The 72,089-nt window shown below is 37.4% G+C and overlaps 3 protein-coding genes and 1 long non-coding RNA gene across 8 annotated transcripts; 2 read left to right on the forward strand and 2 right to left on the reverse strand.

The window, feature by feature from the left end:
* Positions 1-23,032: 23,032 nt before the first annotated feature.
* LOC113301743 (GPCR-type G protein COLD1-like) lies at positions 23,033-28,696 on the forward strand. Its single transcript, XM_026550548.1, has 13 exons — positions 23,033-23,382; positions 23,505-23,605; positions 24,104-24,205; positions 24,667-24,787; positions 25,181-25,310; positions 25,978-26,056; positions 26,139-26,227; positions 26,404-26,496; positions 27,039-27,065; positions 27,172-27,258; positions 27,549-27,620; positions 27,743-27,876; positions 28,187-28,696. The coding sequence occupies exons 1-13, from the start codon at positions 23,168-23,170 to the stop codon at positions 28,338-28,340; spliced, it is 1,404 nt and encodes a 467-aa protein (XP_026406333.1). The 5' UTR covers positions 23,033-23,167; the 3' UTR covers positions 28,341-28,696.
* A 2,417-nt stretch (positions 28,697-31,113) lies between these two features.
* On the forward strand, positions 31,114-33,984 carry LOC113301744. The gene is made up of 4 exons (XM_026550549.1): positions 31,114-31,594; positions 31,945-32,040; positions 32,140-32,422; positions 33,600-33,984. Exons 1-3 carry the CDS (start codon positions 31,196-31,198, stop codon positions 32,209-32,211), a joined length of 567 nt encoding a protein of 188 aa, XP_026406334.1. The 5' UTR covers positions 31,114-31,195; the 3' UTR covers positions 32,212-32,422; positions 33,600-33,984.
* LOC113301745 lies at positions 32,610-35,103 on the reverse strand. Of its 2 annotated transcripts, XM_026550551.1 has the most exons (4): positions 34,705-35,094; positions 34,554-34,607; positions 33,090-33,159; positions 32,610-32,993 (listed from the first exon to the last, which is right to left on the reverse strand). In XM_026550551.1, exons 1-4 carry the CDS (start codon positions 34,909-34,911, stop codon positions 32,896-32,898), a joined length of 429 nt encoding a protein of 142 aa, XP_026406336.1. In that variant the 5' UTR covers positions 34,912-35,094; the 3' UTR covers positions 32,610-32,895. The 2 variants fall into 2 exon arrangements, with proteins under 2 accessions (XP_026406336.1, XP_026406335.1); XM_026550550.1 differs by lacking the exons at positions 32,610-32,993; positions 33,090-33,159 and adding an exon at positions 33,711-34,295 and having other exon boundaries at positions 34,705-35,103.
* An 888-nt stretch (positions 35,104-35,991) lies between these two features.
* LOC113301746 lies at positions 35,992-38,570 on the reverse strand. 4 transcript variants are annotated; one of them, XR_003336459.1, is made up of 4 exons: positions 38,430-38,570; positions 37,684-38,315; positions 37,503-37,603; positions 35,992-36,951 (listed from the first exon to the last, which is right to left on the reverse strand). It is a non-coding gene; the product is annotated as an uncharacterized LOC113301746 (long non-coding RNA). The 4 variants fall into 4 exon arrangements; XR_003336460.1 differs by having other exon boundaries at positions 35,992-36,209; positions 36,745-36,951; positions 37,684-38,570; XR_003336458.1 differs by having other exon boundaries at positions 35,992-36,586; positions 36,745-36,951; positions 37,684-38,570.
* Positions 38,571-72,089: the final 33,519 nt, after the last annotated feature.

Genomic DNA, 72,089 nt, shown 5'->3' on the forward strand with positions numbered 1-72,089 from the left:
TTTCAGGTTAGAATTCAAGGGGCATACCAACAACATAGTTGAATATGAAGCAGTGGTGCATGCCCTTCAGTTGATAATAGAAATGGGCATAACTGACGTGCGTCTGACAAGCGATTCACAGCTGGTCATCCGACAAATAGGGTTGCAATATAATGTTTATGACAGAACATTGTCAGCATACATGGAATTGGTGCAAACACTGGCATCACAAATCCCAAACATCAAATTCCGACACCTGGCAAGGAAGGAACTCAGGCACGCGGATGCCCTGGCCTACATATCATCGATGCTCAGAAACGAGGACGTCAAAGCAATCAAAGTAACCAGGATTTACGAGCCTTCAATTGATATTCAAGAACTCTGCGCTGCACAGCAGAGGAACCACGCAGAAGAAGATATTGCAGATGATGACGTGGGAGAATTCATCGCGGATGATTTCCAAGAAGACGACATCATGGCTAAGGCAGATCAAGATGAAGACTTCAGCAAAGAAGAAGATTGGAGATCTGAGATTCATCTTTTCCTAAAAGAAAGAATACTACCCTCGGATCTAAAGCAAGCCAGAAAAATACAGTCAAAGGCAGGAAGATATGATCTGAGAAAAGAAATTTTGTACAAAAAATCTTTTCTCGGACCATTATTACGTTGCCTATCCAGATCCGAAGGACATTTGATTTTGAAAGACATACACCGCGGCGACGCAGGCAATCACAGCGGAATGAGATCCCTAGCAGATAAGGCGAAAACTCAAGGATATTACTGGCCAACAATGATACGAGACGCTGCAAGAATGTCACGAAGATGCGAAGAATGCCAGTTTCGCCAAAAAAATCCACGCACCCGCAACAATGTTGAACCCAGTCAGTAGACAGCCCTTGGCCATTCTCAAAATGGGGCATAGACATCGTGGGTCCCCTAATCGAAGGATCAGGGAAGAGAGTTTTGATAGTGGCCACGGACTATTTCAGCAAATGGGTAGAGGCTAAAGCCCTGGCAAGGATCCGAGACGCAGATGTCTTCACATTCATTTTCAAAACATCATTTGCAGGTTTGGCATACCAGCTGAGATTGTATCTGACAATGGCAAGCAATTCCAGGGAAAAAACATCGACTTACTCTTCGATACTTTCAAAATTCGAAAGAACAAGTCAACACCAATTTACCCTCAAAGCAATGGTCAGGCAGAAGCCACAAACAAAACCCTCGCACTCATCCTCAAAAAGCAGTTGGACGAATACAAGAAGCGTTGGTGTGAGCAACTACACAACGTTTTGTGGGCTTATAGGACAACTCGAAGATCAGCCACGGGAGAATCCCCATTCTTACTCACCTATGGAGCCGAAGCTATTATCCCAACAGAAATAATCATGCCAACTACGAAGACTGAAGCATGGGAGAAGAACCTCACAGCGGACATGATGTTGGAAAGGTTGGATGATCTAGAAGAGAGGAGGGAGGCAGCACTAAAAATGGAAAACTATCAAAGGAAACTAGCAAGGGAGTATAATAAGAGGGTTAAGCTTAGAAATTTCGTAGAAGGGCAGTATGTGCTGAGGACCATTCCCCAATACCAACGAGAAAAGAAGTGGGGCAAATTAGCACCAACAGGGGGGGACCCTTCGTCATACATGATGTTGCAGGAAATGGGTCTTATTATCTGCGCAACCTAAAAGGGGAGATCCTCAAACACCCATGGAATGCAAAATATCTCAAGCCATACTACCCGTAGAGGGCAACGCAGACCTGCATCTGCGTGAAGAGCGCCAGAAGAAGAAAACGACGCTTGCGATCGACATGTTTCTATCTCTGAGAGAGGAATAGCAAACCTCAACCTATCAATCAAGCAAACTTTTGGCAAAAAATAGTCACAATACATGGAGCAACATAGTAACAAGACGACTGCGTGTAAATATAACACCTCACGAGAACCCTACACCTGTAAATACAGCCTCCGCGTCAATACTTCATCCTCCTTTTTTACTATTTACTACCTCAGAGGTTCCATCAATGGAATTCTTCTAAATGTAACTCAACAAACTGAATAGACACTTTAACCCTCTTTCACCCGTGGACGTAGACACTCTGCTGTCGAACCACGTAAACACTGGTGTTAATTGTTGTTCTATTTTACTTGGGGAAAGTAGTCACCTACAATCTCTCGGGACTCCCCTATCAGCGTCTATAAGTGTAGGACCATGGGGAAGGCATCCAGCAGAAAGAGATACCCAACCAATCTTATGGCAGCGGGTTGACGGAATGAACGTACATTCCAAACAACTCATATCCTAGAACGCTGCCCCGACCCCCACCGTCTGGGAATCCTCTGGCCCAGGATTAGCCAGGGGGGTGACAGGTCTCAAGACGTTCACGAAGATACACATATCTTCGGGTTCGCACTCAAACACTTCGCTATCCCTGATTACATTCAGTTATATTCCAAATTAACCATAACATATAAAAAAAAAAAAGTCGGACAACACAGATAAAAGTTAAAACAATGATCAATTCATTAAAAGTTGATTACAGGCTTGGCAATGATACGCGGAAACAAGAAAATACAAAAGGAATCTCACGAAGCCTCATAATCAACAAAGATCAACTCTCTACAAAAATCTACTTGGATGGTTCAACCCCACCAGCAGGTTTAGCAATCTTCCCCTTCTGCGTTGAAGGTACGCTCCCACCCGAGGAAGGCCCTGAAGAACCAGATGTAGGGGGGGGGTTTCTCACGGCGCGGATAGCTCTTGATAAGGCCATGCTCGGTCTTAAGATCATACTCGATGCTATCCAGAATTTTGTTAGTCTCTTCCACTAGTTGACACCGAGCCTTGTACGCAATAACAGTATTCATCATCTCAGCCTTTGACAACAACGAGGAAAGGCGACTCACTTCCTTCGAAGCGGCTTGGGCAGCCTCGTCCCTTGCTGTAGCTAAACCTTTGTGATAATTAATCTGGCTTTCCTGATGCACTAATTGAGATTGAGCCTCCGCAAGCTCTTCATTTGCAGTGCGAAGCTGTCCCTGGAGCTCTGCAAGGAAAATAAAAATGCAGATGGTTAGGTCTAGGAAATTACAGAACACACTCGATAATATAAGCATATACCTTCGACTCTCGCCGAAGCTATTTCATATTCGTTAACAACAGCATCACGGGCTTCATCAAGAAAATCATACTCATCTGACAACTTCTTATAATCCGCTTGAAGGGTTGAAAGGGCGTACTGACTCGCATCTAATTCTACCTGTTTCATTGAATCCAAATGACGAAGATGGTTGACCTCATTGTTTAAACCCTCCAGACCCTTGTTGAGCCGATACATATTTACTTCAAGATTTCTCTCAGACTCAGCTTGGCGTACCACATCAGCCCTAGATGCAGCTAAAGCTTTGCTAAGAGCACCAGCCTCAGCCCTAGCGTCATATCTCTCCCTAGCAAGACGCTGAATGTAATCTTTAACATCAGAAGACTGAGAAGAACGAGCTCGACGCAATTCTTCTTCCAAGAGATTGATTTTAGCTTCCAATGATGAGACCTGTTCTCGGGATTCACGAAGATTATCACGCGTCCACAACAACGTTCCATTAAACAAACGACGATCATTGTTATATTTGTTCTGCATATCAATCATTTGGACTCGTTTAACCCGCCACTCCTCTGCCAGAGCATTATGTTCATCGGCACGAGCATTCCACTTATCAGCCTCGCTCTTTATCTTCTCTACCAACTCTGCGATGCGAGATTTCTGACGCTGCCGCTCTTTTCGAAGCCATACTAACTCAGGAACTCCACCCACTGAAGATAGGGTGGGGGAGGGAGACTCAGACAGAACACTAATTACAGTAAAGGACAACAGCAAGGAAGAGAACAGATAATCAAACCTGTAACAGCCGAAGAATTATTCTTGGCCTCCTCCAACTCACTACGAGCCATAGCAAGATCCAAGTGAAGCTTCTCCTCCTCCTTTCCTTGTTGATCCTTAGCCTTGAGGAGACTCTTCAACTCACATATCTCCCTATCCCTATCAGCGATGACAGTCTCATCCGCAGTAAGCTCCTCTTCCCGAAGACGAAGCTTAGCGTCCAACTTAAGGGATTTGGCCTTAAAAAACTGGCACAACATGTGATTGCAATTCTCACTCCTCATCATCTGCGAATCATAAGATTAGAACACCCTGACTCTAAAAATTGCTAAAAATTGATACAAGGCAAAATGATAAGAGAACTCACCTCTAACATCCGTTGTTGGGGAAATCCATACTGATACCCATCAGCCAACGCCATCATATCAGCAACAGTCGAGGGAGCGTCGACTACTAGAGCAGCCTCCAAGACCCGAAGATTCTTATCCCACGCTTCTGCAACCTGGTCCTCGGGAGACAATTGCATCATCTTACGGGTATAGGCATCATATTTCTTCTCACCCTCCACCACAGGAGCTGGATTGGGTACGAACATCAAGTTCTTCTTTTTAAACCAAGCTAAGATGGTATCATCACCCCCAAGGATCAGTGACTGAGGAAAATCATCTCCAGAAGACCCAACCGAGGCCTTACCCATGTCCGTGAATTTAGCACCCGAAGAGTTCGAGGCTACTCCCGCATCCAAATCTGGAAGGTCTCTAGCACCGCTCCCCTCTGGAACATCACTAGCATCCACGACTCCCTTTCCCTTTCCATCCGCCTTGCTAGAGTTACCAAGCACATCCCAATCATCGTTTGGGGAAATCAGGTTGAACTCAGAAGCCAGGCCCATGGCAGCGTTTATGTCAAAACTATCCTCCGCAGAATAAATCCGACCAAAGGAAAACTCCTGAGACATAGCAGGAATTTCACCACCAACACCCTCATCACCAGCATTACTGCAACCCGCAGGATTAGCTTCGGCACCAGCATCATGACAACCTGCGGGATTAATTTCACCACCAATACCGCTGCCACCAGCGGTAGTATTCCCTTCAACAAAATCTTCATCATCATGACCTGGAGGGGATGTATCAGTACGCTCTTCCATATCAGACATATCTTCATCCTCTCCAAGCTCAGTCACAGGACTGTTAACTTCTTCATAAACCTCCGCCTTCTCGATTGTTGCGGTGGTGGACTGCTTGGGATTTATCCTCCTCTTCTTCGTCGCCTAAAAAGACAAGGCACAAGAATAAAAATCCCTGACTTTGAAAAGAATTAAAACTGCCTCAACTAAAGGACAAGGCATATGGAAATCTTACCTTGACAACCGCAACATTCTTCGCTGAAGATCAGCATCGGAACTCTCTTCGTCATCTCCATCAACAACATCGAGGGCATATTAGAAATTCATGCCCTCAAAATTCAAATGCCAAGGACGGAAATTCCCATAACGAGCAGGAGGAGCCGCACGTATCTGGCTATCTGCGTTAGGACGCCATCCTTGCGGACCTGGAACCCACCCCCAAGCCCAGGGACCAACAACCTCAATAACAGTTGCGTGCCATTCATAGTCATGATCACGCTTGATCCTCTCACGAGTAGGAAACACCAGTTTGTTAGTAGAATTCCTGTACCCGGGACGTACTTCACCTTAGCACCACTTACTTCCCTCAGAAGGCGGATCTCACCACGAGGAGCGGCAATATTCCGAAGACTCACACTCCACGGTTTACGATTCCTACTGTTAACATAGTCACCGAAAGACTTGTTAAAATTCTCAGGCGTATACCACTCCCTTTCCTCAGGATTGGGAACATAAAGAGTCATCATTGTCTCTCCTTTGATCCGAAGATAACACTCCCTCAGTGCACGAAGATAATTCCCATGAAGTTGGGAAATAGAGCGACAGTGTGTGTTCTTCGAAGAACCCTCTCGACCAGCCAGCACATCATAATAAAAAGAATCCCCAGACTTGTACAAAGACAACATAAGACCCGCTTCAAAGGCCCCCACCGTGGTCAGCAGATGAAATTCATCAAACTTATATGTCGATATCATCTAATAAGTAATGTCATCATCAGCAGCGTAAAAACGAACATCGAATAGCTGAAGACCATGCTTTTCCTTGAAAACCTCCAGATCAATATGTTTGAAGGTCACTTTCTTCTCCCCAACAGCGACGCTACGTATTTCCTGAGAAATATCTTCCTCCTCCACGGGATCAGGCGCAGAACCCTTCAAAGGGTTTCTCTCGGAAGCTTTACTCTTAGGATGAACCTTAGATACATCAGTCTTCGAAACCACTTCTTTCGAAGACCTCCCCTTGGGTTGAGACACTGGAGGGGGAGGTAGAGGATGTTGATGAGACGCGGAAGGAGGTGCCACTGACCAAAGAGGTAGGACATCTCGCGTTCTCTTAAGATCATCACGCGGATTAACTAAGGGACGAGAAACAGCATACCGGGATCCAGGAGCCTCTTTTGGCCGGTCCCCCTTCTGCGTATTCCCTCTATGCGAGTCACCCCTCTTAGAAGATAAGTGCCTCTGACCAGAAGAAGACGAAACCCTATGAACGCGAGCATCACCTTGGGAAGATTTAGACGAACCTCCACCGGGCGGAGAAACATCAGGATCCCTACGCGGACTAGGCGGTGGAGTTTGATAAGAAACCCGCGGACGGTTAGCCTTGTCTGCGTAGTACACAAACAAGTTTCAGATTTCCGCGAAGACAAAACAGAAATCAAAAAACCCAATTTCATCCAGTTCTTCATAATCATGAACCAGATGGAAAATAAGAACAAACCCTAAATAAAAGGGGAAATAACAAATAGGGGCAAACATATACGAAGGAAGAAATCATTACTGTTTGTAATAACGAACATGGGCAATCATACACACACTTATATATATGTTCTTCATCACAAACACATGTAGCAACAGTTCATCAAAAGATAATCAAGACACAGTAAAACCACCTACCTATAAACAAAAAATTAAGCAGAAAGCCTCGACGAACAGTAGTAGCAGCAGAAAACCTCGACGAACAACAGTAGAAGTAGCATAAAACCTCGACGAACAACAGTAGCAACAGCAACAGAAAACTTTGAGGAGCAACAGTATCAGCAGCAGCAGTTAATAACAAGGATACAAAAGCAGAGAACAAAGAATGAAAATTCCGAGGAAAGAGAAGGAATTAAATTTATGATTAGAGAATTTTCACATTCCTTCTCATATATATATGCAAAGAGAAATAAAAACCGCCCCACTACCCAAGAAGAAGTTATTGCAAATAGTGGGGAACGTGCTCTAAAATCTAGGAAAATAATAAAGAGAAGATGAAGAGAGTAACACGTTTTTTCTTCCCACTTCGACTAACCGCCCAGTAGGAGGAAAAGGGGCAAATTGTAGGTACACATTTCATCTTCCGCCACGTGCCCACAAAGACACACGCGGAGGACATGCGGCTAAGGGCATCAAGATATGATATCACGCGTGGACAGCCAAGAGTCACTTTATCCTATCCCTAGAAAGATCTAAGATCTACGGCTGGGGATAGTCAGACTGACGCAGACAAGACAGGGGTAGAGGACAGCTGTCTACCGCGGACAGACATCTCAACTACCCGCATTAAATACCCTCAAACAACATATGTGTCAGTCAGCCTGTATCGGAAGCGCAGATAATACTGCGTATCCAGACAGAACACGCAGATACAGCCGAGAACACGAAGACTTCTGCGTGAGTGGCACAAAACACAAGAGGATAAGGTTATAACGGGCTTCAGAAGTGGACCCCACATAACCTCCCTATAAATACCCCTCTTTCCCAAGTGAAGAGGGAGGCCTAAAAACATTTAGAGGAGAATAGGAGAGAGACAGAGAGATAGAGAAAGTGTAAGTGAAGTTCCTCCTGCTACGCAGACTTATATTGGTCTCAAAGTCATTCGACTATTTCTGTAACCTTCATACATATAATGAAAAACCCAAACCCGTAGACAGAGATCTGAGTGATGAATCATATAAGTTAATTGTTTCATCTATATTCATGCATTTATACTTTATATATTCAATTCGATACTTATGGTATATCATATTCGTACATTTTATATTTCATCCACTATTTATCTTATTGTATGAGTCAAGAACAATGATTGTAGTTGAAGAGACGAGGAAGAGTATTAGAACTCTGAGTCAAGGATTCGACATAACCTATCCATTCCCCTCAGGCGCAGCTTATTTAATGTATTATCATGAGTCTGCGCGCATTATTTGTGAATACTCAGATGACACCAGATCTTTGTGTTCACACAACTCATTATAAAAAATCTTCCTCTTCGTCGAACAAAAAGGAAGGAACGAGAAATTCGAAATTGACATATTCTTCTCTTGCTTCATCAGATGAATTTGAAGAGTTTTGACTAAAATCAGCTATTACTTCTCCTAAAACACTCTCCTCCTCCATCTTTGTAGCTTCCAGATCCCCAACTTCTTCAATTTATAGTGATTCCAACTTTTCCTCGGCGATGGAAATGAGAATCCCGGTTTGCAGAAGATTTAAATCTCGATCTGGTGAGTTGCTATCTAAGAGTAGACTCACAGACTTCATTCTCAAATCAAATAATTCGTGGTATACTGCCTTTCTGGCTTCATATTGATCTTGTTCTAAAATGTCAACCCTAGTGATTGATTCTTTAATTTCTGCTTGATTCTTCATGGTAAGGTCACCCAGGAAAGAGTGGTCTGATACCAATTGTAAGGATCTACCTTACAAGTTAGCACAGAAACAACTCAAAATCTCTAAGGATAGAGATTGGACTGGGGAGAACACAACTTCAGAGAGAAAAGATACTTTTGATTACTAATTTTTCATAAAGAGTTCTACAACAGAAGGGAAATATTAATGATAAGAGTTTGGAGTACACACGTGCCCTCACACAAGCATTCTCCTAATCATACTTAGCAGCAGCTATTAACTAACTAATCATGGTTAATTAGCTACTAATTATATTAAACAGATTACTAAACCCCTCATAACCTAGGTGTCCCTTAACTGAACTTGGCAGCCCAAAGCAGGGTCCTGACATCATCCGTTCACCAACTGGTCTTCAGGAGACTTTGGTATTTTGCCCATTTGAGTACCTGGGAGTTACATGGTCGACTCGTCATCCCGTGTAGCCGGTCCCTCCTTCACCCTATGGTTGATTTTCAATAAATCATCGATTGATCAAAAATTAGGGTTTCGAATCCAGAGCTCTGCAGAACATAATTCTGAGTAGATTCAAATACTAATAATTTTATGATGATCCCGTGATCAACACTTTTATTATTATGCTCGACCTAGCTGCTAGTATCTTAAATTAATATTTTATTTTATCTGGTCCTGACACCAACAATTCATCAGACGAGCAAAACTTGCTCATACGAGCAATATTTGCTCAGACTAAGGAATATTGGTTCAACTATAAATATTCAACAATTCAGTAACACTTTCTCACCTTAAAGTTATCAACCTTTGTTCGACAATATGCCTTTGTCTCAGCAGACATGTTCAATGCATGAGTCTCAGAACATTTGCAAATCACGTACGACTCAACAATACAAGGACTCATCGTCCCATAAAGTCAGGAACTGACTCCACGATCACGAGATGTCAATCGTGTCACATGGTGGATATTAACTAGGGTTTTGGTCTGGCGGTCTACGGCACGTGTGTTCATACACACAACGAGAATGTGAGAAAGTCGTGCAATCAGTTGGAGGAGTTAGCAAAGTAGTGAATGGGAAATCAACCAAGTCTCCGCACGATGAGTAACTGGTTTTGACACGACTTCCCACTTCCCCAATCTTTGACTTCAGCAACTGTCACACTTCATGGGATCAGGGTGTTTACAATTTCAGAAATATAAAAGGTATCTGAATCATGATTGAAACGAACAAGAGTTTCTCGACAAGTTCATACAGACAATCTTTCGTCTACACGAACTCATCGTCTGAGAAATCACTCTCAACTGAGTAAATTTAATCATTCAGAACTTTCTTACGCAGAATACACAACACACCTACAATCTCGATCACCATTGATCTCATACATTTTTCAGCTTCCCTCCTACAGACCGACCCATCCTCTCTTGTGACTGAATTGACTCTGGAACGACCATTGTCTTGGTTTAGGCTGGAGTCCTACAGATTTATCTCTCGACCCATCCCTTCTTGGAGTGCATCTGTGTGAGGTTGAGCATTTGCTCGGTTCAAGGAGTCTCCTCCGCACGGTCATCTCCTCGATCCCGTGAAAACCAGCAAATCGTTTTCCCCCATCTACATCCATATGTATTGATAGTTTTGTCACTAAAATTGGTAAAGTGGGAGATTGTTAGAGCATTGATCGGTCGAACTCGCATGCGTTGCTATCTCAAGCATGTTTGTCAATGTTAGTGATCAAAACTATAAGTCTTGATTTCTAGTCTACTATAGCTAAGTCTCGGACTAGGATACAAAGTGTAGTTGAGCTCAAGGACTTCATGGCGATTCATCATACAAGACGAAGAACTACTCAAGGAACCGGTGGAACTTCATCAACAAAAAGGTATGTGGAGACTTGAACTTATCTATCACTCAAAAGTCTATCTACTCTATCTCCTACTCTTTGAGACAAAAAGTCATATGTTATATATAGACTTTGATTATACACATTTGATATTTCGAGCCGAGTATACCTCGCCTACCTATATCTCGAAATATGTGTTGGTAAGATTTTCGCTTCGATCAAGTTTATCTTTACCTAGTGACGAAAGTCATGATATGTTTCAATCACTTTGAAAATTGCTTTGACGAGAAATGGTGTAACAACTATATCACGTCCTCTAAGAATGTTTCAATGATTGAAATGAGAGTTTAGATTACATAACCAATGGTGGACATAAGCATTGTTGTGAAAACACATTTATGTATAAGTCTTATTCCTTGAACCAAAGTTTGCGAACTTTTTTGATCAAGAGAACCGGAAGAATGGCGTGAGCCAAGTCCGCGAACTTCTGAAGTTCTCAAACCCGAGAATTTCTGTTGGAGTTGGAAAACTATTTGCGTGAAGCTCAGTCCGCGAACCCAGTCTGCGAACCGGCGAATTTCTCATACCCGAGAATTCATGCTGGAGTTTGTAAACTCTGTCCGGTAACTTAATTCCGCGAACCTAGTCTGAGAACTTGAGAAGGTTATATATCTAATGATGATTTTTGAACTTAAACTTAAAAAGACTAAGGAATGCAGTTTGCAAACCGTGGCTGTAAAATTTCATGAACCAATTCAAGTGAATCAAATTATCTTTGCTTCAATTGTGTCTTGTGTAGTACATGAGATTTCCTTGCAATTGAAAAGCTCTTTAACTAGTTCATTTAAAATCATTTGAACTAGTTATGGTGAAGAAAAACGTGGTTGATATGGAATGCTCATATGGCTAACCTTTTGGTTAACTATTGTTGAACCAACAAGTGCATACGTTTGGGTACGGTTAACAAACCTAGAAGCATACATTTTCATTTGTGTGTAACAAGCTAAGTTTTCGATCTAACGGTTGAGAAATATTAGCTTGAATCTAAATCAGGTTTTCATCTAACGGTGAATATTGATTTCTTTGTTACCAAGGTAATTTAATTGCAAACCCTGATTTGAAAGACTATATAAGGGGAAATCTAGTATCTGTGCAAAACTAATCCCCACACCTTACGTGTGATACTAGTTTGCGTGCTAGAGTCGGTTCTCCTTTAACCATTGGTTTTCTTCTTCTAAAACCAGGTTAACGACTTAAAGACTTCATTGGGATTGTGAAGCCATACCGATACTATTTTTATCGCAGTTGTGTGATCTGATCTTGCATCTTCTATCGTACGGGTACAATCATATTGATTGTCTTAAGATTGATATCTCCGATAGGCAAGATATAAAAAGTAATTACAAACATCTTCGTCTCATTGTTTGTGATTCCGCAACATCTTGTTTCACTACCATAGGATTAAGATTGTTGTGAGGTGATTGATAACTCTAGGCTGTTCTTCGGGAATATAAGACCGGATTATCAATTGGTTCCTGTTCAGCTTGATTATTATCAAAAGACGGAACAAAATCTTTTAGGATTTATCTGTGGGAGACAGATTGATCCTTTGATAGACTTGTCTGTGTGAGATTGATTTGTTTATTATCAAGTCTCTGACTTTGGGTCGTAACAACTCTTAGTTGTGGGTGAGATCAGTTACGGGAATCAAGTGCGCAGTATCTTGCTGGGATCAGAGGCGTAGGGAGTACAACTGTACCTTGGATCAGTGGGAGACTGATTGGGGTTCAACTCCAATCCAGTCCGAAGTTAGCTTGGAGTAGGCTAGTGTTTGTAGCGGCTTAATACAGTGTGTGTTCAATCTGGACTAAGTCCCGGGTTTTTTTTTTCATTTGCGGTTTCCTCGTTAACAAAATTTCTGGTGTCTGTGTTATTTTTATTTCCGCTTTATATTGTTTTATCTTTATAATTGAAATAATACAGGTTGTGAGTTTAGATCATTAATTAGAATAATACAACCTTTGGTTGTTGATTGTCATTGATTGATCCTTGGATATTGGTCTTTTGTACCATCCAAGTTATTCCTTGTATTTGATTAGAACTCGCAGTTCCTGCTTGAGTAAATCAAATCAAGAGAGAGATATAAACTCGTTGTTATACTTTTAATTGATTTAGTCTTGTTGATTCTCTTAAAAGTATATTCGAGTTTGTCCATACAGATTGCTAAACGAAATATTGGGTGGTGTTGTTAGACCCCCGCTTTTTTCACATATAGTTAAGTTATTGTGAGGTGATTGATATTTCTAGGCTGCTATTCGGGAGTATGAGACCGGATATCAATTGGTTCTTTTTCACCTTGATTTATCAAAAGACGAAACAAAAACTTCATAGGTACTTCCGTGGGAGACAAATTTATCTATATATCAGAATGGACTTACCTGTGGGAGACAGATTTGTTTATAAGTCTTCGACTTTAGATCGTAGCAACTTTTAGTTGTGGGTGAGATCAACTAATGGAATCAAGTGCATAGAATCCGGCGTGGTTCTAGAGGCGTAAGGAATGGGACTGTACCTTAATCGGTGTGAGACTTGGTTAGGGCTCAACTACATTCAAGTCCGAAGTTAACTTGTAGTATGCTAGTGTCTGTATCGTCTTAATACAGTATGGTGTTCAAATCTGGACTAGGTCCCGGGGTTTCTGCATTTGCGGTTTCTCTGCATTTGCGGTTTCGTCGTTAACAAAATTTCTGGTGTTTGTGTTATTTTTTTTCCGCATTCTTTGGGACTGGTCGAACAAAAAAAGTAACGATGTAGTGAAGAAAATCTAGAGCAATCTTCCTTTTGAGATTTGGTGGACCATCTGGTGTGAACGGAATAACAGACTATACAATCACAGGAAACGGAATTTAGATCATCTTATTATTTCAGTCAAGTATACAGTGTATAATTGGTCACTTCATTCAAACATTTTTGAATGCTATTCTCTTAGCGCTCTAATCTGTAATTTAAAATGATGTAACTGGGCACAATTAATATGTGTTCTTTGCTTTTTTTGTTTTTCTCACTGATCTTAACAATATTTCCTTGTCTAAAAAAATAATAATAATGCATAGAAAAATAATAAGAACCCTGATTTTTGGCATACCTAAATCTTTCTAGGCATACAAAGCAATAGTCCTAACTTGGGTGACCTTATAAGGGTTACCCTATGGGTAGTTCAATTACTTATATGTCCTTAAATCTTTTAAATTACTAATATATCCCTAACCCTAATACAAAAACTTATAATCAATAAACCTAAAATCAGTTTCATTCACCTTCTTCTTCCTCTCCATAGCAGCCGAACCCGTTCATCTTCTTCAAAAAAAATTCATCGCATCATCGCCGAAATTTGATTGTCGATTCGTGAAAAGTTAATCGACGATTAAACTCATCTATATAATGGGTCGTCGTAAGCAAGTATCTCGTTCTAATCGATCAATTGAACAACCTGTTGAAGAAGAAGAAGACTTAGAGAGTGAATGAGAAACTGAAAATCAACCACAAATCCAACCGGAGGAAGATATTGAAGAAGAACCAACTCCTGAAATGAGAATAAGAAGGTTAGTTCTACAAACGCATCTCCTATTTGATGTTTTTGGTTGGTATGATTGGTTTAATTCGTCAAAAACATGGTTTGTGCAGCGGTTACAGGGTTGGGTTCGGCGTAAAATCAAGTTTAGATTTGCGCCGAACTGTTCTTCAAACTCAACCCTGAAATTGCATATGAACGATTCGGCTTAAAATGCATATCAGTTTTGCGCCGTACCTAGTGACATAGAGCCTTGTATTTAGGATCGGCTTATTCGATGGCATTAAATTTGCGCCGAATTTGTGTTGTGGAAATTTCAAATTTTTTTGCATGTGTATGGGATCGGCTTGTATGGTAGTACTAGTTTTGCACCGAATAAATGTTATTTCAATTTCATAAGTTTTGCATGTGTATAGGATCGACTCATATGGTAGTACTAGTTTTGCGCCGAATAAATGTTTGAATTCATAATTTTAGGTTCGGCTTATTGGATAGTATTGGTTGTGAGACGAACAAATGAGATCGGCTTATAAATAGTTTGTGGTATGAGCCGAACCACTCTCGTGTAAGCTATTGAAAATTCTAAGACATGGTTCGGCTCATATGTGTTATTTCGGGTAAGCCGAGCCTTCTTATTTGTTGACAAGTTTTTGGCATTTGAAATCCATATTTCGTATAATTTGTATCCCTTTCTTGTTCGAAGTAGTCTTATAACTTTCATACTTGTGTCAGGACCGATGTAGCTAAAAAGAGGAAGAAGATGGAGGTAACACCTTCTCTTCTAAAACTCCCGATCCTCGAGGAGGAGGTAAGAAAAAATTGGGAGCGGGAGGTAGAGGAGGCATTTTAGAATGAACAAGTAAGAGTTGAAACAAGAAGAAGGAATAGCTGAAGATGAAGAACTAGAAGAATAGCTGGAGATGATAATCAAGAAGTTCATCAAGAAACACAACCCCAAGGAAAACCCAAGAAAGACAAGAAAGGTAAGAAGGTGGCAGAACCCGAGAAAGAGAAGGACGATGTTGATCGACGGATCACTGGTTTACACATTCCTGATGAAGATGACGTAATTACACCTCGATCAGATGGTTTGCCTCATGGTCTTCCGGAAGATGGAGGAAATGTGTTGATTGGTTATGCCGAATCTTGGGCGAAGAGAATTTATGAGACTCCTGATCACAACCGTGCAGTCCGAGTATTGAGACACCAGAGGGCAGCGGAATGGAAACTTTCTGAAGAGGTTCCTGAGGTGATTGCTTACGTACAAGCCAGTGCTTTATGGCCTGCTATCAATTATGGACATAAGGAATATGATAGTGTGTCGACCTCTGCCTTTACCGAGCGCTTTTGTCCAGAAACTTACACATTTCAATTACCTTTTGGAGAGATGGCAATCACTCCTGATGAGGCTAGAAAGATTACAGGCCTTAAAGCAAGGGGTAGAAGTGTGGATGCTGATTTTTATGACATGAATTGGGATGAGCTCTACAATTTGTTCGAGGAAAGTCTTGGTTGGGATTCAAACAAAACTGAGTTGGAGTTTTGTCGATCCGTTAAAGATGTCAATTCCGTATGCACTCCCAATGGCAGAAATAAGAAGAAGAAGATCAAGCTGACTAACTTGAAAAAGGAGTTTGAGAACACAAAGCAGAGAGTAATGGATCCCGTCAAAGTGAAGCAAGCCGGAACTGCCTACTTGCTTTATACTCTTGGTAGAGACATCTTTCCCGACACAACCGGAAACAAGGTAAATGCTAATTATCTAATTGGTAAAGAATCTTGAAACTTGTAACAAGTATGCTTGGGGAACGGCTACGCTCGCTTACCTGATGGAACAACTTGCCACCGCGTCTAGGTTGACAAGTACAAACATCGGAGGGAACTTCACTTTGCTCCAGGTAACTTTTGGGAGTTCAGAGTATGGTTCGGCTTATAACCATAAAATCGTATAAGCCGAACTTGTAATTTATTTGGTTCGGCTTGTAATACTTGATCCATATAAGCCGAACAGTTCTCTGAGTTTGCAAACTTTATTCTTACTTTGATGTTTCCAAGTAAAAATTGTTTCTATCACTTCAATTCCTTTGATTTTTGAATGTGGTTCTTTGGATGTAGGTGTGGATATATGACCATTTCCAATTTTGAACTTGGCCAAAGTATTTGAGAAGGATGTCGATTATGTTGATACAGAGCCAACTAGCACGGTACGAGTACGAGGACTCGAAGAAAAGGAACAAAAAACTTGGTGGCAAGTTTGAGAGAGACGTTAGACCTACTGGGTGTTGATGATGTCACTTTTCAACCATATGAGAAGGAAGATGAAGAAGATGAAGTTGTTGAAGATGAGGATATGCCGGTAGGTATGTATCATGGGCCATTGTGGTATCCCGGTGGTTATGTTATATACGATCCTCGGCGAGTACTCCGTCAATTAGGATGCGTGCAAAAGGTTCCTTTGTTTGATGAGAAATTCAGGTTGTTACCAAAGAGTGGTACTGGAACTAAAAGCACCACTTCATCTTGGGAACCAAAGTATGATCCTGATCCCACCCTTGAGTTTTGGAATAACTTAGAAGATCACACATTAGATGCGTCCAAGTTAGCACCTTTACTTGATGATCCATGTGAAGAGGATCCGGGCTATATGGATTGGTATAACCAAATTTCTCATCCCTTCATTATCAATAAGAAAAGTCAAAAGGTAGCTGATAAGGGGAAGGCGAAGGCAATCAAGATCACCAACAAGTCTACTTCCGAAGATGTAATCAACGCTTTCAAGATAATGGTAAGAATGACTTCACTTTATACTATTTTCATATATTAGTTATGGTAAAAATGTCTTCAACCTCACGGTTATAAGTTGTTGACAAATGAAAAAATAGGTTGCCGCGGGTAGGGAGATGTTGAAAAAAATGAAGGCCAAACTTGGTTGCAAAACACCAATGACCGTGGAAGAACAAAAATACCTCTACAAAAAGTGGGATGCAATCATCAACAAAGGAGAAGGACCCGAGGAACCCACACAAAAGCCTACCACTAAGAGGTCTCGACAAGTTGGTGAAGGTACAAACCAAGATGGTGCTACCGGCCAACCCGGTAATGATGCGTCGGAAGATGAAGACCAAGGTGGAAGAAGAGGTGGTCGTGCAACTAAGAAGAGGGGTCGTGGTTAAATGCCCTTTTATGTTTCCAAGTTCCTTTTAATGTTTTCTTAAGTTTTAAGTACACTTTTATGGTGTTGCAAACACCTTTGGTTTTAGGTGCTGAACTTTGTTTTTAATGGTGCTGGGATTGTGTTATGGACACCTTGAATTTCATGTTTTAACTCTGGTTCGGCGTATCCTGTAATGTTAGTTACGCGCCGAATCCTTTGTCCTTCAGGTTCGGCTTAGATCTTCAAACTCGTATAAGCCGAATCTGTAAGAAGTTTTAAAATTTGAAATTCTAGCCGTTACATAAACGGATTCGGCTTATGTTCAAACCTTCTTATGAGCCGAACATTGTCTATTTTTGCACAAAAATCTATGAACGACTCTTTTTTGAAATATAGCCGTTGTAACCTGTATTATATATAGGCATACATGGTTTTTCATAATCTTCAGAGAATATACTAAAAAAAATGGCACCCTCAACTCATGAGTTTACTTTAGAAGAAATTTGTCTCTTTGCACTAATTACGTAGCATACTATCCAAAGAAGGGTGAAGAACGACGAGTGAAGGGATTGATGAGTATGTACTACTTGGTTAGAATTCATGAAGCCTTCAGCACCGAAACGGGTAATCCTCACAACCGGGATAGTGCGGCCTTGTTTTGCCGAATTGGAACTATTAAAGAAACGGTGAAAGACTTTATAGCTTTAGTTCGGATTGTGAGTCTATATCGTCTCAAGGGTGAAAAAACTCTGAGATTGAAGATCGATCTAGAGGAATGGCGAAGATGGAAAGGAAAGAATTTCGAATACAAAGATCACTACTACATTCTTAGAAGGTTTCTCATTACCCGTTTAGGATATTAGAAGAATTCGATTAGAAATTTATTGTAACGCTATTATGTAACGGGTGTGTAATCCACATTTTCTATGAATTTGAAAAGTATATTTGGAATGATATAATTTTTTTGTGTTCATGAATCATGAAAGGTTCGGCTTATCCTGTAATTCCAGTTATGCGCCGAATGTTGAAATCCATTGTTCGCTTTCTTAAAAAATATAATACAAACCGAACCTAGCCGAGTAACTCAGGTTTTTTTTTTGGTCAGGTTCGGCTTGCAGTGAAATAATATTATAAGCCGAACCTGACAAAAAAACTCTGGTTTTTTTTTGTCAGGTTCGGCTTTCATCAAAATAATACTCTAAGCCGAACCTGACAGAAAAACTCTGGATTTTCATCACTCTGTCGGGTTCGGCTTTCCTTGAACTAAAGTTACAAGCCGAACCATCTCCTGTGTTCATGGTTCCAGTTTCTAGAAAACAACGTTCCATAACCAAAAAGTAAATCATTCAAGTATTTCGTTTTGATGGGTACATGTAATTGCAATTCTAGTCAAAATATCATCCTCATCATACACGAAAATCAAAAGACACAAAATACGCGGATAAATCCATGAAACATTTTTATGGAGATCCTAAACGAATCTCATCCTCTTCACTGACCTCTTTCTCATCCTCTTCACTGACCTCATCTCATCATCTTCACTGACCTCTTGCTTATCATCTTCATCCTCATCACTTGAAAACGTAATTACTTGTCCACTTGGAGGCTGCACATTCAAAGATATCCAAAGATCCATTTCCGTCGCATAATTTGCACACCAATCCATCGCAAAATTATTTTCAAATCTAGGCCAAAAGGCTGCACTCATCAAGGGTGGTAATGGGCAAGCGGGTCTAAGTTTGAGGCCGATAAAATGACAATTTTGAACAAATCCAAGAACAAGTCTTCTATCCTTTACACCTTCATTGCAAGGTTTTGTTGGAGGCGCGTAAGTAAAGCTACTACCCGTCCATGAGAAACAATGTACGACGCAATCGAATGTCTCCGCTATTAAAAACCCACAAATGGGCATTGACATCCAATGTTCTTCGGTAATGATAAAATCCCCATGCAAACGACGTTCGAATGCAATGTACTCCGCTGCCACCCCTGCATCTCCTCTTGCACCTGTTCTCATCATTGTCTTATAGAAATCTTTGTTTTTACGTAGGGTTTGTAACATTCGTTGCCGAATATAGTTAACTTCATTTTCAGGGGGCACGGATTGTTCTCTTCCTTAAAAGGACCAAGTTGTTCCCCGTGACGTGATATCCACAATTTCCATCACCTTGCACGTCGTCCATTGCTACAATATGCTCATGAATTATTGGCGATAGATCTTCCAAGTAGTTATCGTATATAAAATTGATAGGCCTCAAATACTTACCGACTTATCTCTTCTAGGTCCTCTCATCCTACCAATTTCATGTACGGTCCTTTTCTCCTTTATCTTAGTTTGTGAAGGATACATCTTAGCCTTCCTCTTGACATCCTCTTTACTATCCTTTGCTTGTGCCGAACAATCATTATTATTCACCTCTTTGTTACTTGTTTCGGCTTTTTGAATACTTGGACGACCTCGTTTTTTTGGAACTTTGACTTCTCCTCCTTCATCAACTTCTCAATTTCCTTTTTTGCCTTTTCAATCCTTGCATCATGGTAGTCAACGCCGGATGGATCCCTCTTATTACCCAATAGTTCCTTGTTGGCTTGTCTAGTTTGAAAATTATTCATTTTCTTACTCTTCCTACCTTTCGTTCACTCTTCTCCGTCTCGCTCCAAAATATTTTCTTGGGTGAAAGGATACATGACCGGCATCATGTTGTCCCATAGGAATTTCTTTTGACCTCGGCCTATATTCCTATACATCTCCGCTAACTTTTTGCCATTTGTCGTGTCCCATATCTCTAGATCATCTTCGTCGTCTTCGGTTGGGAGAGGATCGAGGCTTAATTGTTTCCAAAAATGATCAATATCCTCAAATGGTATGATACCATCCTTGTACCGAAGTAGGTCGTGGCGGCATGGAAGTCCCATAGATGTCTTCATTTTACAAACACACTCTTCCTCCAAGTTGGCGCCTAATGTCTTAATCAAACCCACTTCTTCCATCAACAAATCGATGCATAGATGTGAGACTCTATAAGTTAATTCCCGTAGCCATTTACTACCATAATTCTTGTGTCTGAACATAAGGTTATGCTCGAAGGCGGCTTTAATTCTCACAACATCACTTTTGAAATATTCATCAATTGCATCAAAAACCGTGACAAAAGTGTCAACACATCCAAAAAGGTTCTTCTTTAACCGATAATGAGCCGACTCTACCATACTTGTGGCTTGGTTGTCGAAGTGTTTGTGCCGATTTGTGAAACAAAACACGAACCTTTCTTTATTAGGTTCCAACACATCTTTGATCAAGTAAGTAATGACATCGGGGTAGCCGGTCTTCCAATGCTTAATAAGCATTTAAAATTTTCTTCGTAGACATCCTCGGTGATTGACCATACCAAAGCTTCCCAGTCGCCTTGGAAAGAAGCCCACGACATCTCATTATGTTTATATTCTTTCAAGAATTCCTTCTTTTTCTTTACTCGTGTCTCCTCCGGTTGGATTTTAGCAATATTCTCTAATTCCTTCAACTTAAGTGGTTGAATTTTCGATTGGCATTTTTTCCTCACATTGCACCATATGTGAAACGTACAAAGAAAATTTAATGCATCCGAAAATACCTTCTTAATACCATACATCAACGATGAATATTTATCGGAAACGAACACTTTAGGAAGAGCACCCTCCCGGAAGATTAACTTCAATTGTTCTAACTCCCAAACATAACTCTCTTTCTTCTCGTTTTTCAAGAAACAAAAAGCCACGGTGAACGGTGCCTTTGTCGAAGTTTCCCCACAATGTTCATCAACGGCATCTCATATTTATTAGTCTTGTACGTGCAATCCAATATAATAACTTGTGGGAAGCATAAAGTCAATTGGACGCATTCCGGGTGGGCAAGGAAAAGGTGTGTGACTTGACCGAACTCATCCAACTTCTTTTGGCAAGCGTAGTTATTCTTTACCCCTAACCACATTACTTGTTGCATCACCATCCTACCTTGCAAATTGAGTCTTCTAATCTTTTGTCTTGCATTGTAGATAGTTTGCATAGTCGACTTGTTATTCTTGTTGTCCGCCTTCAATTTCCTAAGAATCCTAGACGGTGGCAAACGTGCTCGTGTCATTTTATCCACTTCTAGCATCTCACCGGGTTTGAGTCGCGCTACTTTCGCATGTCCATGCAGGTCTTTGGGACGTGGGTGGTTATGACGACAATCCATATCTTTATTCATTATCCAATATTGATCTTCTTTGTTCAAGGACTTATTCTTGAGGTTGAAAACGATCTTGAAAGGGCAATTTCTTTTCTTCGTCTTCGTCCTATTCTTTCTCCCGGTCTTCCCAACGTATACAATATCCTTTTTAACCTTGCTAGCGCCGGTTCCACTATGCTCACAAATCATTTTAAACCAATCCCATCGGCTTTGTTGTCCTTTAACTAGTACACAATTTATCTTCATCGCGTGTTCCTCAAGCCAATCCAGAACTTCGGGCTTTTGTTTTCCATCTCTGCGTTCATTCCAAAACAAGTAATTAGAAAGGTTCATTCCAAAACTTTGGATATTCCGACAACATTAAGTTAAACAAAAGGTTCTTACATACCAAATCATTTTGGAAGTGATCCTTGGTATCCTCGTGAATTATGTCTACTGGATCAGGTTGATCTTCCATGGGTATGATCTACAAAGAATATCACAAGGTTCAAATACTTGAAAGGAAAAATAATAGAAATATTCGGCTCATACGATAATCATAGTATGTGCCGAACCCTGAACATTTAAAGGTTTTGGCTTATACGATGTTCTCAATATGTGCCGAACCAATAAAAATATTTAAACCCAAAAATTAAAAATTTATGTTCGGCTCATACGATAATCATATTATATGCAGAACTATGAACATTTAGAGGTTTCGGCTTATACGATATTCTCAATATGTGCCTAACCAATAACAATATTTTAACCCAAAAAATAACAAATTGATGTTCGGCTCATACTATTTGCGAAATATAAGCCGAACCAGTAATTATTTTTTTCTGGGCTATTCAGGATGTTGTTCGGCTTACTATGAAACTTTCATATAAGCCGAACCGTTCATCAATTGGTAGATTCGGCTCATAGATGTGAGCCGAACCTCAACCTGTTTCACCAAAACATGATCCAAAAAACCTAACTTTTGATAATTAAGAGCTATAGAAGTGAGATTAAGCATAGAATAGAAGTGTACCTGTGTATCAAAAGCATTGGGTTCCTCATCAATGTCTTCATCATCAGGATTTGGCTCATAAAAATCATCATCTTGAGTTTGAGCTTGAGTTTGAGTGGGTGTAAAATCATTCTCATAATCTAAGAAATCAGCCATTTGGGAATCATTGGTGTAGTTGATGTGTATTTTCCTAGGTTTTTTAGATGAATTATGACCCTCCTCATCCTCCATTGAATCAAGAATTAAAATTTTCTCACTTTCTCCTTCTCTTTCTCTCCTTCTCAATAAAAACTTTGATTTTTTTTCTCCAAAATTTTTCATCTGAACAACCTTTATAATTCTGAAAATTATCTTAATCACTAAACAAAATATTTAATCACTAATCAATATTACTAACACTAATACGTAAAGGGCAGATTTGTCATTAAAAATTTTTTGGATTAAAGGATTATCTGAATTTGCTATTTCACAACCTTTTTTGTCTTTATTCAATATGCCTAGAAAGATTTCAGTATGCCCAAAATCATAGTTTTTGGGAATAACCTTTTTGACAGCTAGGCCTGAGAATAAGATTTTCTTTTTGGGCCTGAGCCTAAAATCCCACCTAAACTAATTGACAAACCTTTCAGCTCAGCCCAAAATAAAGCTGTAATCTGAAGCAATCATCTCATGCCGCGAAACTCAGAAAGAGTGAAAGCGAAGGGAGAGAGAACATTTTAGGGAAGTAATAAATGATTCCCCTGAAAAAACAAACTGAATCAACGATCTAGGGTTTGAGGGAAGAAGAAGAGGAAAATGGGTTGGGGATGGACGATCTATGAAGGAGTTGTTATAACAGGGTCTCTTTCGTTACTTGGATGGGCAGGACTTTGGTTTCTTAATAGAAGATTATATAAAGAGTATGAAGAAAAAAGGGCTCTTGTTCAGATCCTTTTTAGTGTTGTTTTCGCTTTCTCTTGCAATCTTTTTCAACTTGTTCTTTTTGAGATCCTTCCGGTTCTTTCTAAGGAGTAAGTTTAATCTAAAACAAAATACCTTTGTTTACTTTTATCTGATCTTTTCTGTAAGTTTTGGTTGTTTATTGTGTTTAGGACCTTGGGCATTGCAGTGATAATTATACCTTTTGTTACAGGGCAAGATGGATAAATTGGAAGGTTGATTTGTATTGCTTGATACTGTTATTGGTCTTTATGTTGCCGTATTATCATTGCTATTTGATGCTTCGCAACAGCGGTATGTTCTTCTTTTAGTTGTCAGTCAGTCTCTTCTGTTTCATTAATAATACGAAACTGAGGGGGGTGGGTCACGTTTAATTTACCCCATGGTTAGGCTTGCTACATATAAGTTTTGCACAACTTAGGGGAATTGCTGATTTTTCATAGTTTCACATTTTGAGATGCGTGAGTAAGAGAGTTCAATATTAGTACAGATATGAACAATCTAGTATATAGGTTACACAAATACCTAATTACAACTTGGGTGCCCTAGATGGATTCAAGAAGGTGCGAGTTGTGGCAATGAAAGGGTTTAAGCTTTCCCAGTTCTTCTCAAGTGTTGTCTTGTGTGGTGACACAGATATGTCTGGTTATTATTAGTTGCTTTTGGATTTCAGAGACTTCATGATCAAGCTCTGCCAGCTAACTTGAGCAGCTTTTTTATTTATCTCGGAGAAAGTGTTCCCTTAATTTTTTTGATAATTATTCTAGCATGTTTATTTATTCACCATTCCAGGAGTAAGAAGGGAAAGAGCCGCGGTTGGTGCCATCTTATTCTTGTTGGCCTTTCTTTATGCTTTTTGGCGCATGGGCATTCACTTTCCGATGCCCGATAAAGGTCAGATTCTACTTTTACCTTGTTTTCCGCTACAGATGGAATTCGTAAGGAGTGTCAGTATTCAAATGATTCAATTGTTGCTCGATCACTATCTAATTATTTGAGAGTGGAGGTTCCATACTTATGTTTAACCATCTTTTTGTTTCCCTCAATTTAACTCGCGTAATCAGCAGGGATGTTCATTGTAGGAGCACAATTTGAATAAGGAACTGGGTTTTTACCCCCTTTTTTCTTTTCTACTAGACCACCAGCAGTGAAGTTAGTTTGAGAAGAACCTTGCATATTTTTTTGCTTATTGCTTCGTGTTGTTTCCGTAGTGTTCTTCTACCTGTTCCCTGTAGTTGATATTGTATTATTATCTCTGAAAGCATTACATGATTCTTCTTCTTTTCCGCTATTCCTGCATATTGCTACTATCCACTGACTAGTAGTACGCCGGTTTTGATCTATTTTCTTCTCAGGGTTTTTCACCATGGCTCAGTTGGTTAGCAGAATTGGAGTAATAGGCGTGACTGTCATGGCTGTGCTATCTGGTTTTGGTGCTGTCAATCTGCCTTACAGTTACCTATCTCTCTTCATCAGGTACTTAATAGTTAATTCCACATCTTTCTTAAGTGCACCATCTGTTGAAACAATCAAGGAGCAGTTATGATGCACCACCATTGCCTTTTTATAACTCTTGAAAGCTATGCACCATAAAAGATAATTATGTTTGGTAGTTCATGTATTTTTCTTTGCATCCACATATAAATTTCATTATATATTATCACCCTCACCTTGTGATATATATATCCTTTCAAACCAGTTAAAGAGTGCTAGTGTGCCACAAAAAACACTACATCCGAAATCTCGAGTAAAAACTGATGTTACTAGTGGCGGGTCTCTATTGACACAATCAAACGTCAAATAGAATACATTTTTGTACTGTGATGTTTTAATACCAATGGATACAAACTATCTATTTGTGTATGGCAGGGAGATAGAGGAAACAGATATCAAAGCTTTGGAAAGACAGTTGATGCAATCAATTGAGACTTGCATTGCAAAGAAAAAGAAAATCATCCTATCTCAGATGGAGATGGAGCGAATTCAAGAATCTGAAGAGGTATTCCAGTTTTACTCAGCATATCCTCATCGTGTTCCTTTGAAGTGTCCCTGTCTCTGTCTCTGTCTTTTTTTTTTTTTTTTTTACTTACGGAAATCCAATGAGATTCACTAATCCGAATTTAGAAATTAGAATTAGATTTATTGTCTCGTACTGTAAAGATAATAATTCGAGTTCCCATAATGGTGTAGATTTGGACTTTTCTTACTTAGAGCAACCCTCTATAGTTCTTAGTGGCAGTAGCATCGTACTATTGTTCTCCTTTTACCAAGCAGGATAAAAGTATTACTGTTATAAGCCTACAGCATATCCTTCTTTAGCAAGCACTTCTCTCCTACAATTTCATTTTGTATCTTTTGAAACATTAGTGTAGCCTGCCTTTATCCTTTATATGACATGAAAATCAGAAGTCTATATGTGTGCTAAATGCCAAGTGGTCTGAACACAATCAGAACCCAACAATTAAAATTTGGTACATTGAAAGTTTGAAATCACTCGCAAAATGAGAAAATCCTGCAATGAGAAGGCCTAAAATATATGAAAAGAATTAGTGGTAAGAGTTTTACAATTTCGTATCAGTGCATGTATAGAGTGTTTGTGTAAGTATATGTTATACGTTGGTTTCTTAAATATCAATATATAACTTGAACACAACCGGCTGTAACAGAAAGTAAAATCTAGATCTTTTCTGAAGCGTTTTGTCGGAACAGTTGTTCGTTCGGTTCAGGAGGATAAAAAAGAGCAGGGTAAGTTGGTAAAGTTGTAACATTATATTTCATATTTTATCTCTATTCATCCCTCTGATTTCCGTACCTAAATATATTGAAGATATTAAAAGCATGGAAGCAGAGGTACAAGCCCTAGAAGAGCTTTCAAAGCAGCTATTCTTGGAGATTTATGAGCTACGCCAAGCTAAGGTCTATACATCTGTGAAACAGAAGACTACCTTTTCACTTTTTTTCATTTCATGCAGCTAGTCTTTACACTGTACATTCATCCTGTATCTCATTGTTTCTCGTCAGTTTGATGTGATTGGTGAAATTTTTTGATTGTTTTTTCCTTTTAAATTACTTATCATCTATCCTTTTCTCAGGAAGCTGCTGCATATTCTCGAACCTGGAGGGGTCACCTACAGAATCTACTGGGTTATGCTTGTTCCGTTTATTGTGTTTATAAAATGATAAAGGTACTCATTTCTTATTTTGAGGGCGGTTGAATGTCAAATTCTCTTCTGGTTACTAAATTATTGTCTTGTTTTTCCAAACAAATCTTAGGGTAAGATTTGTCACAAAATGTCCAGCATTTTGATACTTCTATTGGATGATTATTCATACACCTACCTGTGTTCACTCCACAAATCTGGCACCTTAATACTGAAAGTATCTGAGTTATTCCTAAGGTCATTGTTGAGTATGCGACTATTCTAAAATTGCCCCATGTAAGCCGTTATAGGGCATAAATGCGGGTGTGTTGGACACGCTTCATACTTGGCAGCCTGATGAGATACCGATGTATCTTAACGCGAAAGCATGAATCCCGAGTCTTATCTGTGAGCTGGAGAATGTGTGCATTCTGCATAAGTAGAAAAGCAATTAAATCAAGGGATTAGATTTCTGCATAAGTAGCCTTCTGTTTCTCTTTTTGATCAGCCCTTGTGTTGTTCAACATTGTTGCTTGGTCTTTTGTGCATTTGATACACGTATCTGACCGGGTTAATTTCATATGCAGTCTTTGCAGAGTGTTGTTTTCAAGGATGTAAGTTTTCTGTGACTGATACCCTATAGTATTTCTTAATTCTCGTCTATCAGAATCAAGGATGGAAGTTTATATCAAGTTTCCCATTTTGGTTTTGTTTTGGCAGTCTGGTTCAGTTGATCCTGTGACAATGACAATCAGCATATTTTTGCAGTACTTCGATATAGGCATAAATGCTGCACTACTATCTCAGGTAAGTTCTTGTTCACGTACCATGATTAGGAGAGCATTATTGGCAAGGCATATTTTGCTTTTCTTGTTTACTCTGTTCCTTATTAGTAGCAACTTGGATAAGTGTGTTTGATACCTGTTCTTTAAACCTGAAACAAATGGAGATCTGGGGTTGACATTAGTTGGTGGGCATAAGGCAACGATCAACTGAATTGAATATTTCAGTACCCGAGTGTCTGACTACTGACATTTTTATCTATTCTGTGAACCAGTATGTATATATTTTAATGTTTTTGTTATTCTCAAGTGCAGTATATCTCTCTGCTATTCATTGGGATGCTGGTGGTGATATCTATTCGAGGCTTCTTGTCAAATCTAATGAAGGTAGTATCATTTTCCTGTCTTTCTCTTGATTTTCATTCAAAAGAAAAAAGAACTGTTCTGTTAATCTCGGTATTGCTGATCCTCTGCTGTTTTCATCTTATGCGTTTCTCCTTCACGTGCAGTTCTTCTTTGCAGTTTCCAGAGTTGGTAGTGGAGGATCATCGACTAATGTTGTACTGTTTCTGTCTGAAATAATGGGAATGTATTTTATAGCGTCGATTCTGTTAATAAGGAAGAGTTTAGCAACCGATTACAGGTAAAATCTTTATTGTTCTATCTTGACGATGTCCCGTCATTTATTGTTTTTAATCAGAAACACCGTATTTTTTTGTGTTACTTCAAGATCCGTCTACTTTGTCATGAGTTCAAGCCTCCAAGGTCTATGACATTGTGGTGATTTCGTTGTTCGAATCACGTGATTCTAAATGTCTTAACCATGTCAAACTTAAGCGATGTAAATAACTGAGAAGAAGAACATGTCTTTTTTTTTTTTGGGTAACTGATTTTTTTAGTTAAGAAATGTAAATAACTGAGAAGAAGAACATCTGTTGTTTTCTTTGTGGCAGGATAATCATCACTGATGTATTAGGTGGTGACATTCAGTTCGATTTCTACCATAGATGGTTCGATGCAATTTTTGTAGCCAGTGCTTTCCTCTCCGTGCTCTCATTTTCAGCACATTACACGTCTCGCCAAGCTGACAAGCACCCAATTGATTAATTCTTGTTTAAAATGTGTAATTCGTTATAATAACAATCTGTTCCATTTGATTGTCTCAATCTGGCTTTTGTGTGCCTCAGGTTTGTTCAGGGACTATTCAGGCACCTCTATGTTTTTATTTGTAGGGGCACCCTGCATCATTATAGAGTTGTCTGTATTAGGTTGAGAAGTCCAATTTAGATGTGCCCTCTTCCATTCCTCAACTCAGTCTTCTTTCCAACCATCTCCACTGTAGAATGTAGATATTATTACCTTGGAGATATTGTACCCCTTCATTTGTTGTACCCAGTCCCATGCATAATCAAGATCCTTTAATGTAATGATAATTTGTTTATCAAAGTTATCTTGAGTATGTGTAATATAGGTGACAAAACGATAGTACCTTGGTTAAGAATCTCCTTTTTCCGGTAGAGGAGGTTGATCTGTAGGGGTGTTCTTTTTTTTTTTAACTTATCTGAACTTATTTTTATATATTAAACCATATAGATAGAAAATAGAATTCAATAAACTTAAGATGCTTTTCACCATTCCGCAACTCTCTTAGGTTTGAGCTTTGCAATTCGACTTCTATCTGTTTCTTATAAATATCGGGTTTTTGGTGATATGCTGAGTTTGTTTGGTGGTATTTTAGAAAAATGATTACTAGTTTTATATCCTAACAGGTGCTATATGTCAAAAAGATTTGATATAATAATTATATGTATAACATTTGGAATCGAAATTTCACTGATATTTCAACAGAGGTCAGAGGGAGTAGTTCTTCCAAAAATCAGGAGATAACACTCGTTTTACTGCAAGTCTGAAAGATGGTGTTTTAATAGGACAACAATCTGCATAGTCGTGTACAACTTTCTTTGCCATATCGTCCGTCCAAAGTATGTATGGTTGGTCAGGGACATGTCTATCGTATCGGGGTTGAAGATTGAATTCCTCTTGATCTAATTTAAACTTTAAAGGCCGAAAAGAAAATTTGAGTTGGGCCTTAATCACGGTATAGTGGATACCCATTGAACTGTATATTTCTCTATTTATAAATCCTAGCGTTTTTAGGGGCCACTCAAAAGAAATTAGGGGCCACCTTTTTATTCCCATCCATTGAAGGAGGTTAAGGGATGTCTTAAAAATAAAAAATTATCTATATTGTCCTTCACCTTTATACTAAATCTAAACCTATATCCTTTATTTTCATAATCATATCATTCCACTTCTTCTTCTTCTCTTTTCCACCTATTGAAATTTTTTTCCATCATTTTAATTTTGATTGAAAACAAAGATCATCGATCAAACAAATGTTATGATTGATTGTTTAAAATTAAAACCCAAAATTCATTAACCTTAAAGTTGAAACTTAGAACATCAAAAAAAAAAGGAGTTCAACAAACAAAACGAATAGATGATAGTAGTTGTGATTCAAAATTAGGATTTGATTACTTGAAATCAAAAATTTGATCCGAAAATTTTCTTGGATTTACAGTAGCAAAAACATAATCGGTAGATAACTATCTATTTTACCTACCGATTATGGTTGATGTTCTTGGATTTACACTAGCAAAAACATAATCGGTAGATAATAATCTACTTTACCTACCGATTATGGTTGATGTTCTTAGAATCAAGAATAATCGGTAGATATCGATCAATTTACCTACCGATTATGGTTGATGTTCTTCGTTTCTTAAGAACATCAACCATAATCGGTAGGTAAATTGATCGATATCTACCGATTATTCGTGATTCTAAAAATTAAATTTCTGTGTACAAAAAGTTACGCACAATCGATAGATAATGAACATCATTAACTACCGATTGTGAAAGTAGAAAATTTTGAAACTTTTGTTAAGTTTTGAAAATTTGAATTTGAGGCCATGAACACAATCGGCAGATAATAAGCATCACTTATTAACACAATTCACTTCCGATTATGGTAGTACTAAAATTCGAAAATTTAGTATATTCAGAGGTTAAAGTAACACACTTTACTACCGATTATGGTAGTACCAAAGTTCGAAAATTTTAGGATTTTGGCAAAATCTCATTTTGGGGCCAATATACGTTCGGAAGTTAAATTTACTACCGATTATGGTAGCGCTAAAATTCGAAAATTTAGTATATTCGGAGGTTAAAGTAACACACTTTACTACCGATTATGGTAGTACCAAAGTTCGAAAATTTTAGGATTTTGGCAAAATCTCATTTTGGGGACAATATACATTCGGAAGTTAAATTTACTACCGATTATGGTAGTACTAAGATTCAAAAAATGAATATATTCGGAGGCTAAAGTAACACAATTTACTACCGATTATGGTTGTACCAAAATTCGAAAATTTAAGGATTTTGGCAAAATATCATTTTGGGGCAAATATACATTCGGAAGTTAAAGTAACACACTTTACTACCGATTATGGTTGTACCAAAGTCGAAAATTAAAAGATTTTGGAAAAATCTCATTTTGGGACCAATATACATTCGGAAGTTAAAGTAACACACTTTACTACCGATTATGGTTGTACCAAAGTTCGAAAAAGCAAAAAAAGAAAAAAAAAATCCCTCAAATTTTTTTATCACCCGAATCCTGCTCAAACTACCGAATATTGAAGGATAATTTTGTCATTATGAAATATGAGAGATAAGGGGTGAACACAATTTAGGATTGGGTGACCTTTTTTGTTTTATTGTTGGCCCCTAATTCTTTTTGAGTGGCCCCTAAGAACGCTAGGTTATAAACAGAGGATTCAAATCATTTCCAAACAGATCTCATTTGAAAATTTTGAGTTTCGCTCTCAAAAGTAGAGAGAGAAAGAGATAGCAATTCAAAAATTTCGAACTCAAATAGCGTTTTCTAGAGAGACAAAATGTCGACGAAGATGAGGAAAAGAGGTTCTTCAGTAGTGAAATCAAAGACAAACTTGAACCTAAAGGTATCACCAATTTTACTTAGAACTCCAAATCTTTCTCCTAAGAAATTCGATTTCAGTCCCAATGGAGGAGGATTTAACGACAACTCTTCTCCTGTAACCAAGAAGAAGAAAACAACAGTATTATTAACTTCAACATCGAAGAAATTCACCTCAACAGTAGTAACTAGATCTACTCCTCCTCCTTCGAATCAGATTACTTCATCAACAATTTTAGATCTGAAAAATCAAGTTACTTCTTCTACTGATTCTATTAAGAGAAATCTAGATCTATCTCATTCTGAAATTCTTAAGGAATTTGAAGCTTATCAATCTAGACTTTCCAAACGATTCAAGGTAATTTTTAATTTTCTGCTGTTGTATTCTGTTTTATTCCAAGTAAGATGAACTTCTTTAGATCTGTACGGAGAGAGATGCTGAAATCATTTCTTATGCGATTTTTTTTATGCGATTTAGTTACATATCAACTCTTTAATTCTGAATCTGCTCTTAATCCAAGTTGATTTCATCATATAACGTCTATTTCAACTAAGCAGTGAGGTTTTGAGTTATTTTGTTTTAATTCAAGGTGAATCGTACCCTGAAATTAGTTCGTACTTGATCTTGACCGTCCTTTTCACATGATGTGCATCATGTGATTCTCTGTAAACTATCTAATCAGGTCACTAATGCCTATTTGAGAACAGATTCACACACAAACATGCCAGCAAGTGGTAAATGAAGTAGAGAAGGAACATAAGAAGATGTCTGATCGAATTACTGAAAGCATGGATGTAATGAAGGTATTTGAAGAATTTCCTTACATAAAAAACATATGTAATTCAGTTCTTGTCAGTTTGAAAGAACCTGCTAAACCTTCAATTTGTTGTTTTCCCTTTCAGGCTTCATACTCAGAATTCATCAAAGAATCACAAGCGTCAGCAGCTCGCATTATACATCTTACTCTTATCTAACATAAGATGACAGTATTTATCGTGCCATAGGAATTGTTTAATTTGACGATCTTTTCCTTTTGTTTGAATCACTAGTTTGCAAAACTTCAATTCCTGAGCTTACCCAGTCACTAGAGAACTCCATCGAATCACTACGAAATCGTTATGGTGTCACCTCAGCTTCAAAATAGAGAATCTACTTGGTCTCCCCCTTCACAGACAGCAGTAGTCAGTAAGTAACACTACTCTCTGTCCACTTATTCATTCTTGATATTGAATCATAGATCGACTTCCAGTTTAGAATAGGTTCAAGTCTATGCTCGTGCAGATGTATGAATGATTGAATGTAGCATATAAAAACTAATTCACCACTCCAGACATGATGCAGTCTAAACTCATACATACTGAATATCAAGTACTTTCTAGGAATCGAAGAAACCAAAATGCGAATAAATGTATCTTCAGGCACATTATCACATTAGATAGAAAGCATTGGAAGTAAACTCTCACAACAAGGGATGAAAAACCAATTTACCAAAATAATACATAACATAGAAACAGTTGCGAGAGCACACATCCCTACTAAGTCTCTCTACATGTTCAGACAATCAGAAATCTGCAAAGAAATTAGAACATATAAATGCTGCAAATCTTTTAACACCTCTCTGGTATAGAGGTGCCAAAAAAACACCACAGCTGCTCTATTTAGTGGCTGTTTCCCCCAGATGGTCGTTGATGTGGTTGTAGGTTAGCCCTAGCCAAAGCATGTTGTTCTAGATTAGCCTTGGCCAAAGCGTGTTCTCCTGACAAAACAAAGATACAAAAAATAAGAAAAATAGAAACAGAGAAATGGTTACTACATAAGCGATGGGCTAATATCCAACTGAAGGGTTCCGTACTCTGTTCATTTGCTAGTGCTTTCTGGGTGCTTGTACGATAGTATAGATTTCCATTTCTCTGGTATACAGTCTGTTTCCCAAAGATGAAAGGATTAGTATAATCATATATAAACTGACAAGCTGAAGCATTCGAAGTTTACGTGATATGAGATGAACAGCGTAAAACATTGAGACTAAACATAGCCAGATAGCAACTATTGTTCATCCAGATTTTACCAATTAGTTGATGACATTGAACTGAAATTTTGCAAGTCTTCCATCATGTAATTTTAGTGTTCTCGCTTGATTACTGTTTCTTATAGTAAAAGTTAAGTTCTTTATTTAGGTATCTTGAACTCAAGAATTTAAAGCTGAAATTCTACTTTCAATCTTTTTTTGGTATTCAAGCTTATAATACATGTCACAGAATCTGCTCTGCAGTACGATTTTTTTATCTTCGAAACAAATGTCCACTAGTATGCATGTTTGAACACTGCAAGGTTCACTGATAATTGGTGTAATTTTTTTCAGGTTAAACAATCTGGGTAGAAAGTAACAAGTCCTGTAGAAAAGTTCTACTATGTTGCAGCAGTTGATCGTAAGTTTCTCACTGCCTATCAGGTGATACAGACAACATAAACCTCAAAAAAGAATTACTCGTACAAGCTCTTATTATTCCTTAAATTCAGTTGCAGAAAACAACTATATAACTGTAATTGATATGAACATGTAAACAATAGGAAAAAGGTTCTGTGCTCCTTTGTTTTGACATTTATTGAAAGGAAAAAACTACCAGGCCATCTGCGAAGGTAGTTGCTATTCAGGCTGGAGCAAAAACAAGGACCACACACACACACACCTATACATGTTAGACCCAACTATACAGTCTATACCCCTCTCAATTATAGAACGAGCAGTGTTAAACGTAAAAATCCCTGAGAATCTTGGTGGTTGAACACCAAGATAACGATATCACTTCCAGTGAGAAGCAATCGAATGAATCGACCCATATTCTTTGATTTGTCGCAGGAACCTATTATTCCTTTTCATCCAATCCAAATTGACCACCAAATTGCAGAAGAAATTAAGCTCCATAATTTCTTCTTTGTCTTTCTTCCTTTTTTCTGACCCAAAACTTTTTATACAGGTTTCGAATTCCCGACACCAAATAGATTTTCTCGATGAAGTAGTTCTAGGCTGCAATTGACTCCAGTTTTTCACTTGATGCTGCATTCAAAATCTTATAATAATGAAAATGTGGTGGTTTGATTCCTTAAGCTAAGGTTTTCAATTCGTTAGTGGTTTGATTTAGAGTAAACCCTAATCAAATTCACCTCTCTACCATTATTATTAGTTTATTACTACTGAATAGAAACCATTCTATTGTTCACGAATCCGACAAATTACACATTCATAGAGAAACAAACTAACAAACTAGCAAATACTACAAGTAAAAAAATAAATTGTGTTGGAAAAGACACTTACGCGAGTAGCAGGGAGATTATGCAACTCTCCAAGAGAAATCTCATAACTTCTCAACTGAAAAATCACAAAACAACAAACGGAAAAAGCCCATTACTTCAAATAACATACAAAAGAGGAATTGGTGTGAAAAGAAAATGGTTAGGGTATTTACCTGTTTGAGAACCGTGTTTTGGTAAAGTTCATAATAATAATCGCCTTCAGGAGTTTGAGCAGTTTGAAGAAAAGGATTGATTTGGGTATTGTATGAACTGTCCTGGTTGAAATCATCATTGTAATAGGAGGATGAAGAAGTAGAGCGTCGAGCAGAGGAATGGGATGGCCGAGTAACTACAGCCGCAGCAGCAGCGGCAGCAGACATGATATTTCTATAAGCAAATCTAAGTTTTTACGAGAAGGAGAAGGGAGAAGAAGAGGAAAAGATTTCAGATTTGATTTTGATTGTTGAATAGATTGAAAAGTTAGACAAGATATATAGACAGAGTGTTGAGGTAGGTCACAGTTAAGGTATACAATAAGAGGGAAGAAGAAAGCTGTGAGAAAGTGTGAAAGAAAGTTGTAAATCGAATTTATGTCTTTTAGAAGGGTACAATCGTCCTTTTGATGATATTTCGGAAAATTTTATTTCATCCAGGTGATAACGTTTTTGCATATTATCAGGGTTCAAATAATCAGATCCATGTATATCTGTTGACTCAGATCCATGTATATCTGTTGACTCGCTTATCAAATTTCATAGTTTACTAACAACTTCTTCGGCTATGTCGTGGTTATCTGTCCAGGCTGTTTTTGCTTGCAAAAATGATATTCTTAGCGGACTGTGTCTTTTCTTTTCTTTCTTTCTTTTTTGAATAAAGTCTCGGTCGTAACATCGATTACCAATTTACTTGACCAAGAAGAGTGATGGCCACGGCACATCGATATTTATTCCACACTAGCCGTTGCGTCCGTGCGTTGCACGGGCCTAAATAATCTATCCAAGTAAATATGGTGCTAGTGGATTTTTTAGGGATTCAAATTTGAAGCACGAAGACAAAACAATAAGTATGGTGCTAGTGGATTTTTTAGGGATTCAAAATTTGAAGAAAACAATAGGCAATGAAAATATTCGATCACTAAAAATGTAGAAGTAGTCAATAAAATTAAATTATGTTAGGGAACATTGTCCAACTCTTCACTGCCATTTTTCTATGATACTAATTTTCTGTTTTCTAGTTCACCACATTGTCAACCACCCCCACTTTCATCTACATGCTCATTACGAATAACTGTCAAGGATATCCATGACGACCGCATGAAAACAGCAGAAAGGATCACCTTTCATTTTCAAATAAAGAAAGAAACAATTATCTATATAGAATTCATTACTGTTCATTACGCAAGTTGTGTTTGTGATTCACATTTGCAAACAAAGCGTTGAATTCTCACTGCAGAAATTATGTTTTAGAAAATCAAATCAGAATTCCATACAATCAAATTATTACAACTCTTTAGTAGTTTCAAATTTCGCAGTTAAAATGCATATTAACAACAAAAAAAACGAAATTTTTTACATGATTATCGCTTAAACCTGCTTCATATGTTTTCCCTAAAACAAATCAAAATTGTTCTTGAGGTACCGCATGGGTTCTTTGATGCCCTGCTATTGATCTAAAGCATCTAATACAACATTCACATTAGGAAAAAGAAAAAAATCATTAGCAAGAACAATAAGAAGATATCTTTTACATGAATGGATACCACATCACAACAACTTTTAGCCCGTGTTAAACCCATAATATGCTGTAGATTTTTTTTTTATTGCAACTAAAAAAATATTTGTGTTCCAAGCAATCACGAAACCCAACCATCGATTATGTAACATTAAAGTAAAAGAACATACTAAAATTAACATACGGGGATACCAAGACCAGAGATCCACCAATAATTACAACATGTTCGAGTTTCAAATACTTAAAACCAGAAGTATAATTTATGTATTAAGACTTGCGAGATACCTATCCGAAACTTGGAAGATACTTAGACTTTCCTACCATCTGAGAGCAAAGAAGATGCCAAACTAGCAATTAGTAACCTAAACGCTAAAGCTACTTTGTAGGCTATCACTAAAGGTGTTTGGATTTAAGAGAAAAATCTAAGATATATTAATTAGTCGAATTGGCATATGTTAAAAATTTAGGAAAAATAAACTTACTGTTATATGAGTAGCATCTCCTTCCTTCACTACATGAGCTGCAACCTTTCGTATATGATATACTTGTGTTCGATGCAAGGAACTCTGCTAGAAGGCTCCCGTGCTGTGACACATAAAACCTTGTTTGCATTTTTCTTCATATGCAGAATCTGCCAGAATCCCAAATAGTAAATCAGGGAGTCAATCCCATTAAGGCACATGGTGTACCTGCACAGACATCACCAAGCAAAGGAACAACAATCAAGTTCAAAAAAAGCCGGCGCATTGAAACTGAAACATAACTATCCATGTCAAGATGCAGTTTCTTGGTTTACCACTGCGCCAACTACACTCACCGAATATTGAGCATGCTTACAAAAGATGCTTCTTTGTAATTCATTCCTTGCGGAATATAACGTTTCAACCCATACATGACATACCATTGTGATACTTTTGAAATTTTTATATTTTTGTTGTTCATGTTTTAGATTTTGAAATCAGCTAATCTATACGTCTATCTCGACGTGCTTGATCCTATTAACAATAGCACTGCAACAAAAACAGAAACATAACGGTTGTTGACCATTTAAATGACTGATCATACAAATTATTGCTTTTAATTTATAGGTCTATGGGAATGTAAATGTATACAACAACAGTAGCATTTATATTTTATTGTTTCTGAAGTAGCATATACTTAAGCATATCTGTATAACAAGATAGCAATGTAAATAAGCAATGTGTACAATTCAAATTTGTTGGACTTAAATAACGCTTACCATAATCATCGTTGCCTCGGCCTCGCCCATCTCCTCGTTGCCCCCAGTTAGAGTATCCATCCTTTTCCACTTGAAGAAAATTATTTGAGAAAGCAATAACCCTATAATTCGATGATTTTGATTTGTAAGTTGTATAAAACCATGATAACACATATCATGATTGCTGTTGTATTGTATCTACCTTGTTCCGTGTTCATCACTTTCTGTTTATGTAATTTTACTTTCTAAGCTTGTGTAAGACTTTGAAACTGCTTACCACAATTTCCGTTGTCCCTGCTCACCTCCTTTACCACAATTTGGATCTGTTCGAAATTCCATACTTTCAGTTTCCAGAAATTCAAGTGCCCAAAAAATAATGCATGCCTATTAGGCTATTACATTCTATAGTTTTAATATGTAAACCATCTATGTGCGTCGCCTAAAAATTTGAAAATTTAAAACACAATGACATCCTGACATCTTTAAAAAAATCAATAATCAAAAACCATTAAGAGCCCAAATTTCCATTTAATTAGAAACCCTAATTCAAGAGCAAAGTAACCCTAATTCGAGAAACAAACCCTTCTTCCCATTTGGGTTCATAGAATGATCCTAGCCTACAAAAATAAAACATAATGAGATCAATTAAAAATCAACAACCGTAAATCAGAAAATAAAATCATTAACACCATAATAGCAGCCGGTAACGTTTCGTGATTAAGCTTCAGTTTTACATAAACTAATAACCGAAGAAAATAATCTGTTGTATTATTATTCTCCAATTTGAGCCCATGCACTTAAATTTGTGTCAACCATCCTGACACAATTCTTTACCTATAACATAAATATACACGATCAATTAAGATCAGAAAACAACAACCAAAAAAAAGAAAAAGGTTAAGAGAACAGAATCACACAATCAAAGTGCGAAAACCCTTGTAAGTATACCAGCAAGAGTCTTTCTTTCCGAAAACACAAACTATATTGATTTTTCCCTGTTACTAGTAGTATTTTCGATGCTTTCAAATCTGCAAAATAACAGAGAGAATGGAGAAGAAGCAGCGAGGGGGAGAAAGAGCGACGAAGAGAGAGGAGGCTCCAGAGAAAATAAGGTTTGGAAAACGTCACATGTTGAGAAAAGGACGTGAAATCGGGGGTCGAAAATATGGAAGATCGGTGGTGTGAATAAACCGGAGGATTTCATTGGCTGAAATATACTCATGTGGGGCCAGAAGTTCTAAGAAGAGAGCTTTGTTCAGCTTTTAACCACTACATAGAAAAATCACCCGAAATCATATTATTAATTAATTAATTTGATATATATTTTGTGGAAAATACAGTGAGACTCATTTTTCTGATTTTTTCCACTGAGAAACCCACGTCCAGAAATTTTCAGACCCGCACTCATTTTTGGAGAATTTTTTTTTCACACACCCATATTTTCCTAAATTATGCTTCGTTTATATTTCTCTTCGTTTCTTTCTTTTGAGTTTTCAATCATTCGATTCTCTGTTCGAGAAGCTGAGAGGTTGATTTCTTTTCGGATCAACTGAAATTCTCTATAAATTTCATTCTAATCGTGTTTCTTTTTCACCGGAAAGGAGCTTTGAGATTTTAGAGGTGATTTTAATGTTTGTTCTTTGTTTTTCTCTTCTTCTAATTCTAGATCTGGTTTCAAGTTGAAGCGATAGTTTTCCATGAAAAACTCAAGATTTGTGTATGTAGATGGTGTAATTTCAGTATCATTTTTTATTATTATGGATTGCCGGAGAGGTAGGTATGTTTTTTCCCTATTTTTCCCCCTATTTCTATGATTTTTGTTTGATTCAGATTGAATTGAAGGAAGGTTTTTTTTTTTTTTGGATATTCATCAATTTTGTGATATTACATTTTTTTCTGATTTGATTTGTCTGCTTTTAAAAATTTTCTACTGATTTTGGATCTGTTTCTTTGGCTCCTGCCAAGAGAGCTGAACCTAAAAAGACGATAGCCTTGAATCCTAAGGTATCACCTCCTGTTGTTAACTTTAGATCAGCCGGTATAGGTATTACTACAAATGTTGGTGTCGATGATAAACCCAACACTAATGCTGCAAATGATAATGCAACTGGGAAACAACCAAATAGTAGTGGAGTCGAAGGAATTTCTTATGCAAATGGGGAAAGTGGTGCCACCGAAACAGACGTGGTTGGTGATAAATCCTACATTGGGGAGGAAGTTTTTACTGTTCCTCGGCAAGAACCAGCTCCTGCAAGTAGCGGTGGAGCTGAAACGAACTTGATGGTGGTCGAGGGAAGTAATGTCACATCTGGCAGTTCGACGAATGAGCTTGCTGTCGTCAATACTGCAGCTGGTGATAATGGTTCTACCAAGGAAATGATGGTTCCTACTATTTAGACAGTACAAGGTGCTAGTGGTAGCACTTTGAAGGCTAATTTATTATGAGATGAGATAATTTGATGCCTAATTTTTGGTGCTTTTGTACTGCGAATCTTAATCCAAAAGTTGTCTCTTGCACTTCAAAACAGATTACTTGTGAAGTATTTAGTGGAAACGTGGTCACTTATATGGGAGATATTGAAATAGGAAAGAAGATGATGATGATGTTATGACTGCATAACCTGTCAGGCAGTCGAGAAAATGTTTGTATAACATGTAATGCAACTACGAAAATGGATGCATAACCTGTTATGCATTTATAAAAGTTAATGCATAAATTGTTATGCAGTCCAGAAAAAGGTTGCATAACACGTTTATGCAGCAACTTTTTTGTTACTATTGAAACCAACAAAATAAAGACTGCATAACTTATCATGCACCTACAATAAATATGCATAACCTGTTATGCAGTCATGAAAATGGATGCATAATCTGTTGTGCGGTCATGAAAATGGATGCATAACCTATTATGCATCCAGAAATATGGCTACGTAATGCATTATACATCAATTTCATTTATATGCACTAAAATCAACCAAAACAATGGTTACATAACTTGTTATGCAGTTGAGAAAATGGTTGCATAATTCATTATGCGTCTATTTTTTCTGTTGGATTCAGGCATATACAATGTTTTAGTGGCTGCATAAACCAAAATAATAGATGCATGAACAAAAATATAGTTGCATAACGTGTTATGCATCTTTTGTGGTATATGCATATTGTGTTATGCATCTTTTTTGTAGGTTGCATAACGAATATGTAGTCAGTTTTCGAATTTTCCCCATAAAATGATGATCACCTCCGACTTTTTCGTGAAAAACAAAATTTTGATATTGTTGTTTGTACTCGTTGTGTAGCTCTCTTAAAAATATTTCCAACGATATAAAATTTGTAAAATTCCAAGGCGCAGTTTTTTAGATATGTTATATCCAAGTTGCGTTGTCAATTGTACCCCTGAAATTTTAGGATGCATAATCGGTTATGCATACGGTTTTCAATATTTCACATAATTATGGGTGTCACGGTACCTAAAATTAATTGTGGGCCTGACAATGAGAATATTATTTTTTTTGGATCTGCGACTAATTTTCTCATATATTTTTTATACTCCACATTTGATATATATTTATTCCACGTTGATATTTGACCAAGTCTTGGAGTATATTTTTCTTTCGAAGCATAACACTTGAGATGTGATCACGTAGTATATTTTTGGCTCATCTCGTAATTAACAATAAAAGAAATTGAAATCAATAAATTTTGTATATGCATGCAAATTAACCAATTCATTAAAGATTTGTTGTTTTAGGTGATATGATTAAGCATTATATTCTCCCCCTTTAACCTCCCAATTTAACGAGAGTGAGCCAAAATCAAAATTTTAACCATTTTTTAGGAGTTCACCAAACGGATTAGGTACTAAACGGTAAGATTTAAAGATTTCAGAATAATTAATAATTTTTATGGGGACTTAAATAAAAATGTGTCAAAAATTACTTATTGCGAAATACAATTTTTATAAAAATGAAGACGAATATTTTAAAACTTTTCAAGTTATATGTCAGATTTTTGTGAATTTATATATTTGGAAAACTCTGTGAATCTACACAACGAGAATATGCAATAATATTAACTTTTAATATATTTATATTTCTCCAAAAAATAAATACCATTTGTTGATAATTAATTAATTTATTTCGATTAGCAAACAAGAAAATATACTGATAAAAAAAAGAAGGGTATAAGAGGCTCATACCACCGTAAAAGATACAAAGAGAAAAGAGGGGAAAAAAAAACGAAAACGGTGACAACAAGCTATCAGACCATTAAGAAAGATAAAAATAAATTCGCTGCCAGTTTTTCTTGACCTCACTCAACTCAACCTCCTTGGAACCTTTAATAACCTGGGATCAAGAGAACAAAAATAATGGCTTTACTTGAGACATGATTTGTATCGATGTTCTTGGCACTGTAAATCTATTGGTTTCTTTCGCGCCAAATACGCCACATAATCACAACAGAAGTAAAAACCCAAGTTGTGGTTTTAGCTTTATCAGTAAGGGATAAATGCCAAGTTAGAATAGCACTCGGGATATCATGGCATCGTGAAAAACCAGTTTAACTTAGCTTGAAAGATGATCCAAACTTGTTGGGGGAAAGCACAATGGAGCAGAACATGAGAGGAAGTTTGGCAAGCGTTACAAAGAACACAAGTAGAAGGAACTTTAATTCTTCTTATGTGAAGGAGATCTCCTGTAGTAAGCTATAAGCCATAAGAAGAAGCTAATCTTTGGATGACACTAATGATTCCAGATATAATGAAAAATAAAAGTAGTTAGTATCTGGACCTTGTTATCAACTAAATTATCATAGTTGAATTTAACAGAAAATACCTTTGAGCTAGTTAGGAATCATTCCATAACATCATCCAGAAGATTATTAAAAGCAAAAAAATTTAGTTAGTCTAAGAGAATCGTCCACCCATTTCTTGCAAGAAGATTAAGCCTCCTTGGAATACCGAAATTCCATACAATACCATACAATACCATTTGCACTTTTCTTTACAACGTCTACAATTTGACGATAAATTAAAAGAACCTATACTTATATGTTGCTTAGATGATGTTCAAACTTTAAACCCTTTAATTTATAAGTACATAAGGAAAAAATTTGATTTAGTTTTGGATGAAAAAGCATATTAGAAACGGGCTTAATAGGAAAAAAAGTGTCGCGGACATGCAACACACATGCTCACTACTTGTATTATAAGGGGTGCTAGTTTATGAGCTAATATTTATAAGAGCTTGGATGAGGTCATCCTTAATTAGATTTTTCACTTCTTTTTTATTTCACCATTTTTATAGAAATATGAAAGTTTAAAAAATTTATACTTTCAAAATTTAGTATGATCGACCTAACAAGCATAAGTAAACCAAAAAAAAAAAATCAATAAAAAAAATCAAATATTTACACATGAGATATTTATTTCTCTCAATATTGGATACCATTCTAAAAAACCAAACAAACTTTAAGGAGAGCTCAATTTATGACTCTCCTTTTTTGACCATATTTTATCATTTTGTTCTAGCTATTTTACCTCTAGTGGTTTTTTATTTTTCGTTTTGTTATATTTTTTAATTTTAAATTTACATTGAAACAAGAAAATATAGAAAACTCACAATTTCTTTTACACCCATTAACACTTATTTATTCTTGTTCCCTTGCTCTGCCTCCATTCTTTATATAAACGAAAAATGCTAAATAACAGTAAGTGATGGTTAACATACAAAATAGTTGCATAATAATAATAGTAAATGTCAAGTTACTATTCAAGTTTTATACAATCATGATTTCATGCCAGTCATACTCGCACTCGTTTGGTTCGTATTTGGTCAAATTCAATACAAAGTTATTCATTACAAAATAAGATTATGCCTCCTCCTCTGCTTTCCCGCAGATAGATTCAGAATTTGATTAAAAATATTTGTTTAGTTGAGATAAAAATTGCTTTGATTTATATATATATATATATATTTTGCTCAAAGATTCTACCAATAATAATAAGATTTTGGTACATATTACTAATATTTTGATGTTTTTATTAGTGTCATTAGTAATAATGGTAATGTTGTTGATGATTCGAGTTTGGTGAAAATCATAGATTTGATTGTCAATAACTTAATGTTGATTTAGTGATTTTTTGGTTATAATGAAGAAAACTGAGAATCAAATATATAATTCCACTATCCATGTCCAGATTCCAAAATAATCAAACTACACATCATAAGAAACAAAGGAGACATAAAGAACAAAAAAGGTTATAGAGATTAAGTAATTGTGCATCTTCTACTTTTTTTCAGTGTAATACGGTATAAGCACTCGCAATTCTAAAAAGTAATTCTATTACTTTTTTCAGTATAATAGAATCATTCTGCTTTTCAGTATGATTCTATGTGTGTGTAGGAGGTGGGGGAGAATTGCGAGTGAAAAAATAAAATTAAATCATTGGGAACTTTAGACGAATAGAATGAGTTAGAACATGCACCGCGGTTTATCGGGGTGCACAATAGGTTTTTCTTTATATATACATATATATATATATATAGTCGAAGGCCATGAAAAACGCTACCAGACTTAAAAAAGGCTACCAGACCTGAAAAAGGCTACCAGTCAGCTCACCAATTGGCATAAACCAAATTGGAAGTCTGGACCAAAACATAGTGACATAATTTTCTTTATCCCACTGGGCCAAACACATGAGCTAAATCAGTTGAGACAAAACACTGAATTAAACCGCTACAGACACTGGCATACTATCACACTACAATATGGAATGTAGTTGAGATTGGATCAGCCTTCTTAAGCAATCTAGCTTCAGTCATGCTTCTTACTTCTCTTGAATCTCGTAAGACTTTACTGATAAAGCATCGCTCGGTTAAACTCACAAGTTTTGCTATGTCAAGCTTGTTGTCAATGTTGTGAAGACTAACTATCTTATTTACTCCTTATTTTTACAACTTTATCTATTCATACAATGTCGTATAGCTTTAGTATAATTGATGATATGCAAAAAAAAGAAATTTCTAGTTCAAGCTTATACTAGATTAATCTCGAAACATATTTTCAAGCAATGAATATTTTATCGCTTTTGAGGTTGAGAACAATTTATTTCTCAAGAAACTATGACCATGAATTTATATAAACCTAAAAACATGAAGTCATTCACGAATAAATTTAAGGGTTCGCCAACTATGCAATGACTTGATGTTCTTAGACTCCAATGTGTGGAAGAGACCACGAACCTATTTATGAGTTCGCGAACTATGTAATTTCGAAGTGTTACAATACACTTTGAAAATTTATTGTTGTGCTTGCGAACCAACTTAATGCTTCGTGAACTATGTAATTTTTTGTATGTTCCTGAAGCTATTTAAAAATTGCTCTAGTACACGAACTAACTTAAGGGTTCGCGAACTAGGCACTTTTGAAAATGTTCCCGGACATTGTTTAAACATCTTGTACACGAACAAATATAAGAGGATACAATCTAGATCTAAGAGTAAAGGAGTATGAGAGAGATAAAGAATGAGGAGGGAATGTATGACGTATCTATACAGATAAAGGGAGTGCTTATACCGTTGAGTCTTTAAGAGTTTCTGAATCAGTAATAGTGACAGAGATCCGCCACAAAATGATGGACCATGAGAGAAAAAGGAAAATAACAACATGAATAAAAACATACACTATGTTTACTGCTTAGATGATGTGCAATTTTATAAAGTTCACATATATTTACATTTTAATTAAATAAACTAACCAACAAGAAAAATGCAGTACAGTTGTTGAGGTGCTAACTTATAAGCAAGGAGTGTTGGGTTCGAATCTCTCTACCCAATGCTATTTTTGATATTTAATTTACTACTAATTTTCAAGCACATATCAAATACGGGGTCAACCCGCCAACCCGCCAGAGCTGACCAGTCTAGGGTTAGGGTTTAGCATATGAACCCGTGAGTAAAACGGTCCGGGTTAAGGTTAGAAAAAATCAACCCGCGGTTACCTAACCCTCCACGGGTTGACCTTAAACCCATCCTGTTGATAGATCTAAGCATGACTAAAGCTAAATTTCCCAGTGGTTTGATTCGGTCCCAATTATATTCTAATACAAAGTCAGATAGTATACTAGTATTTGTAGCTGAAAAGAAGAGAGTACCAAGTACACCACTAACTTTTTCGTTCGGCAACCTATATGGAAAAAACCTAATACAAATCACAAGTAGGTCAATATTAAGACCCTTGAAGAAGATTGTATATAGCGTTTTTGTCTTTCTCTTCCGCAATCAATATGTATTGATCAAAGGTCGGTGTACCTGATTGTGCAGAAGAGTTTTTCGATGATATCAAAAATCAATATCCAAGATGAATCTAGTTGTATCCGAATTCTAATAAAAACGAGACTTATAATTTGTATTTCAAGTTATCAATTCAACAAGAACGAGTCTTGTATAATCTTCATCAATAAGGACTTAAATTATCTAGATTGATTACGTACTACTTGTGACAATCCTATTATAAATATAAACAATATAATGCAGAAAAGAAAATAACACAAGACACCAGAATTTTGTTAACGAGAAAAACTGCACTGATAGAAAAACCTTGGTACCTCGTCCAACTTTGAACACCATATTGTATTAAAATGATACAGGCACTATCATACTATCATACATCTGACTGGAATATAGTTGAGACCGAATTAACCCGTCAAGTAATTCAGCTTCAGTGGTCCTCTTTGTTAGAGCATTGCTCGGTCGAACTCGCATAAGTTGCTATCTCAAGCATGTTTTTCAATAATAGTGATCAAAACTATATGTCTTGATTTCTAGTTTAATTATGACTAAGTCTCGGTCTAGGGTAGTCAAGTGTAGTTGAAGCTCCAGACTCCATGGCGATCATCTTATGAAGACGAAGAACTACTCGAGGAACTGGTGGAACTTCATCCGACTAAAAGGTATGTGGAGACTTCAACTTATCTATCACTCAAAAGTCTATTCTATCTCCTACTCTTGAGATAAAGTCGTATAAGTATGATAGTTTTCATACATACACATTTGTTATTTCGAGCCGAGTTTACTCGCCTATCTTTTTCTCGAAATATGTGTTGGTAAGCTTTCGCTTTAACCATTTTCATCTTTACCCGTGATGAAAGTCATGATGACGTTTCAATCTTGAAAATAGCTTTGATGACGATAATCGTGAATAACGATTGTTATAACATTATAAAAGAATGTTTCAATGATTGAAACGTAGAGTTGAGATTACCATATATGGATATGAGCATATATAGTGTGTTCACACATTAGTATATAAATGATGGAATCCAAGTGCGTGCATATGTGTGCATGCGGTATCGGTGAAGGAGACAGGTTGAGTACGCGTACCCACGGAAGTTTTCATACCGAAAATTTCTGCTGGAGTTTGTAAGTTTGCAAACTAGTAAACCAGTCACCTTAGGTACGCGTACTCACGAAAGTTTTCAAACCGAAAATTTCTTCTGAGTTTGTAAACTCAAATCCGGTAGCTAAGGTACGCATACCCGTACGCGTACTCAAGCTGGTGATGTCTCAAATCGGTAGTTCATGAACTTAAAACAATAAATTATAAGGAATGCAATCTTTGAAAACCGTGGATACATTGTTTATGAATTGATTCAAGTGGATCAAACCGATTTTGTTTCAATTGTGTCGATGCATAAAGACCTAAGCAATTGAACAACTCTTCAACTAGTTCTTATGAGTCATTTGAACTAGTTATGAGAAAGATGAATACAGTTAACATGAAAGTGCTCATATGGCTAACCATTGGTTAACTATTTGTGAACCAACTAAGTGTACGCATTTAGGTATGGTTATTCAAAACTAAATGAATGCATTTCATTTGTGTGTGTGACAATCTAAGTTTCGATCTCACGGTCGAAAGATATTAGCTTGGTTGAATCAGGTTTTTCATCTAACGGTGAATATTGAATGCTTTGTTACCAAGGTAACTTAGATTCCAAACCCTGATTTTAAAATTATATAAAGGAGACATCTATCATCTGGAAAAACTAATCCCCATACCTCCTGTGTGATACTAGTTGGTTTGCTAGAGTCGATTCTCCTTTAACCTTAGGTTTCTTCTCGAGACCCTGTAGGTTAACGACTGTAAGACTTCATTGGGATCGTGAAGCCAGACGAAACTACTTTTCTTGTAGTTGAGCAATCTGATCTTGTCATTTTCTATCGTACGAGTTCAATTGAATAATTGGCTTGATATTATATCTCCGATAGGGCAAGATAAAAAGAAATCAAAAACATCTTCGTCTCATCGTTTGTGATTCCATAATATCTAGTTTCGCTACCATACGATTTAGATTATTGTGAGGTGATTGATAATACTAGGTCGTTCTTCGGGAATATGAGTCCGGTTTATCAATTAGTTCCTGTTCACCTTGATTTATCAAAAGACAGAACAAAAACTCTTGGGTATTTCTGTGGGAGACAGATTTATTTAATTCTATACACTTTTCTGAGTGAGACAGATTTGTTTATCAAGTCTTCGACTTTGGATCGTAGAGACTCTTAGTTGTGGGTGAGATCAGCTAAGGGAATCAAGTGCGTAGTATCCTGCTGGGAGCAGAAACGTAAGGAGCGCAATTGTACCTTGAATCAGTGTGAGATTGATTAGGCTTCAACTATAGTCCAGACCGAAGTTAGTTTGTAGTAGGCTAGTGTCTGTAGCGGGTTAATACAGTGTGGTGTTCAATCTGGACTAGGTCTCGGGGTTTTTCTGCATTTTCGGTTTCCTCGTTAACAAAACTTCCGGTGTCTGTGTTATTTCTATTCAGCATTATATTTTGTTATATAATTGAAGTATCACAGGTTGTGCGTTATATCGATCAATTGTGAAATCCAAACTTTGGTTGTTGATTGGAAATTGATTGATCCTTGGATATTGGTTTTTGGTACCATCCAAGTTTTTATCCTTGTATTTGATAAAGACTCGCAGATTTTTATTTGCTTGAGTAAAGATCAAATCAAGAGATTGAGATATTAACTCCTTGATATACTTTTCTCTAGATTCAGTCTGAATGTCTAGTTGATTATCTAGAAATTATATTGGAGTTAGTCCATACATATTGCTAATCAAAATATTGGGTGAGGTTGTTGTGCCCCCGCATTTTCAATTGGTATCAGAGCAGGCAAACACGTTCAAGACCTTGAAAGTCTGTGTTTATAGCGATCTGACTCTATGGAAAGTAGTAATATCTCTAACTTCGCAAAACCAGATCAGAATCATTTTGATACTGTTCAGAGTTCTGAGACTTCTAAGAATTCTCTCATATCTTACCCCATGTCAGAAACCGTTGTTAACTGGGAAAATCGCCTAGATAAACAACTGTATGAATTTTCAGATGAAAGTGACTCCGACGAGGGACCAAGTGTTGATGAAGAAGTCTCACAATATATTATATTCTTTAACAATATCATAGAAAAGAAAGGATTTACTGCCTACCTGGCAGAATATATGTTTCTTCTCTGTCGTGAAAACAGGAAACTAAAAAAACTCTTTAAAGGATATGATAATGGTTATAAACTCTTGCAATCAATCCTTAAAGATAGAGATGAAGAAGTCCATTCAAAAATTGCTGAATGTGAAAAACTTCAGAAGAGGTTTTGTGAGTTGAAAGAAAGACTTGATGAATCTGAGGCAATGTATGACTCTCAATAGAAATACTTTAACGACAGAGAGTGTGTTTTTCTTTCCAAAGAAAAACAATTGAAGGATAATCTATCTACGACTGTCAGCAAGGTAAAATCACTAGAAGAGAATCTGAAGAGATTCAACACTATCTCCAAAAAATTATCTTCCATGATAGGAACATGTAAAGAACATCGTGATACACATGGTCTGGGCTATAAAGGAATAGACACTCCAAATACTGGGAAGATCAATTTTGTCAGAGCTAATAACAACTTGATGTGTGAAGATTCACCTATTACAGCTGATGTCCCTGTAAACAAAGACAATCATTCTTCGAAGACAAGGCGAAAGAGAGCTATTAAAAACACTACCTTCAACTGCTTCTATTGTGGAAACAAGGGTCATGTTGAACGGAAATGTCGTTTTCGGATAAGGAATGAAAAACTACATAACATTCGCATATGTATGTCAAAGGAAGTAATCAAGCCAGTGTCTCTCCATACTGAGAACATCATAGTCCCAAATTTGAAAGAGTACTGTGATAAGTCCTCTCTTAGTTATATGAATGATACTAATTCTTTCTACAATCGTAGAGGAAAGAATGTCATATGGACAACTAAGGCAGTTGATGTTCCAGTAAAGAGAAAAAGACGTCAAAGGAAGAAGGTTGACTCAATATCATCTATTGGCGAGGATCATACTGTGTCCAATGTATCTGGTTTCAATCATATTCACATCAACAATCATGCTTGTGATTTAAGAACCAGTATAAATAATCTCAAACAGAAAATCAAAAAATTAAGGAAGAAAGCATCTTCAGGTATGTCTTGTTCTCCTTGTAATTCTTTTGAGATTAATCCTGCTAATCCTCTTTGTGAGAAGGGAAACGATGACGAGCTACATGCTTTGTCTACAACTTGACCAGTTTTTGCTGTGCATTCTCATTCCAACCTTATGAGGATGCACATAGATGTCAAGATACAACTCATTTTGACAAGAATGGTAGTTGTAATTTTTTGTTTGGTTCTGTAAAATTGATCCCTTCTAAGTAGAATTTTTACCCTAGCATTCTCTTCATAATGAAGCATAGTTGATCCATGAGAACTCTTGAGAAATCCATGACTTGTTAAAACACTGAACTCTTCAGTGATCCTTCTTTTTGATCTAAAGATCCTTGTCAAAGTATTTATAAGACCTCTTTGCCTAGACGGTTTTTAACCTGGTTCATAACTGTGAACGTTTGCATACCTGACCCATTACCGACTTTTGTTCGTGAACCCTTAGGGTTTTCCTATATGTATCTCATACATACATATATGTATATATATCATGAAGTTTTTCTTGTATGTACCAGTTCGGTAACGGAAATAGCCTTCTAAGAAATAATGGTGCAAACTATGGAAGGGTGCAAGAAGGAAGTTGAGAATGAAAGAAACAAGTTCGATAAATTTTATGAGAACCCTGTTCTTATAAATTGCTATCATGAAATTGATCATGTAGATAAATAACCAGTTCAATTTTCACAACAACTGGTTGGAAATATTCTTCAAGATTTTAAGGTCCTAAAAGATCAGTTCGTGATCGCTCAAAAGAATCTCGAGTTCGTAAGGATCAAGCAGAAGGAAGCCAATGAGGAACTCGCTTGTGTTCGAAATCTTATAGCACGACTTGGATAGATGTGTTATTTAATCTATATCTAGTAAATCTTCTTATGAGAATTTTTCTTAGAAGAATAACTAGAGTTTGGAATAGCCATTATTGTGAGTACACATAGCTATGTCCAACGATTGCATCTTCTTGTTTTTAGGTTTATTTGTTTAAAATTCTAAAAAAATTATTTTGGAAGATGACGATTGCAGTATTAATCTTTATGGTTTTATATATTGCAATATGTTATGGGATATGTGTGTTTGCGTCCATGAACTATTATTGTCCCGTACGATGTCAAAAGTTATCTCGTTTATATGTCGATATGCATGTATTGATACAAGATCGATGAACTTTTGAAAAACAAAAGTTAAGCCTATTATGTCAATTCTTTGATAGAAGATAGGTTAAAATATTTTATTTACAAGGATTATATCTATCTATCATATGTCGTTATGCAAATAATGATGGAAAATAGAATGAATCCTTGTATATTCCGCAGTATTGATCTTCCCTGATCCATATTTTATGTATATATTGTGTGGCTCCATAAGTCTTATTGTGTGAGCATATCCAACTAAACTAATCATAAATTCGTTTGTGATTATTTTGGTTGTGTATTCTGATTAGATTAATCGTGGGTTCTCTTGTGGTTAATTTGATTGAGAATTTTTGGATAAAAAAGTCATTTTTTGGTTGTTGGTGTCCAAAGAAATCCTTCTTTTCTTGTAAAAGTAAGGTCGCTAATGACATCAAATGGGGGAGAGTTCTTTTGAACTTGCGCTTAATTTCCATATCTTTGTGGGGAGTGCGGCTGTGGAATATTTGAGGAGTTATCTTGTATCTTTATAAACTCTGTGATGAATGCATTTAGTTTCGGCTTTATGATTGCATAAAAACAAAGTTGATATGTACTTTTATTTGTTCTTGAAGTATCTCCATGAGAATTTCATTAGGATCCCGTTTTCGTACCTTTGCCAATTTTATTGACAAAAAGGGGGAGAATTAATATGTAGTTCACACTACAAACACATATGGTTTTCAGATCATTATGTAAGGGGGAGTGGTTTTCGTGTTGAGACGAAATAATGACTAAGGGGGAGTGATACATATCACCATTGTATTGTTGTCGAAGTTGTGATATGAGAACTTTGATGTTGTGTAATAATACGATGACACTGTATAACAATGATCGAGAGCTTTTGTTTTCTCATTGTTATGGCTATGGAACTTCAACAACGATGATGCTAAACTTACAACCTTTGAAATCATTGGAGTACTTGGAAGTGACGAAGATTTCGAGTAATGTTGAAGCACCAAGGATATCAAGCATGTGTACGAGAAGCTACAAAGTTTTATCTTTTTTGTAATCCATATGTATTGATAGTTTTTCCACTAAAATTGACAAAGGGGGAGATTGTTAGAGCATTGCTCGGTCGAACTCGCATGCGTTGCTATCTCAAGCATGTTTTTCAATGTTAGTGATCAAAACTATATGTCTTGATTTATAGTTTACTTATGACTAAGTCTCGGTCGAGGATAGTCAAGTGTAGTTGAAGCTCCAGACTCCATGGCGATCATCTTATGAAGACGAAGAACTACTCGAGGAACCGGTGGAACTTCATCCGACTAAAAGGTATGTGGAGACTTAAACTTATCCATCACTAAAAAGTCTATTGTATCTCATACTCTTGAGACAAAGTCGTATAAGTATGATAGTTTTCATACATACACATTTGCTATTTCGAGCCGAATTTACTCGCCTATCTTTTTCTTGAAATATGTGTTGGTAAGCTTTCGCTTTAAACATTTTCATCTTTACCCGTGATGAAAGTAATGATGACGTTTCAATCTTGAAAATAGCTTTGATGACGATAGTCGTGAATAACGATTGTTATAACATTATAGAAGAATGTTTCGATGATTGAAGTGTAGAGTGGAGATTACCATCTATGGATATAAGCATATATAGTGTGTTCGCACATTAGTGTATAAATCCATGTGCCAGAAGCCAAGCGCGTGCATATGTGTGCATGCGGTATTGGTGAAGGAGACAGCTTGAGTACGCGTAGCCGTACACGTACACACAGAAGTTTTCATACCGAAAATTTCTGCTGGAGTTTGTAAGTTTGCAAACTAGTAAACCAGTCACCTTAGGTACGCGTACTCACGAAAGTTTTCGAACCGAAAATTTCTGTTGAGTTTGTAAACTCAAATCCGGTAGCTAAGGTACGTATACCCGTACGCGTACTCAAGCTGGTGATATCTCAAATCAGTAGTTCATGAACTTAAAAAAAAAAAAATTATAAGGAATGCAATCTTTGCAAACCGTGGCTATATTATATGTTCATGAATTGATTCAAGTGGATCAAACCGATTTTGTTTCAATTGTGTCTATGTATAAAGACCTAAGCAATTGAAGAACTCTTCAACTAGTTCTTATGAGTCATTTGAACTAGTTATGAGAAAGATGAATACAATTAATATGAAAGTTCTCATATGGCTAACCATTGGTTAACTATTTGTGAACCAACTAAGTGTACACGTTGAGGTACGGTTATTCAAACCTAAATGATTGCATTTCATTTGCGTGTGTGATAAGCTAAGTTTCGATCTAACGGTTGAAAGATATTAGCTTGGTTGTATCAGGTTTTTCATCTAACGGTGAATATTGAATGCTTTGTTACCAAGGTAACTTAGATTGCAAACCCTGATTTGAAAACTATATAAAGGAGACATCTAGCATCTGGACACCTCCTATGTGATACTAGTTGGTTTGCTAGAGTCGATTCTCCTTTAACCTTAGGTTTCTTCTCGAGACCCTGTAGGTTAACGACTGAAAGACTTCATTGGGATTGTGAAGCCAGACAAAACTACTTTTCTTGTAGTTGAGCGATCTGATCTTGTCATTTTCTATCGTACGAGTTCAATTGAATAATTGGCTTGAGTTTATATCTCTTATAGGGAAAGATAAAAAGAAATCACAAACATCTTCGTCTCATCGTTTGCGATTCCACAGTATCTAGTTTCGCTACCATACGATTTAGATTATTGTGAGCTGATTGATAATACTAGGTTGTTCTTCGGGAATATAAGTCCAGTTTATCAATTAGTTCCTGTTCACCTTGATTTATCAAAAGACGGAACAAAAACTCTTGGGTATTTCTGTGGGAGACAGATTTATTCAATTCTAAACACTTTTCTATGTGAGACAGATTTGTTTATCAAGTCTTCGACTTTGGGTTGTAGAAACTCTTAGTTGTGAGTGAGATCAGCTAAGGGAATCAAGTGCGTAGTATCCTGCTGGGATCAGACATGTAAGGAGCGCAACTGTACCTTGAATCAGTGTGAGATTGATTAGGGTTCAACTACAGTCCAGACCGAAGTTAGTTTGTAGTAGGCTAGTGTATGTAGCGGCTTAATACAGTGTGGTGTTCAATCTGGACTAGGTCTCGGGGTTTTTCTGCATTTGCGGTTTCCTCGTTAACAAAACTTCCGGTGTCTTTGTTATTTCTATTCCGCATTATATTTTGTTATATAATTGAAATATCATAGGTTGTGTGTTATATCGATCAATTGTGAAATCCAACCTTTGGTTGTTGATTGGAAATTAATTGATCCTTGGATATTGGTCTTTGGTACCATCCAAGTTTTTATCCTTGTATTTGATAAAGACTCGCAGATTTTTATTTGCTTGAGTAAAGATAAAATCAAGAGATTGAGATATTAACTCCTTGATATACTTTTCTCTAGATTCAGTCTGACTGTCTAGTTGATTCTCTAGAAAGTATATTGGAGTTAGTCCATACATATTGTTAATCGAAATATTGGGTGAGGTTGTTGTACCCCCGTATTTTCAATTGGTATCAGAGCAGGCAAATACGTTAAAGACCTTGAAAGTATGTGTTTGTAGCGATCTGACTCTTTGGACAGTAGTAACATCTCTGACTTCACAAAACCAGATCAGAATCATTTTGATACCGTTCAGAGTTCTGAACTTCCAAGAATTCTCTCATATCTTACCCTCTGTCAGAAACCGTTGTTATCTGGGAAAATCGCCTAGATGAACAACTGGATGAACTTTCAGATGAAAGTGACTCAAACGAGGGACCAAGTGTTGATGAAGAAGTCTCACAATATATTGTATTCTTTGACGATATCATAGAAAAGAAAGGATCTACTGCCTACCTGACAGAATATATGTTTCCTCTCTGTCATGAAAACAGGAAACTAAAAAAACTCTTTAAAGGATATGATAGTGGTTATAAACTCTTGCAATCAATCCTTAAATATAGAGATGAAGAAGTCCATTCAAAAATAGCTGAATGTGAAAAACTTCAGAAGAGTTTTTGTGAGTTGAAAGAAAGACTTGATGAATCTGAGGCAATGTATGACTCTCAATAGAAATACTTTAACGACAGAGAGTGTGTTTTTCTTGCCAAAGAAAAACAATTAAAGGATGATCTATCTTTAGTTGTCAGCAAGGTAAAATCACTAGAAGAGAATCTGAAGAGATTCAACACTATCTCTACAAAATTATCTTCCATGATAGGAGCATGTAAAGAACATCGTGATACACGTGGTCTGGGCTATAAAGGAATAGACGCTCCAAATACTGGGAAGATCAATTTTGTCAGGGCAAATATCAAATTGTTGTGTGAAGATTCACCTATTACAGTTGATGTCCCTGTAAACAAAGACAATCATTATTCGAAGACAAGGCAAAAGAGATCCCTTAAAAACACTACTTTCAACTGCTTCTATTGTGGAAACAAGGGTCATGTTGAACAAAAATGTCGTTTTCGGATAAGGAATGAAAAACTTCATAACATTCGCATATGGATGTCAAAGGAAGTAATCAAGCCTATGTATCTCCATACTAAGAACATCATAGTCCCAAATTTGAAAGAGTATTGTGATAATTCCTCTCTTAGTTATATGAATGATACTAATTATTTCTACAATCATAGAGGAAAGAATGTCATATGGACCACTAAGGCAGTTGATGTTCCAGTAAAGAGAAAAAGACGTCAAAGGAAGAAGGTTGACTCAATATCGTCTATTGGCGAGGATCACACTGTGTCCAATGTATCTGATTTCGATCACATTCACATCAACAATCATGCTTGTGATTTAAGAACCAGTATAAATAATCTCAAACGGAAAATCAAAAAATTAAGGAAGAAAGCATCTTCAGGTATGTCTTGTTCTCCTTGTAATTATTTTGAGATTAATCCTGCTAATCCTCTTTGTGAGAAGGGAAACGATGATAAGATACATGCTGTCTACAACTTGACCAGTTTTTCCTGTGCATTCTCATTCCAACCTTATGAGGATGCACATAAATGTCAAGATACAACTCATTTTGACAAGAATGGTTGTTATAATTTTTTGTTTGGTTCTGTAAAATTGATCCCTTCTAAGTAGAATTTTTACTCTAGCCTTCTCTTCAGAATGAAGCATAGTTGATCCATGAGAACTCTTGAGAAATCCATGACTTGTTAAAACACTAAACTCTTCAGTGCTCCTTCATAATGAAGCATAGTGTATGAAGTCCCATTCCCTGACACTATGCCATATTTTCTCCCATTTGGATATTGCAAACCATGGAGCTTTGGAGCTTTTAAAGGCTGTTATTTCTGCTTTTGAATCTGATCTGAAGAAAAGACTTCTAAAACCATTTTTTATTGCCCACTCACCAGCATATAAGACTTCCATGATCTCTGCAAATAAATTTGTTTCTATCCCCAGTCCACCTGCAATGGCTATTACACAATCTCCTACATTATTTCTGGCTATAAATCCATAGCCTGAAATCCCTAGATTCCCCTTTGAAGCCCCATCACAACATGAAGAAGTTGATTACTCTGTGGCAATTTGAAAAAAAATTCTTGAATAACAAAACGTTTTGTCTTTCTGCATTTCATTCCAAAATGTTTTAAGATTTGAAGATCATATGTTGTATTCCACATATACTTCTTCATTTTTACTTCACTCTCTGCAGTAAATTTCATTATTCTTGTTTTTATTCTGTGTTCATTGAAAATTTCTTCATCATACACACACATGTTTCTTTGGAACCACAATTCTTTGAGAGTTATGAAAGCAGCTATTCTCCACATTTCTTTCACTGCAGGGCTTCTATGCTTTGCAGAGTTAAATATTTCTTCAAAAGAGCTAGGATTTTTAAAGCAGAACATTCCTCCTAACCAGTTCCATATAATTTCACTATAATTGCAGTTCCACAAGATATGCTCAAGAGATTCCTCAGCTTTTTTACAGAAACAACATCTTGAAGCCAATTGAAATTTTCTGGTTTTCATCTTTTCATCTGTGGAGCAAATACCATTAATGGATAGAATGATTCCATACATGAGATGTCCAATTGAGTTTAGGATACTTTGTTCTGATACATTCCACAACAGAAGACACAATGGAATTTCCAGTGAGTGAGCCACACCATATTTTTATGTCACTTTCCATACTCACCACAGGCAGTTCCTTAACTGATATCATTTCTAACGATTCATTTGGGAGCACCCATTCTCCTTTCAATAGTAAATTTCCAACTTTCAGATCAGGGAATTGAGCCATATAAACATTTTCAGGATACGGATCACATAAAGGTTTTTCTTTTAACCATGTATCTTTCCATAATGAGATTTTTTCACCATTCCCCACTATCCACCTTGTGTGATTCTTTACATCTTCTGAAATCCATTTCAAACCTGGTAGTATTAGGGATTTTTTATAGTACTCAATCCATTCTCCATTTGGTTAAAAAAAATTCTTGAAAATATCTAGCCCATTCTTCTGTGCTATTCTGAATTTTCCACCATAGTTTCATAAGCAGAGCCTTATTTATGATTTCTAATCTCCTCATACCTAGACCCTCTTCTTCAAATGGAGAACATACCCTATCCCATTTCAATGTAATAGTCATTCTTTTTGCAGGGTCTCCTGTCCAAAGGAAATTTCTTATAATTTGTTCACATTCTTTTAGGACTCTTTGGGGCCATTTGTATACTGACATGTTGTATATGGGAATGCTACAGAGTACATGCTTTACCAGTATTAATTTTTCTTGAAAAGATAGAAGCTTACCCATCCATCCTGCTAGATTTCCTTGTATTTGCTCCACACAGTTCCAAACATGATGAGATTTGATGCATCTTGGTGTTAGCATAACCCCTAAGCATTTATCTGGAAATGAAGAAAAAGGTATGTTGCATTCATTTGCAATTTGGTGCTTTCTCAGCTCATTTGTTCCTCCAATAAAGCATTTGCTTTTAACAAGACTGATAACTTGTCCTGATGCAGCTTGATAATCTCTAAGTACATAGATGAGCTTTTTAACATTTTCCTTGTCACCATTGCAGAAAAGAAATATGTCATATGCAAAAAAATATGTGAAGGCTGTACTCCATTCCTTGATATCATAGGTTGAAGCTGTCTTGTTTGGACCATTCTTGTTATTATTCTACTCAACAAGCCTTCAGCTATTACAAAAAGCAATGGTGACAAAGGGTCACCTTGTCTGAGTCATTTCCCTACTTGAAAGTACCCTACAGGGCCACCATTTAAAAGCACAGATATTCTTACAGACTTCAGCAAAGTATGTAAACATGTAATCTCCTTTTCAGAGAAACCAAATTTTCTCATAACTTGAAATAAGAATGACCAACTGAGAGAGTCACAAGCTTGAGTTATATCAAGTTTAAGGCCTAAATGTCCACCTCTTCTTTTGACATTTAGTTCATTCACCAACTCTGATGCAAGCACAATTTTCTCTTGTATATTTCTACCTTTTATGAACGCTCCTTGTTGAGGAGATACTATCTTTTGAATGGTGCTACCAAGTCTTGTAGAAATAATCTTTGTATTCACTTTAAAGCTGAAGTTCATTAAACCAATTGGTCTAAACTGTCCAACTTTTTTTGGCATTCTTGACTTTTGGTAGAAGAAGTAAAAAAATTGCATTAAAACCTTGTGGAATAAACCCTCATCTCCAGCAGTACTGTATATCCTTTGTTAAATCCTTTCCTATTATTTCCCAAGCATATCTATAAAACCACCCTGCAAACCCATCAGTGCCAGGAGCACTATCTGGATCAAGATCAAAAACTGCTTGTTTCGATTCTTCATCTGATGGAACAACATCTAAGAGCAAATTTTCTTCTTCACTCACTAATTATGGAATATCTTGGAAAATATCTTGAATAGAGAGCATACTTCTTGGAATTTAAACTTTTCTTCAAAATGAGTTACTAAAATATCAGCAATCTTTTGTTGATCATCTACTATATTCCCATTTGAGTCTTCAAGTTCAGCTATAGAATTTTGAGCTTGTCTTATCTTCATATTCATATGATTTTTTTTTGAGTTTGATGCTCCTTCGTTTAACCATTTAATCCTTGATCTCTGCTGGTCAATTTATTTTTGTTGCTCAACAAGTACCTCTTGAACTCCCCTTGCTGTGATTAAATTGTTCAAAAGGTCCTTATCCTCAGGATTTTTGTCTGACAGCAAAGCTGCTTGTAATACATGATCTTCAGCTTGCTTCAACTTTTTTGTAACATCCCCAAAAATGTTCCAATTCCATTGCTGAATATCTTTTTTAAAACTTTCAATTTGCCCATAAAGACAAAAATTGGGTTGCCTCTTATCACTGAATTCTAAGAAATCTGTATTTGATGTAAGAAGTCAGGATGAGTTTTCCATACCTTGAAAGCTCTGAATGGAATGTTCTTTGGTTTTGGAATCTCAACATTTGCTCCATATAACACTCCATGATATGGTATTCCTCTTACACCAAATTTCTAACCCCAATTTGGATAAAATTCCATCCATTTATCATTAAAGACTACTCTGTCTAAGTTGCAAACTATTCTCTTTTTTCCTGCTCTGTTATTACACCATGAAAACTCTATACCAGTTTTTGGATCTTGGATGAGACCACAGTATTCAAACAATATGTAAATTCTCTCATGGATATTCTCAAAGGAGGTAGGCCACCCATTTTTTCTTCTGTACTTGTTACTGTGTTAAAATATCCAACGACAAGCCAAGGTTTATTTAAAACATTTATTCTCTCAATTTCTTGCCAAAGTTACCTTCTGTTTATTGTGAGTATGGCAGCATGGACACCAGTAACTACAACATCTCCTACTTCCACTTTATGGCTTAACGAAAGAAAAGGATTACGAGATGAGTTGTTTAGTCCAATTCGATTCCGGATAAGAGAAACTAAGTTAATTCTGATCTTAGTTATACTTATCGAAGTGAGGTTTCAGTTATTCAAGTCTAATCGAATGCCTTAACAAGAAATGCTAGTTAACTAACCTAGTATTTGTCTTGTTTAAAATCGAAAGGTCTAAGTTTATGGATAATTAGAACCTGATGATAAAAATAGAGTTATGTTTATTTTGGTCTTATCGAATAAGAAATTGTTTTTGTACAATCGGTTTATAAAAGGGACTAAGGTGCTTAGTTGCTTTTTGGTTTGCTAATCTAAAATGGGAAAATTGTTTCAGACAATTGTTTCCTTGGTAACATATCAAAATAAAACTACTTGTAGTTTCAGTTTTGATGTTGGTTATCAGAAAATGGTGTGTGGAACCCTCATGCTTAACTCTACAGGTTGCAAGTATATTTTGAGATTTGTAAGATTCTTTTCGGTTTGTCCTTTATTTTTTCGTTTCTTTGTCATTTTGTGACAAAAAGGGGGAGAAATATATGGAGTAAACAAGTGATACTGGCATTGATTTTATATTGATTGGTATCACTAAGGAAAAGAACATTGGTGCTTAAACGTTTATCTAAACGAAAGAGTGAAAGCATAGACTAAAGGGGAGTAACATATCATATTAATTGGTATAACAAAGACGTGCGGATTGAAAATCTACCTATCTTATTTTAGGAGGAGTATTAGATTTGTTATTATAATGTCAACATCGACATTTTTAAGGATTGAATGTATGTAAATTACTATGTTGTTGAATTCGGGAATCAAGCGTATGTGTAATGAATTCTTGTAATTTGTTTATCCATAGTAAGAGTCTTGTCACTAAAATTAACAAAGGGGGAGATTGTTAGAGCATAGCTCGGTTGAACCCACCAATCATTGGTATGTCAAGTTTGGTTGTCATATTTTAGTGAATCAAAAATCATGTTAAGAGTTGCTTGATTATGTACTAGAGTCAACTTCGTATAGATTAGATGTGAAGAATCAAGGAGCTACAACGACAACATCATCCTTCCACTTTAGGTTAGTGATATTTGACTTGAACTGTTTCGTTCCCTAATGTATCTTTCAAGTCGTGCATATTAAAAACAGAATTGCGAAGCATGATTGGACTCTAGATAGACATAGTATTAAGGAATACAATACGAGGTTTATTGCTTGACCATTAAAATTTGTAGATAAGACATCGACATAATCATTTAAATGCTATTGTGATTATGTATGGGTATGAGGTGACGATTTTATCCTAGGGAACAATGTTTTACATGTGTTCTAAGGAAGTAAATTCATGAACTTGGTTTGTGAATCGAAAATGAAATCTCCAGGTGTTATTGGTATTGTTATTCATTGCATATCTTGTGAAAAACCAATATGTCTGATTAGTATAAACGTTCATGACTTGTTTGTGTTCTTTGTAAAGCTATTCACAAAGGCCTGACTTATGTATTGGTATGATTTTTATTAATGAAACCGATCTTAAGTAATCACCTGAGATGGTATGATCGAGTTTGTGATTTTATGTCTGACCAAATCTGGGTAAAGGGGAACCGATCCCAGTAAGAGGTGCAGTACATCACAAAGGGGAATCGATCCTTGTATGAGGTGCAACAAGTTTATAGCAGAAAGGGTAACCGATCCTATGGACATGTGCAACACGTTTTTAGGATCCTATGGACATGTGCAACACATATAAGTTAGAAACCATATATATGTGGGGAACCGATCCTAGTACCTAGTCAACCTAATTTTGGAAATCTAGTGTGACTATGCACAGTACTCACATGGAGGTAGAACCGAAACTTGTTTTGGTAGAACCGTTACACCCATGTTTTGTGATTGAATGTTCTTTGATCAATCACATAGTTCTTGAAAGTCAGATGAACCAATTCTAAACTTGTTTAGAAGTGTGGAAAATAGGTTTCAAGGTTGTAAGTATGAAAGAGGACTTACAAAGTAAGGATGTCGACATACTTTGAACACGTGCTGTGAATGTTAATCTTTAATTGTTCAAAGTTATTCCTTAATAACTAAGGGAAAAAATCCCAGGATCGAAACATAAATAAGTTAAGAATCTTTTAATTAAGGTTATTAGTTTCATTTTTAGGAAAATAAGAATTAGTAATGTGCATTTACTAATTAGAGATTTTCCAAGAGATTTCGATCATTATTTTTGGACAGAGCATTTCAAGGAATTATGGAAACCGAATTTGTGATTTAATGAATATATTGAGAATATTTTCGGTTTTAGAAATTCCTTGGTGTCCAAACTTTTTTGTCTATAAATATTGAAGTTTGCATTCCTAGCAAACTAATCCTTCATAACAGCAAACTACCCCTTGTTGTGATGCTACTGTTAAAGCCGCCTATTCGGAGAGGAGAGTAACCTAATTAGGTGAAATCTCTTACGGCCGCTCGTTTTAAAGTCTTCTTTGGGATTGAGAAGCTCTATTAGTACCGTTGGTGGGAAACTAGATAATTGCGGTTTATCTCTTTTTTTTTCGACTGATTTGATTGAATAACGGTGGTTGAACTTTGATTGCACCTAGTTTGTTTATGCTTGAGGATCTTCTCTTCTGATATAAGATTCACTCAAACTAGTTCAGAGTTTCGACAGGGATCTTTAGACTGTTTGCAGATCTAAAAACGATCTTGTGATAATCCATTGTTAACAGACTCCGTTCTGTGCGTGATTGATCACAAGAGATTCAAGTTGTTGTGTGCAGGTATTTATTGAAGATCTAAGAAGATTTGGGGTTCATAATATTTGGTGTGCACAATACTTTTTTCGGTAAAAAGAGGATCCAACTATAATTGGTTTTATCCTCGTGATAGAATTGGATTGATTAGTTGAGTAGATCGGCATCAACAAAATTCTTTGGATTAAGAGTGTTGATTGCAAAATCTTAATGATTACTTTGGTAATTGAACATAAGATAGATCTAAGGACCCGACGAAGGAGTTTATGTTAAGATAAACAGAAGAGCCTTTGTCCGACTCATATCACTTGGTTCAAGAGAGCTGATACCAAACAGATTTATTGTTCCTTTACTATTTGGAATACGAATCAAAGGAATTGTTCCAAGTACGTGACTTATTCATAAGTTGGAGGCGTGGGAATACAGACGGAACTAGGTGAACTATAGGTTTAGTTGCTTGGTCGCAACTATACGAAGTTAGGTTATTTTGTATAGCGGCTTAATCCTGAGAGTATTCAATTCTGGACAAGGTCCCGGGGTTTTTCTGCATTTGCGGTTTCCTCGTTAACAAAATCTTGCTATGTCATTTACTTTTATTTTTCGCATTATAATTGTTTTATTATAATTAAAGTAAATTACACAAAACGTTAATTCCTCTTTACTTGATAAGTAATCCTATTGTGTTTGGTTAAGTCCGAACCTTTTTATCAAGTAAACATGCTTCGTTGTTGTGTTGTCTCAATCTCGTATCCATAGACGATCACACGAAGTGTGAACCGATTAGTTGCAGTGTCTCGACTCAGTCCATAGACAATCACTTTCGGAGAAAGGACTTATAATTAGGAAAAGTTTTAGATTAAGGTATATTTGGGTACCCTCGCCTTTTCAAACGCCCACCCCACCCAACAACCTTCGATAAAATGGAGGGGGGGGGGGGGGGGGGGAGTAGGCGCTTTCTATCAACGCCCACCCCAACCAAAACCCTTTCGATAAAAGAGAGAGGGAGTAGGCGCGTTCCATCAGTGCCCACCTGATGAGTCCTAAAAAGTGCATATTTCTATATATTTTTCTTGGCATTTAACTCACCTTTTGTGCATTAATTCTACATTTTATCCCATATTCTGTATTTTCATTGTTTTCAAGAATAAATATTTTTATTAATTAATTCTGCATTTTTAGGTAATAAATAAAGTTCGGATGAGTCGCGGAGCGAAAAGAGCAGAAAAGTAGTGAAAAGCCGGGAGAAATTACGCAAGGAAACCGCGAAGAATGGTGCGCACAACCTCATTTTCTACACACAAAAGCGCCTCCGTTATCAGCCATCAGATCATTTCTCAGAAGCATCCGACGGTCGCTCCTTGCTGATCATCAAAATCTGATGTCTCTGCCAAGCACCACAGCGCTGAAATTCCAAGCCTTCAGATTAGATGGTAGTTGAATCCAACGGTCGCTCCCTTGCTGCGCATCGAAGTTTGATATACCCGCCTAACACTACAGTACCTAACTCCATCAAATACCGTTCATTTTGTTGTATCATATAATCCAACGGTCGCTCATCGCTTGCCTCCACATCACCGTCCGATCTACCTACCAGCTTCGCATCCAATGACTCAGCGTTGCAGAACATCAAATTCGATGGACCCATCTAACACCCTAGCGACCGAGCACCTACACCCCAACCAAACGGACCCTTCCTTCCCAAACCATCGAACCCTTTCTTCACCACCATACCCTGTTTGCAGAGCCTTCCCCTTCCACCGTACACCACCACCTTCTCCACCTCTGTCACCATCATCTCTACCACCTAACCCCACCAAATCACCACCAAACACCACCTACACGCCGTAGCTACCTCCCTACCTCTATAGCCATCTAACTTATTGATTTTTCACACACTGAAACCCTAGGTGATAAATCAATAAACTAGGTGAGGCTATAAGACGTAATTGAAGCATGGGAATGGAGCAGGAGACTGAGGAGAAGAATGGGTCGAAAGAAGACTCGTCAAATCACATGTTAGGTGAGTTTAATTCCAAACCCTAATTTCAACTGTTTTGGGAATTTTTGAGGGAATTGTGTAAAACCCTAAATTGAGGGAATTGGGTATAAATAGAAGCTTTGGGGTGTTGTAAAAACTATGTTGGGATTAGCCCACATCCAGGACTCTCATGTCCTGTTAACTGTTAATTTTCAATTTTCAACAAAATTTTACCTCTCTGGACTAGCCAGTAGAGACTTTTTACCTCTCTGGACTAGCCAGTAGAGAATTGAACAAAATTTTATGAACTGAAAATTTCAGTGCTTGTATGTTTGTATGTTTGTATGTTGCAATTTGCTTATGTGTTGTAGTCATTTGTTTTGCTGCAATTTATGTTTAAATTATCTATGTTAGTGTATGCATGTTGTCACTTCATGGTTAGCATGAGCTAATCATTTTCAGGCCAAGGCTCAGTGAAGCCTTGTGCACTGTCAAGTGTGAATGAACTAGTTGGTGCTTCCTGTTGCTGTGTTGTGAAATGGTGTATTTGAGAGAGGCCAATGCTCATAGAGCCTGTGATTGGCTGTACTGTCAAAAGACAGCCAATGCTAGGGGTAGCCTTCAAGCAAGTTGGTGTTCTCTCATTTCTAGTTTGTATGGCTTAGGAATGAACTTAACCTAGACCATGTTACTTGATTAGGATACAAGGTGGATCATATGCTTTGGCTTACCCACCACTTCTCTTTCAGTCTAATTTCAGTCACTTTTCAGTTCTGGTGTTCATTTCCCTGTATTTTCTGCCTTTTATTTCCTCATCTTGGGTTACTACTGTGCACTGAAGTCAGTGCACAATCCTGCCTCTTGCCCTTGGCTGCCAAGCCTTGGTTGTTTGTTGCTTTCTTAACTGCTTCTGATTGCTTTACCCTGCTTTGGTTCTTAGCCTGCTTCTCTATTGCTTTACCTTGTGTTCTTATTTCTCTGCCTGAAACCTTGCCTGCCCTAGCTCATTACACACCTTAGCTAGGAAAACTTCTTATATGCTCCTCTCCCTGTGGCAAACCCCTACTCATCATTATATTATAAATCTTGACCTTGTACTTGCAAGTGTTGTGTGCATCTTAGATCACACCAAGTTTTTGGCGCCGCTGCCGGGGAGCTGGCTGCCATATTTTTTGAAGTTTTCAGAGTCTGCTGCTGTTGTTGGCCCTGCCAAGTTGTGCTGCTGTTGCTGTTGCTTGCTGCCAACTGAAGCTGCCTAGCTGCTGCTTGCAACTGCAAGTGTTGCTCTGCTGCTGCCAACTGCTGAGCTGCTGCCAAGCTTGCTGCTGCTGCTGCTTGCTGGTGCTGTGCTGCCAAGCTTGTTGCTGTTGCCAATTGCTGCCAACTGCTGCCAACTCTGCTGCTGCTGGGCCTGTGCAACTTCCTCTGAACTGGGCTTGAACCAACTGAGCTGGGCTCAGTCCTTAACTTCTGGGCTTGCAACTTCAGCTGGGCTTGCTGCTGCTGCTGGGCTCTGCTACACTGCTGCTGCTGGGCTTGGACGTGAGCTGCTAGGACGATCCTAAAGCCCAACTGGGCTGTGCAACTAAAAGGGGACTAAAAGCCTATTTTTGGGCTTCCCTCCAAAAACAAGTAAGCCTAACCCATGAGTTAACCCACTTGGGCCTCATTTAAATTCAAATTTGGGCTTGTAATAATTAATTTAATTATTTATTTGGGATTGTAATAATTTTTATTTTTTTTTTTTTCTTTTTTTTATATTTGGGACTGTAATTATTTTTTTTTTGTTTTTTTTATTTTTCTTTTATTTTTCTTTTTTTTTCTTTTATGGGCTTGTTTAATTATTATTATTGTTTTTATTTTCTTTTATGAGTTGTGCTAATTTATGCTAGGTTTAGTTCAAAAATTTTCCAAACCCAAATTTTTAAACCAAAACAAAATCCCTTCTTTAAACCAAAACCCATTCAAAACCAAATCTTCATAACCCTTGTGGGCCAAATTGTTTCCGATTGCTCTGTCTGACCAACATGTTAGTTAAGGTACCTACTAGGACATGATTGTGACCTACAGAGACCAGACAAACAGACTTGTTAGAATTAACCCAGACGAACCTATCGAAATTCTAAGTTCTGAGGGAGACAGTCCAGATCAACCAGAAACAATGGGAGAACCCGTACCCTCAAGGATTATATGTACCCAACTAGAGCCAGTCAACCTTCTTGTATTTGCTGCCCGAGGCTAATGGCCATTATGAGCTGAAATCAGCACAATACAGATGCTTCCTATTTTTAGAGGTGTTGAGAATGAAAACCCGTACCACCACGTGAGAGAATTCGAGGAAATTTGTGGAACTCTGCGTTTCACTCAAATGACCGACGAAACCCTGAAGTTAAGGCTTTTTCCTTTCTCCCTGAAAGATAAGGCAAAGGCCTGGCTCTATGCTTTACAGCCTCAATCCATCATGACATGGGATGACCTCATAAAGGAGTTTTTCAAAAAGTTTTTCCCGAACCACAAGACTGCGACAATTCGTCAAAGTCTGAATAGCTTTGTGCAATTAGAAGGTGAGACCTTAGCTAGATACCTGGAGAGATTCAATGAATTATTGCTCCAATGTCCCCATCATGGTTTTGAAAAATGGAGACTTGTGCAAATTTTGTATGAAGGTCTAGATGTGTCCACCCGAACAACGGTTGAGTCGATGTGTAATGGTCTATTCGTAGATAAAACTGCTGACGCGTCTTGGGACTTCTTGATTGAAGTAGCTGAAAAGACGCAACAGTGGGAATCCATCCGTGAAACCAGAAAGACTACATCCGAAGCAAAGGCTTTTAGGATTGAAGCGGATTTTGAGGGTAGAGCAAACATGGCATCAATAGTTAGGAGATTAGAAGAGTTAGAACTACATAAAAATTCAAAACCTTCCACCACTACTCTCCGAGAACATGTCGCTTCGTCTGTTTGTGCTGCTTGTAACGACCCCAACCATCAATTCCAAAATTGTCCAGATTTGCTTGCAGTCCAGGAGTCTAGGCTTGAACAGGCACATGCCATGTTTCAAAACCAGAGCATAACCCTTATTCACAGACCTACAATCCAGGATGGAGAAACCACCCTAACTTTTCATGGTCAAAAGGACCCACTCAAGGAGGACCATCTCAACCCAATCAGAGCTATCAAATCAATATCAAAATCAGGGATATCAGAACAATCAAGGTCACAACCCAGAAACTCTCAACAACAATCATATCCTCAACACAATACCGACAAGAGATTATCCACCCTAGAGGAAATGTTCCAGAGTTTGATGCAAAGTCAGAAAAATCTAGATCAAAAGATGGATCAAATATGTGAGAGAGAAAAGGGTAAACTTCCGAGCCAACCCCAACAAAATCCAAAGAGGATATTTCAAACAGGCACAACATCCTGCACTGAAACCTCACCTGATCAAATCCATGCCATTACCACCCTCCGAAGTGGTAAAGTCATCGAGAACAACGTGGCGAACCTAATGAATCTGATACAAATTCCACGTGTCTCCACAACCCCAGAAAACCAAAGAATCTGAGCAAGTTGGAAAATCTGACAATTCTACTGCTGTGAATGTCCCTTTGCCAACTCATCTCCTGTTGCCCGCCCCATTTCCTCAAAGATTGATCTATCAACAGAAAAGTACCCATTACAATGAGATGTTAGATCTGTTCAAGAGAGTCAACATCAACATTCCTTTTCTTGAAGCAATCAAGCAAATCCCTGCTTATGCCAAATTCCTCAAAGACTTGTGTACTCAAAAGCGCAAGCTCAATGTGCAAAAACGTGCTTTCTTAGCTGAGCAGGTGAGTTCCATCATTCTGAACAAAACTCCACCCAAGTTTAGGGATCCAGGATGTCCAACAATTTCTTGCACTATAGGAGAACACACGGTCAATAAAGCGTTATTAGACCTAGGTGCAAGTGTTAACCTACTGCCATATTCTGTTTATGAGCAGTTAGGTCTTGGGGAGTTGAAACCAACATCTATCACTCTACAACTGGCAGACCGATCTGTCAAGATTCCTCGTGGAGTGGTCGAAGATGTTTTGATCAAGGTTGACAAATTCTATTTTCCCGTAGACTTCATTGTCTTAGACACTCAACCTGTACAAAACCCAGACTGTCACATTCCTGTCATCTTAGGACGTCCTTTCTTGGCTACGTCCAACGCGATCATCAACTGTCGGAATGGAGTGTTAAACTGTCTTTTGGTAACATGACGGTAGAATTGAATGTGTTCGATATTAGTCAACAACCTGTGAATCTTGATGATGATGATGTGCATGAAGTTAATATGATTGAAGGATTAATGCAAGATTCGTTGACTAACATTCTATCCGTCGACCCCTTTCAAGCATGTATGGAGAACTTTAACCCTGATTCCTATGATGATGCATACTGTAGTGACGTCCTATCTCTGCTCGAAGCTGTACCTCAATATGGAGTCACGAAAGGAAATATGAAGTGGAACAACCCCTATCTCTGATTCCAAGCTTATTCCATCCATTGTTGAGCCACCCAAGCTTAATTGAAAACATTGCCTAGTACGTTGAAGTACGCATTCCTAGGTTCTTCTGATACTTTACCTGTCATTATTTCATCATGTTTAGACACGGAACAGGAAAGTAAGCTTTTAGAAGTACTTAAGGAACACAAAGAGGCCTTAGGATGGACCATCTCAGATCTCAAAAATTAGTCCCACCATTTGCATGCACCACATTAACCTTGAAGAGAATGCCAAACCATCGAGGGAAATGCAAAGGAGACTTAACCCTATGAGAGATGTAGTCAAAGGAGAGATCCTGAAACTACTTGATGCGGGTATCATATACCCAATTCCCGATAGCAAATGGGTTAGTCCCATTCAAGTTGTGCCTAAGAAGTCAGGCATTACTGTTGTTCAGAACGACAAGAATGAATTAGTCCCTACTCGTACAACCAGGATGGCGAGTATGCATCGACTACAGGAAGTTGAACACAGTAACAAGGAAGGATCACTTCCCGCTCCCTTTCATTGACCAAATGCTAGAACGTGTGTCTGGACACAGTCACTACTGTTTTAGATGGCTTTTCCGGTTATAACCAAATTCACATTGCTCCGGAAGATCAGGAAAAAACTACATTCACGTGTCCATTTGGGACGTTTGCTTATAGACGTATGCCCTTCGGGTTGTGTAATGCACCTGCTACTTTTCAGCGTTGCATGATGAGCATTTTTTCTGACATGATAGATAGTTTTCTCGAGATCTTTATGGATGATTTCTCTGTTTTTGGTTCCTCGTTTGACGAATGTTTGAAGCATCTTGCCCTCGTGATATCCAGATGTAAAGAAAAGAACCTTGTTCTAAATTGGGAAAAATGCCATTTTATGGTGAATTCAGGAATAGTTCTAGGACACATCATCTCAGAAAAAGGAATTGAAGTGGATAAAGCTAAAGTTGACCTCATTCAACATCTACCACAACCTTGCTCTGTGAAGGAGATCAGATCATTTCTAGGTCATGCTGGTTTTTACCGGCGATTCATCAAAGATTTCAGCAAAATCTCCAGACCTCTGTGCAGTCTTCTCTCCAAAGATGTTGCCTTCAATTTCGATGCTTGTGTGAAGGCATGGGAGGAATTAAAAACCCTTCTCACCACCGCTCCTATAGTCCGACCACCCGATTGGAAGCTTCCGTTCGAACTTATGTGTGATGCCTCTGATTATGCTGTTGGTGCTGTTTTAGGACAGCGAGTTGATAGACTACCATATGTGATATACTATGCTAGCAAAACCCTTAATGATGCCCAACTCAATTATTCAACTACCGAGAAGGAATTGCTTGCCGTCGTTTTCGCATTAGACAAGTTTAGATCTTATCTGATAGGGTCTAAGATCATCATATACACAGACCATGCGGCTTTGAAGTATCTTCTTTCCAAGAAGGATGCTAAAGCTCGCCTTATTCGATGGATACTCTTATTACAGGACTGTCGATCTCGAAATCCGTGATAAGAAAGGTTGTGAGAATGTGGTTGCTGATCATTTGTCTAGATTAACTTTAGAGTCTATTGATGAATGTGAGCTGATTAGAGAATCATTCCCAGATGAACAGCTGATGTCTATCTCAGACCTTCCTTGGTTTGCTGATATTGTTAACTACCTCGCTACAGGTAGGATGCCCTCACGTTGGTCGAGACAAGACCGCTCTAAATTCCTGGCTGAAGTCAAACATTTCCTTTGGGATGACCCATATTTGTTTAAGTACTGTCCAGACCAAATCATTAGGAGATGTGTCCCCAACACTGAACAGAAAGATGTGATATCTTTCTGTCATGACCAAGCATGTGGAGGCCATTTCAGTGCCAAGAAAACTGCTGCAAAGATCTTGCAGTGTGGATTCTATTGGCCATCATTGTTCAAGGATTGCCATGATTATTGTGTTGCTTGTGAACGCTGTCAAAAGCTAGGAAGCATTTCGAGGAGAAACATGATGCCATTGAACCCCATTTTGATTGTGGAGATTTTTGATGTTTGGGGGATAGACTTCATGGGTCCATTTCCCATGTCTGACAGCAAGTTGTACATCCTAGTCGCAGTTGATTACGTTTCTAAGTGGGTAGAAGCCATAGCAACCAGAACAAATGACCACAAGGTGGTACTTTCATTTCTAAAGGAAACATATTTTCACGTTTTGGTACCCCTAGAGCTATCATCAGTGACGGCGGTTCACATTTTCGTAACAAGTACTTTGAGTCTTTAGTACGCAAGTATGGCATAACTCACAAGGTTGCTACTCCGTACCACCCTCAGACTAGTGGACAAGTGGAAGTGTCTAATAGGGAAATTAAGCACATTCTGGAGAAGACGGTCAACCCGTCCAGGAAAGATTGGTCATTGAGATTGAATGATGCTTTGTGGGCCTATAGAACAGCTTATAAGACACCAATTGGCATGTCCCCCTATCGTCTAGTGTATGGAAAGCCGTGCCATCTACCTGTGGAATTAGAACATCGTGCCTACTGGGCAATCAAAGAGCTGAACTTTTCTCTGGACGAAGCTGGAATTCAACGGAAACTTCAACTCAACGAGTTGGAAGAATTGAGAAATGAGGCTTATGACAGTGCCAAGCTGTACAAGCAGAAGATGAAGATGTTTCATGACAAGCGTATTCTGCGCAAATCCTTCACTCCTGGTCAGAAAGTCTTGCTGTATGACTCCCGATTACATCTTTTTCCAGGAAAACTGCGTTCCAGATGGAAGGGTCCGTACCTAGTACGCACAGTTTTTCCTCATGGAGCTGTAGAGCTGGAGGATGTCTCCAACAAGAACGTTTTCAAAGTCA

This window comes from Papaver somniferum, chromosome 8 (genome assembly GCF_003573695.1).
Source record: "Papaver somniferum cultivar HN1 chromosome 8, ASM357369v1, whole genome shotgun sequence".
NCBI classification, from domain to species: Eukaryota; Viridiplantae; Streptophyta; class Magnoliopsida; order Ranunculales; family Papaveraceae; genus Papaver; species Papaver somniferum.

Bases quoted from the DNA above. Each gene is read 5' to 3' on its own strand.
- LOC113301743 (XM_026550548.1), top strand. From the start codon at position 23,168: ATGGGTTGGGGATGGACGATCTATGAAGGAGTTGTTATAACAGGGTCT. The intron at 24,206-24,666 runs GTCAGATTCTAC...TTTTCTTCTCAG, and splicing joins CTTTCCGATGCCCGATAAAG to GGTTTTTCACCATGGCTCAG. The intron at 26,228-26,403 runs GTCTATACATCT...TCCTTTTCTCAG, and splicing joins ATGAGCTACGCCAAGCTAAG to GAAGCTGCTGCATATTCTCG.
- LOC113301744 (XM_026550549.1), top strand. From the start codon at position 31,196: ATGTCGACGAAGATGAGGAAAAGAGGTTCTTCAGTAGTGAAATCAAAG. The intron at 31,595-31,944 runs GTAATTTTTAAT...ATTTGAGAACAG, and splicing joins GACTTTCCAAACGATTCAAG to ATTCACACACAAACATGCCA. The intron at 32,041-32,139 runs GTATTTGAAGAA...TTTCCCTTTCAG, and splicing joins AAAGCATGGATGTAATGAAG to GCTTCATACTCAGAATTCAT.
- LOC113301745 (XM_026550550.1), bottom strand. From the start codon at position 34,911: ATGTCTGCTGCCGCTGCTGCTGCGGCTGTAGTTACTCGGCCATCCCAT. The intron at 34,608-34,704 runs GTAAATACCCTA...GTGATTTTTCAG, and splicing joins AAAACACGGTTCTCAAACAG to TTGAGAAGTTATGAGATTTC. The intron at 34,296-34,553 runs GTAAGTGTCTTT...TTTTGAATGCAG, and splicing joins ATAATCTCCCTGCTACTCGC to CATCAAGTGAAAAACTGGAG.